Raw genomic sequence first — 70017 nt, 5'->3', positions numbered from 1 at the left:
CTTCCTCCCTCCTTTGTACTCCTCGACTGGGAGAGTGGAAGGGGGAGTCTGGCGGAGTCCGGCGGAGTCCCTTTCTCCATGCAGAGGGAGGTTTAGAGCGAGCGCGCTCTGGCACTCTGCGTGGGTGGGTTGGGGGAGGTGGGACGTCCTCTCTCAGTGCAGAAAGAAGCGTGGCGCAACCTGGGCATGCATGCGGAAGGGGCTTGGGAAGGAATGGCTCCACGCCCTGACATTATTTGGGCCCTCGGAGGAGGTGCTCCGGGAGGGCATTTGGACTCATTCTGCCCACCCCACTGGCAGCCACCACCAGTTGTGTCAAGGCAGGAGATAGACGTTCCAATTCTTGTTAATAATCGAGCTGCCCTGTTCTCTACCAACTGAACTGTCTTCAAGGGCAGGCCCACTTCTGTCCCACTCCCACGCTTCTTCTAAGCAGCTGGGAGCAGTGCTGCACAGGGGATTTCTGGATGATCTCCCACCTTGGTGCTGTGCTTCAGACGTGCCTTTGGACCATGGCTTGGTTCATGGATTGCACCGAGAGACAGACAGACAGACAGACAGACAGACAGACAGACACCCCTTGAGTTTTTGGAACCCTTGGCCTCCCCGCACTTTTACAAGGCTGGCATGGTTTGACTCACTTTTTGATGCGGAAGCAGAAAGCGGAAGAAACGACCCAGCGAGAGTTGATGAGCGAGCCGCCACAGAAATGACTCCATCCCTTTCGCGTTGGAAACTGTAAGCTGACAGCCCAGGGCCATGTCCCCGGCAACGCATCTGTGCCGCCTATAATCCGCAAGGAGCTGCCTTGGCTGAGGGCCAGTGGCCGGTTTCCACACTCACTAATGTAAAAAGAAACCAGCTAAAACATGTCTGCTGTGGGCTTTTGTTTATTGCAGCCAGAACAAGACAAGTGAGACAATCCGGCTGATGTAACTCTCCTCCTGCAGCCCAAGCACTGGAGGGTCAAACGCACTTTGACCCAAACGCTTCCTTACAGCAGGGAGGAGTTGTACAATTCTAGGAACTAGGGCTATACACCCCCTCCCCGAACCACTTCGGATCCCGATCCGGACCTTCTGGATTGGGCTCGAACCGGTTCGGGTCGATTCAGACCTCCCCCAAGATCCGGAGTGAGATCCAGAGGTCCAGATTGATATTTGGCCCCCATACCCCTCCTTCCCCACTTACTTGCCTCCGCAGCGGACAGTGGAGGCAGGTAAGTGGGGAAAGGGGGACAAAATGGGGGGGCGAATAAGTCCCCCTCCCCCTTACCTGGCTCCGCCGTCTGCTACCGCGTGGACTGTGGTGGCAGTGACCGCCACCAGGTAAGCCCCACCCCCTTACCTGCATCCGTAGCAGTCGGGCTGCAGTTGAAGGCGCCGCCTGGACCACTACGGACGCAGGTAAGCCCCTCTCCCCCTGCCCTCTTACCTGGCTCTGCCACTGTCACTGCACAGATTGCAGCGCCGGCGCCAGGTAAGCCCCCTCCCCCCACTTACCTGCATCCAGATCTTCGGAACAGTTTGAATCACTTTGGACCATTCCGAACTGCTTCAAGCCGATCCAGATCTCCCCCAATCTGCTCTGGAACCAGGCTTCGGAGGTCCGGATCGGCCCGCTCTGCTTCGGATCCGTGGATCCGTAACGGAATGGAGCACACCCCTGCTAGGAACTAGCAGGCACCTCCTCCTGGGTTCTTGAGAAGCAAGGAATGTTTGAGGTGCACCAACCACCTTTTTGGATAACAGATGCTACTGCTCTTGAGAAAAGTCCTCCCAAATCACACCACAATGGTGGGTGAATCCTGCCCCGCATTCTGTCTCCAATGGTGGCCAGCCAGATGCCTCTAGAATGCCCCACAGCAGGGCCTGAAGTCAACGGCCATCTGCATTTCTTTGGCAGTGAGTTCCATAAATTAATTCCATACCATGTATCTGAAGTTCATTCTTATTTGTTTCTCATTTAAATCTCCACCCGCATCCTCCCTCCCTCTAATGTTCCGGTACCTGGTTGCTCCATTAGTGGTCCTTCTGGCCTTGGGGTTCTGCTATTTCACAACAGGTGGGTTTGTAGTAAGACTGATCTCGTCTGTGATTTAACCACAGCTGAAGGAGCTGACTTGGTATGTATCACTGAGCTCTGGGTGGGTGAGTTGGGTGGCATTAGCCTGGCCCAGCTGTGGCTGCCTTGCTTCTCAGTGTAGCACTAATGCAGACCAGAGTGCCTGGGTGGGGTGGGAGTTGCTGTGGTCCATGGAAATGCCATCTTACTCACCAGGAAACCGCTTTCCCCTGGGGCGTGCTATGAGAGCCTGGATCTTACGTCAGGGCAAAGAGACAGATACGGCCTGTGGTTGCTTTACTGCTCATCCTGCTGGCCAACGGCATCCCAAACTGAGCTTGCTGAAGTGTTGGGGCATCCCTGGACTGTTGTTCTGGGTGACTTCAATACCCATGCCGAGGCCACCCTGACAGGGCCAGCTCGGGACATCATGGCCTCCATAACAACCACGCGACTGACTCAAAGTGATCATGGGCCCAACTCATGGGGCAAGGCTAAACTTTGCCCCAGAGGGTGGGAAGGGTGGTCTGGATCATGCCATTCTCAGGGTCAGGCCATTTACTGGTGAAGCTCGGACTCTCTGCATTTGCTACTCAGTGCAGAGACAGGGGACCCCCTAAAATGGTCTTCTCTCAGAGAATTATAGAATCTGATGGATCCCCGAATGCTCTGGGGGATTTTCCAGTAACATGAGCTGGCGATACAGCTGAGGCCCTTGTCTCACTACGGAACGATAACATGCATTATCAGGACAGATTAAAGGAATTCCTTCTTCACACAGCGCAGAGTTAAACTATGGAATTCCCTATCACAAGATGTGGTGATGGCCACCAATTTGGATGACTTTAAAAGGGGGCTGGATCAATTCCTGGAGGAGAAGGCTAGCCATGGCTACTAGCCCTGATGGTTGTGTGCTATCTCCAGTATTTGAGGCAGTAAGCCTGTGTGCTCCAGTTGCTGGGGAACATGGGTGGGAGAGTGCTGTTGCACCATGTCCGGCCTTGTTCATCCCTGGCCAATGGCTGGTTGGCCACCGTGTGAACAGAGTGCTGGACTAGATGGACCCTGGGTCTGATCCAGCATCAGGGCACTTCTGATGTTCTGATGTATTGGGCTCTTGACATGATTGTCCCTAAGTGCCCTCTCTGACACTATGGAACTGGGTGTCTGGAGAGTTACAAACATTGAAACAGGCCAGATAACCGTTAGAGCACATAAATGGCATAAGAGTCGCTGTAAAGCTCATTAAACACAAGTAAGAGTGCAGAATCGCACCTACGTTGTGGCAGTGAGGGCAGCACAGACTTACTCTGCTGCCTCTGTCACATCTTCAAGTAGCCACCTAACAGAGCTACTCCTCTGGGTAGACTGAGGGTATTAACAACTCTCCCAGTGAATGGAACGTTGGAACCCTCAGACGCCTGTTGTAACAATTTTGCAAAGTGCTTCGAGGAAAAAATCACCCATCTTCATAACGGTCTTAGTGTTGCTATTATATCACATCCTGGTGAGGTGCCCAATGCCCCGTCTTGTCCTGTTTCTTGGCATCACTCAAAGCTGTTGCAGCCTGAGGTTGGGGACAAGACATTTGCATTGGTCTGATCAACCACGTGCCCTCTCAGCCCTTAAGAACATCAGAAGAGCCCAGATGCTGGATCAGGCCAAGGGTCTGTCTGTTTCAGCATTCTGTTCACGAAATGGCCAACCAGCTACCCACAAAAAAACCCACAAGCAGGACAGGAGTGCAACAGCACCCTCCCACCCATGTTCCCCAGCAAGTGGTGTACATAGGCCTATTATTATTATTATTATTATTATTATTATTATTATTATTATTATTATTATTTATTTATTTATATAGCACCATCAGTGTACATGGTGCTGTACAGAGTAAAGCAGTAAATAGCAGGACCCTGCCGCATAGGCTTACAATCTAATAAAATCAAAGTAAAACAATAAGGAGGGGAAGAGAATGCAAACAGGTACAGGGTAGGGTAAGCAGGCACAGGGTAGGGTAAAACTAACAGTAGAAAGTAACAGTAGAAGTCTGCACAACATCAAGTTTTAAAAGCTTTAGGAAAAAGAAAAGTTTTTAGTTGAGCTTTAAAAGCTGCGGTTGAACTTGTAGTTCTCAAATGTTCTGGAAGAGCGTTCCAGGCGTAAGGGGCAGCAGAAGAGAATGGACGAAGCCGAGCAAGGGAAGTAGAGGCCCTTGGGCAGGCGAGAAACATGGCATCAGAGGAGCGAAGAGCACGAGCGGGGCAATAGTGTGAGATGAGAGAGGAGAGATAGGAAGGAGCTAGACCGTGAAAAGCTTTGAAGGTCAGCAGGAGAAGTTTATATTGGATTCTGAAGTGAATTGGAAGCCAATGAAGAGATTTCAGAAGCGGAGTAACATGGTCGGAGCGGCGAGCCAAGAAGATGATCTTTGCGGCAGAGTGGTGAACAGAAACCAACGGACTGATGTGAGAAGAAGGAAGGCCAGAGAGAAGAAGGTTGCAGTAGTCCAACCGTGAAATAACCAGCGCATGAACAAGCGTTTTGGCAGAAGAGACAGACAAAAATGATCGAATCCTGGCAATATTATACAGGAAAAATCGACAAGATTTAGCTACTGCCTCAATATGAGGAATAAAGGAGAGCGAGGAGTCGAATATAAAGCCAAGGCTACGAGCTTCCTTGACCGGAGTAAGCGTAACATCATTGACAGTAAGAGAGAATGAGAGATGAGGAGAAGGTTTAGGAGGAAAAACAAGCAATTCAGTCTTTGCCATGTTACTGCCTCTAATACTGGAGGTAGCCCATAGCCATCAGGACTAGTAGCCACTGAGTGCCTTCTCCTCCAGGAATTTATCCAACCCCCTTTTAAAGCCATCCAAGTTGGTGGCCATCATTATATCTTGTGGTAATGAATTCCTCTGTGTGAAGAAGTCCTTCTTTTTATTCGTCCTGGAACGCCCCCTAATCAGCTTCATGGGGTGACCACATTGGGTTCTAGTATTATGAGAGAGGGAGAAAAATGTCTCCCTCTCCACCTTCTCCGCACCAGGCCTAATTTTGTCCACCTCTATCCGGTCTCCCCTCAGCCTCCTTTTTCCAAGCTAAACAATCCCAGCTGTTGTAACCTTCGATCGCAGGGAAATGCTCCAGCCTCTTGACCATTTTATTTGCCCTTTTCTGCACTTTTTCCAGCTCTACAATAACTTTTTTTAGATGCAGTGACCAAAACTGTACACAGTATTCTAAGTGTGGTGGCATCATAGATTTATATATAAGGGCAGTATGTTTCTGGCAGTTTTGTTCTTGATTCCTTCTCTAATAATGCCTAACATGACGTTTGCCTTCTTTACATTGGCTTCAAACTGGATTGACATGTTTTCATCAAGCTGTCCACTATAACCCCAAGATCTCTTTCTCGGTTGTTATCTACCAGCTCAGATCCCATCAGGTTATACTTGAAGTTGGCTTTTTTGTCCCACCGTTCACCACTTTACACTATCTTACATTGAACCCCATCTGCCATTTGGACGCCCACTCTCCCTGCTTGGAGAGATCCTTTTGGAGTTCCCCATAATCTTTTTTGGTTTTACCCACCTTAAATAATTTGGGGTCATCTGCAAACCTGGACAATTCACTGTTCAGTCCTAATTCCAGATCTTTTATGAACAAGTTGAAAAGAATTGGTCCCAATACCGATCCCTGTGGGACCCCACTGTTTACTTCCCCCCCATTGGGAGAATTGAACATTTATTCCTACTCTCTGCTTTCTGCTCTTTAACCAGTTACTGATCCATAAGAGGACCTCTCCTCTTATTCCATGACTGCTAAGTTAATTCAGGAGTCTTTGGTGGGGGACTTCATCAAAAGCTTTTTGGAACTCTCAGTAAACAATGTCCACCGGATCACCCCTGTCTACATGTTTATTCCCACCTGTTCTTAGGTTTAGCGTTAGCAGTCTGGTTCCATTCTGGTTGAAGTGGAGCACTCCCCTGTTGTACAGGTCCGGCTTGCCCCAAAATGTTCCTCAGTGTCTAATAAAACTGACCCCCTCCTCCCTGCAACACTGTCTCATCCACACATTGAGACTTTACAGCTTCGCCTGTCTACCTGGCCTTGCGTGTGGAACTGGTAGCATTTCAGGGAAAGCCACTTTGGTGGCCCTGGATTTCAAACTCCTACATAATAACCTAAATTTGGCTTCCAGGATCTCATAGCTACATTTTCTCACATTATTGGTACCAACATGGACCACGACAACTGATTCTGCCCCAGCACTGTCTGCTGTGCTATCTCGGGGGCATGTGGTATCCTCAACCTTTGCACCAGGCAGGCAACTCACCATGCTGTCTACACACCCATCACAAACCCAGCTGTCTATGAGGGGATCTACACAGAGTCGTCGGGGCGCCCTGAAGGCGCTTGCGTGCGCCTCCAGAACACCCCAAAACTCCTAGTGTAGATCCAGCCTACTACCTGTCCAGAAGAGGCAGAGGAGGAGGAGGAGGAGGCGGACCCGCATCGCCCCTCGCGGGGACGGGGCGAGAAGTTCCAGGGCTCGGCGGCTTCGCTGGTGAGTCCTTGCCGCCGTTGCCCACCTCCCCGCCGGCCTCCTGCTGCCGGCAAAAGAACCACCCGGGGAGGCCAGCGGGGAGGTGGGCGACGGCGGCAAGGACTCACCAGCGAAGCCGCCGAGCCCTGGAACTTCTCGCCCTGTCCCCGCGAGGGGCGATGCGGGGCCTCCTCCTCCTCCTCCTCTTCTGGACAGGTAGTAGGCAGGATCTACACTAGGAGTTTCGGGGCGCCCTGGAGGCGCACGCAAGCGCCTTCAGGGCGCCCCGACGACTCTGTGTATACCCCCTCTATGTGCCTGATGATCAAATCTCCCACTATAACAAGCCCCCCTCCCCCCCCCCCCGGAGGCACATCCTCAGTGCGAGAGGATATTTGCGCATCTCCTGAGGAATGGGTCCCTTCTAAAAGATCATTTCCCTCTTCCTCGGCGTGACGGCCTTCTTCCTCAAGACCCGCATTTTCCATGACTGCAGAGGAGCTGTCACTGATGGAGTGAGACGTCACTATTAGGTCCCTGAAGGTCTCATCTACCAACCTCTCCACTTCTCTTAGCTTCTCCAGGTCAGCAACCTTGGCCAGAAGCTCATTATACTGAGCACACACCCGTGACTTCTGTCCAGCAGGCAGGCAGGCGTACATGTAGCACTCAGTGCAATACACAGGGAAGCCCCCACACCCACGCTGGCTTTCTACCTTCATAATTGGGTTTTTTATTGTTATTATTTTTGTTATAGGGTTTGTTTACTAGGAATTCGTTACTGGGAGAAGGTGGGGAGTTGATTTATAGCTTGTTTAGTTTGATTTACAGTTACGTACTGTGAGTAGAGAGGGAATACCTGATGGAACGCCTCTCCTGACATGAACCTACCTGTACACTGCGCTCAACATCTAAGGTCCTCCTCCGAGGGAAGCTCGGAGGATGGCAACAAGGGAGAGGGCCTTCTCAGTGGTGGCCCCCCGACTGTGGAATGACCTCCCCGATGAGGCTCGCCTGGCGCCAACGCTGTTATCTTTCAGGCGCCAGGTCAAGACTTTTCTCTTCTCCCAGCATTTAACAGCATTTAACAACGCTAAGTTTGTTTTTTAACGGACCCCCAGAACTGTTGTTTTTAAATGGATACTGTTGTTTTTATGTTTCTGATGATTTTTAAAATTTGTATACTTTTTAAATGTTTACTGTTTTTAACTTTTGTAAACCGCCCATAGAGCTTCGGCTGTGGGGCGGTATATAAATGTAATAAATAAATAAATAAAAATTAATTAATTAATAAATGAGTTTTGTGCCCTGCTGCTAAACTCGCTTGTTTGCTGATGCTTTGTCACTGGGGCTGAGATGCTTCGTAACTGGGGCTCCCCATGTTTGAAGAGCTCAGAGAACCCTTGCCCATCACGGCTGATGCAAACTAGCCAAGGAGGGTTGATCGGATGGGTCCAGGGAGAGGTAAACACACCATTGCATGAGGGAGTGGTGCCTGCTGCCCTTAAGGAGGTACTTCTGGAAAAGCCTTCACTGGGTCCAGAGATTTAACAACCATCATCCAGTCACTAACATCCCGCTTTTGAGCAAGGCTCTTCAGAGGGTGGTGACCAACAAGTTGCAGACGTTCCTGGAGGATCCTGATTATCTAGACCCATTCCAGTCTGGATTCCAGTCGAGATACGGGACAGAATCGGCATTGGTCACCCTAATGGATGAGCATCATTGGGAGAGGAGAGGGACAGTGGGAGTTTGACCCTGTTACTCTTACTCAATCTCTTGGTGGCATTTTATATCGTTGAACATGATATAAAATGGACTGGCTCTGTGGGTTGGGAATTGGGGTCACTGTTTTACAGTGGTTCCACTCCTAACTACAGAGCAGGGTGCAGAGAGTAGTAGTAGTAGTCGTCTGTACCTCAGCTCCCTGGCAACTATGCTGTGGTCTGCCACAAGGTACCATTTTGTCTCCACTGAAGCCATTGGGCGCACATCTACACCCCAAAAGGGGGCGGTGCGTCCTTACTGTTTTGGCCCCAGAGGACTCTTTTGCTACTCACTTGCAGTTCGTGGCTTTGGCAAGCATAGGCTGGAAAGCGGCAAGGAACAGAATTGGGAGGAGCAGCCATCTCATCCTTCTTGCAGCTCTGGATGCTACTTCCACCACCACCGCCACATTTTCTTAGAATACATGACATCATAAAACGTGTTCCGTCCAGTCAGCACATGGGCAGTCTGACCTCACACAGCCTGTTTGTTGAATGTGTGAGAATGGAGCAAGTGTCAGTTAAACTGGGCAATCGGTGAGCGTGGAGGGCGAGAGCGAGGGGAACGAACACAGGCGGGTGGGAGAGGGGTCTTCTCGTAGCATGAAGGAGATCTGGACAGAATGCTGAGCAGCCGCTGCAATTCAAGGGGAAGCCTTGACCGAAATGTGAGTTTGTGGGTGGGGGGGAATACTGAGAGGTGAATAAAGCTGAAGGCTTCTGGTGCAGGGAACTGCGTGTCATCTTCTTTATTTTCTTAGGAATTTGTGAGTTTAAAACCTGAGTTTATGCACCGTGTCATGGGAGGCTTAAAGGCCCTACCGGTAAAGAAAACACAAACAGTGATAGGCATCACCCGCAATAATAATAATAATAATAATAATAATAATAATAATAATAATAATACCGTATTTCTTCGATTCTAAGACGCACTTTTTCCCCCATATAAACATCTCTAAAAAAGGGGTGCGACTTAGAATCGCGGGTGCGTTTATTATTTCTTAGAATCAAAGCTTTTTTTTTTCTGTTGGTGGTACTGAAATTAGTGTGCGTCTTACAATCGATGGTGTCTTAGAATCGAAGAAATGCGGTAATAATAATTTATTTCTTATCTGCCTCTCCAAATGGATCAAGGCAGGGAACAACAGCAATCATAAAATACATAAAATACTGATTAAAAACATAGCATACACTGTTAAAAACATCCTAAAAGCATACTAAAAGTATCCTAAAATTCCCCTGGATAGGCCTGCCGGAAGAGATCAGTCTTGATAGCTTTCTTGAATGCTAAAAGACTGTCAAGCTGATGAGTTTCCTCTGGCAAGCCATTCCACAGTCTGGGAGCAGCAGAAGAAAAGGTCCTCTGGGTAATAGTTTTCAGCCTTGTTTTTGTTGGCTGGAGTAAATTCTTCCCAGAGGACCTGAGTGTGCGGGGCGGATTGTACGGAAGAAGGCGATCCCGCAGGTAGCCTGGACCCAAACCATGTAGAGCTTTAAATGTAATAATCAACACTTTATACTTTGCCCAGAAACTAATTGGCAGCCAGTGAAGAGATTTTAAGACTGGTGTAATGTGATCCCCCTGGGTGTACCCGTGACCAGGCTGGCTGCCATTTTTTGCACTAGTTGAAGTTTCCGGACTAGGCACAAAGGTAGCCCTATGTAGGGCGCATTGCAGAAGTTGAGCCTCGAAGTTACCAGCGCATGCACGACTGCCTTTAGGTCTTCCGACTCTAGGAAGGGGCGCTATGACCCAGGTAGAAGTAGACACCATCCACGCAGTGTCAAATCAAGAGCAGTTGAGAAAGGGACAGAGAAGGGAAACGGAATGTGAGGTGCACAGCAAAGAATGAGGAAGAGAAAGCAAGAAATAGAGCAGAAGGTGGGGATAAGGGAAGGGGGCGGTTGCATGGGGCACCCGTGGGGTCACGGTACAGAAAAGGACAACCATGACGCTCAAGGGGCTGGAGCAACTTCTCCATGAGGAAGGGTTACACGTTTGAGTCACTTAGGAAAAAGGGCAAGTAACTTGGGACAAGGCAGAGCTGTAGAAAATTACTAAGGGTGGGGAGGAGTAATAGTAGACACTACAACCAGGGTTCACCCCAAGCAGATGAATGGTGGGAGATTGAGGGCAGATAAAAGGAAGGACTTCTTCACTCCGTGCAGAGTTAAAGTATGGAATCCACTACCCAGGGCTGGTGTCAGGCTTTTTTGCGCCCTAGGCAAGGTGAGGTGCTTTCACCCTCCCACCCCACCGTACCTCCCACCACCCCAGGTAGGCGGAGACAGGCGGGGATGAGGCCACGTTGCCTATCCTTTGCCCAAAGTCCTCCCGGCTTGGCGGGACACTGTAGTGGGGTGGGTGGGCGGGTGGCTCCACGTTCTGACTTCTGGCGTGCCCGGACGCCAGAACGTGGAGCCGTCCGTTCCCCCCCCCCGCCCCAGCGTCCCAGCTTGGCTTTGGCTGGGAGGGCCCATCTGAAGCCAAGCCGGGAAGCTGGGGGAGGGCAGTCAGACGGCTTCACGTTCTGATGTCCGGCGCGCGCCAGAAGTCAGAATGTGGAGCCGTCCACCCGCACCCACCCCCAGTATCCTGGGTTGGCTTTGGCTGCTGGGCGGGCGCTCAGCTGAAGCCAAGCTGGGGATGCTGGGGGGGCGGGGCGGAAGGCTTCGGAACGGCGCACCCGGAAACTGCCCTCACTCAGCCAGAGCGGCTCTGGGAGTGGGAGGGTGACTTCCGGGCGCACCGTTCGGCGCCCCCTTACCTTGGCGCTCTAGGTGGTCGCCTAACTGGCCTCTATGGCAGCACCAGCCCTGCCACAAGATGTCGTGACGGGCACCAAAGCAGGTGGCTTTAAAAGGAGATTAGAGAAATTCACAGAGGGGGAGGAGGCTGCAGATGGCAATTGGTCATATTCCCTCCACTGTTGGAGGCGGTGCGCCCGCGGACATCACTTGCTGGGGAACCCAAGGGGGAGGGTGCTGTTGCAGTCAGTCATGCACTCCTCGTGGGCTTCCCAATGGTAGCAGCTGCCTGTGTGAACAGAATGCTGGACTAGACAGGGCTTTGGTCTCGTCCGGCACAACGGCTCGTCTTACGTTGACCGTCTCCCTCTTCCCGGTCTGCTTGCAGCTTTGCAGAGCAGGCAGCATTCCTCGCTGTCGGACCTGCACCCCATCCCCACCCCACCCCACCCACCTAGCTGTGGACCACCCACCCCTTACCTCCTTAGCAAGTGTCTCTGGGGTCCAGAAATATTTCAGAAATATATTTTTTCCCCACTTTCCCAAGCACGCACTACCTGTCGCAAGGCAGTCAGCAGCAATTCCATCTTTCCCTTTTAAGCCCTCCTTTTTTGATCCTGGCAAGAGAAAAGACTGACGGAAGCAGTGGAAAAACACGGGAGGGCTCGGAATCAAAGGTGATGTCGTGTCTCCCCTCCCCAGTAAAATTCGGTGAAGGGGGCAGTGCGATTGCACCATCAAGCCTTGTCTGGAGTGGACTGGCCCTTCCCTCAGCTCCCCAGCCTCCGTCTCCTCAGCCATTGTGGGCCCTCGTGGCCTTCACCTCAAACTTCTCTGCCCTCCTGCTGAGCCCCTCAGCTGCCATTTCAGCCCGCAATTTGCCCCAGATCAGGCCATGGAAGTGGCTGCCAATTGAGCGGAAGAGAACTGCCTGGCCTGCCTTCCTCTGCTCGCCAGAGCTCTGGCTGGGACCTGCCTATTCAGTGGTCCTGAATAGGACCACACCGGTTAAAGAGGTGAGGATCCACAGCAACGTTTGCCCCGCGGCCTTTGACGGCCTGCAGGACAGCGCAGGCAGTGGCCCTTGAGAAGGAGGGCAGGCCAGCAAGGGCCTAGTTCACTTGGGCCCTCCTGGGGCTCATCTGCACCAAGCAGGATATTGCACTATGAAAGTGGTATATAAGAGGCAGGAGTCACACTACTGCTTTAGAGCGGTATTGAAGTGCACGGACAACTGTTGGGGCCCATGGACACAGACCACAGACCGCTTTCATATCACGTTCATAGTGTAATATCCTGCTTGGTGTAGATGCATCATGGGCCCCAACAGTTGTCAGTGCACTTCAATACCACTCTAAAGCAGTAGTGTGACTCCTGCCTTTTGTTGGGTCTAGAACTTTTCTTTGGGAATTCTGTTTGTGCTCAGAAACACAGCTCACAATGCAGGTCTTACTTAGCAGAGTCATTTTATTAGCTTCAGACTTCTTAACAGTTCCGTGTCATTGTGCAGAGTGACAAAAGCAATACACATATACATATATACACAGTTCTTATCTATATTACATACAGCTGTGATTAGGCTAACCCAGCTTCAAGGATCTTTGGTATATTCATATCATTAACACCATGATATCTTAGAGGATCCTGGCAAGGTTCCCAGTACAGCTTCTATCTCAAGGTAATTGCTCACAGATAGTCTTCCTCTGTTTAGCCTTGAGATAGCTACACACACAATTTTAATGACTACGCAAGCCTTTTACTTTCTTATACTTAACACCTTTTATATACCACTTTCACAGTAGAATATCCTGCTTGGTGTAGACAAGCCCCTGGAGTCCTCACCACTTCCAACAAGCAGGTGTCTTCCTTGTTCCTGGCTGCCTCGGCTAAAATGTCGCATTCTCCTCTTTTACTGTACCAGCAAACTCGGTGTACTGTGCCGAGTGGAAGGCAATTAGGCGTGGGGTGAAAACCAGCGACCCAGACCAAGACTGAAACAACAGCAAATCTAAGTGTGTGTTTTTAGCAAATTGAAACAGTTATTGTGGTGATAGTTCTAAAAAACAAAACAAGGACAGATTTTTTAAAGTACTCACGGTTTACCATAACAACAATTAAGATACTCAAATGGGAAACGTTTCCATCAAAAGCAGGGGTGGACAACCTGCAGCCCACAATCCCAATGAACAGTCCCCAAAGTCACAGGGATCCTCCAAATGCGTGCACACACACATAGAATAATAGAATCATAGAATAGCAGAGTTGGAAAAGGCCCACAAGGCCATGGAGTCCAACCCCCTGCTCAATGCAGGAATCCACCCTAAAGCATCCCTGACAGAGGGTTGTCCAGCTGCCTCTTGAAAGCCTCTAGTGTGGGAGAGCCCACAACCTCCCTAGGTAACTGATTCCATTGTCGTACTGCTCTAACAGTCAGGAAGTTTTTCCTAATGTCCAGCTGGAATCTGGCTTCCTTTCACTTGAGCCCGTTATTCCGTGTCCTACACTCTGGGAGGATCGAGAAGAGATCCTGGCCCTCCTCTGTGTGACAACCTTTTAAGTATTTGAAGAGTGCTCTCATGTCCCCCCTCAATCTTCTCTTCTCCAGGCTAAACCTGCCCAGTTCTTTCAGTCTCTCTTCATAGGGCTTTGTTTCCAGACCCCTGAGAATCCTGGTTGCCCTCCTCTGAACACGCTCCAGCTTGTCTGCGTCCTTCTTGAATTGTGGAGCCCAGAACTGGACGCAATATTCTAGATGAGGCCTAACCAGGGCCGAATAGAGAGGAACCAGTACCTGGCGTGATTTGGAAGCTATACTTCTATTAATGCAGCCCAAAATAGCATTTGCCTTTCTTGCAGCCATATCGCACTGTTGGCTCATATTCAGCTTGCGATCTACAACAACTCCAAGATCCTTCTCATTTGTAGTATTGCTGAGCCAAGTATCCCCATCTTGTAACTGTGCCTTTGGTTTCTATTTCCTAGATGTAGAACTTGGCATTTATCCCTATTAAATTTCGTTCTGTTTCATTTCATACACACACCCCTCTCCATGAGATTTCTGTTTCCTGGGCTGACCTGCTGTGACATGCTGAACCACTGGCAAGAGCAGCCTCCAAGGCAGAAAGCAACCTTGTTATAACTAAAAACAAGCACCAGAGATCTGAAGGGTTTCCTTTGGTCACGGCTGGTATAAAGCAGGAATAACCCCCACGCGTTCTTCAAAGCCCGCAGGGTCAAGCTCAGCAAGGCCTTTTTGGGGGCCACGTATTCCACCTGGTCGGCACCACAGCGGAGACAGCCCTTCTCTGCCTCCCAGCCAATTTAACCACCTGACATGACGGGACCCTTGCCAGTCTGAATAGGGTGGGGGCCAGGGGGCTTCTCATGGTGCGGGACACCCTTTACGGATCCCAGGAGGCTCCTACCTCCATTAGCCTAGCAGCATAATTGCCAGGGAAATCTTTATTTATTTATTTATTTCATTTCATTTCATTTCATTTCTATACCACCCAATAGCCGAAGCTCTCTGGGCGGTTCACAAAAATTAAAACCATGACTTTTTGCATCATCTGCACCCTCTGGCTCCCAGTTAGTGTGGGGCACAACCAGAACCCATATGAGAGCTGGCGAGAGGTCCTCAGCCCTGTGAGAATGTAGGCAAGACGGTATGGGAAACTGGCTTGAAGGAACAAATAGGGCAACAGAGTTGGGAAGGGATATGGAAACAACGAGTGTTGAGAAATATGTCTGTGAGGATAAAAGAAAACTATTACAAGATCGTCTGGAGGTGGTACCTAACCCCTGTGAAACTAAATAAAATAAATAAGACGAATTCTGCAACATGTTGGAGAGGTTGTCAAGAGAAAGGAACGTATTTACATATGTGGTGGGAATGTGAATTTGTACAAAAAATATGGAAAATGGTGTTTAAAGAGATAAAAGAAATTTTAGGAATGGAGATTGAAGAGACACCTATGGTGACATTGTTATCAGTGTATGGAGAATTGAATTGTAATCAAGAGACAAAAGAATTGATAACGAATTTGTTAACAGCAGCAAGATTAATGATATCTAGGAACTGGAAGGTTCAAGGGGATTATCATATAGAAGACTGGTATAAAGAAATATGGGATATTGCTATTAATGATAAACTAACATGTAATATAAAAGTTAGAGGAATGATAAAAGCGAATGACTTTGAAGGAATATGGAAACAGTTTTTAGAATTTGTATTATTAAAGGGGAGAGGGAAAATACCCCCAGAAGAAGTAATGAGATTTTGGAAATATGAATAAGATCCTGTGGTTGGAGGGAGCACTTTTATGTTAATTATAATTATGTTGAAGAGAATTAAGTTAGAACATATGTTTATCAAACTGTTTACTTTATATTATTGTGTATTATGTAGTATTGCTTTATATTGTATTGTTGTATTGTTTGGATGTATTAAATAATAATAATAATAATAATAATAATAATAATAATAATAATAATAATAATAATAATAATACAAAACCAAAAAAAGCCCTGTGAGAACAGTCTGGGCTGCGAGAGAAATAGCCAAAAGCAAAGAGCAGCAAATCAACCGGAGGCTCAGCTTACCGTCTTCACCTTCCGCACCAGGTTGCAGGTAGGTAGTTGCCTTTTGTTTTTCAAGACACCGCACAAACACTCACCTGTTTGCCTGTTCATTCATTGCTTTATTTTATTTATTTTAAAAGGGAATTCCTCCCCACTTTTTCCCCAAGTGCAAACCTCCCATAGCCCACAGAGGCACAATTCTTGTACAAAGCTGAACACTGTCTGACTTTCCATAATTTACATCCAAAATTTATATGGGTCAAATGTGTCATTTTTAATGTAATGTTGAGGTGCGTTTTAAAGAACTTAATGTAAAGTCACGTTGGAAAATTGCAAGGAAAATATGATGGCACTGAGGTTAAGGTTGCATGTTTGAGGTTCCTCAACACTCCTAAATCCAGTAAATATCCATCCTGGGAGGATTTTGGGAGAGGGGGGGAAATCATACTGGGAGAATTTAGTTTTAGTTTATTGCCAGCAAAGGCAGGATTGCATGCCAGTGTGGGGGCTCTGAACCTGGCCGGGGGGGGGGGGGCACCACCTATTGCGTGCCTTCTCCATCCAAAAACGGGTCATTCTTAGTCCACACCCACCCACCCACATGGCTGCTCTCCCAGTGGCTGTACAAGAAGTCGGGCACTTGCAGACCCTTATTCCAGCTGTAAAAACTGCAGTAACTTGGCGGTTCTACAACTTCTTCTTGCAGTGGTGGCAATGGCTGAAAAGTAGCTCAGGGCCTGTGTGCCAGCCTGTGCCAACCTGGGGGGACCTTGCCCTGGGAGGTTATATTCTGAGCCTTGTCCGGGGAGGATATGTGAAACCCCATCTTGTAGTCCTCCTCCAGGTAGGATAAGAGTGACTCCATCTTGTGGGCCTCATCCAGGCAGGATGCTTGGGTGTCCATCTTGTAGGCCTCATCTGGGGAGAATGTGTAACACCCCATCTTGTGGCCCATATCCCAGGAGGAATATGCCATACTGTGGGCCTCCACTTAGGAGGTGGCCAGGGCCCAGCTGTGGGCCTCAACATAGGAGGTGGCCTGGATCCAGCTGTGGGTCTCATTGTAGGAGGTGGCCTGGATCCAGCTGTGGGCCTCAACGTAGGAGGTGGCCCGGGCCTAGTTGTGGGCCTCCACTTAGGAGGAGGACTAGGCCTAGTTGTGGGCCTCCACGTAGGAGGAGGACTGGGCCTAATTGTGGGCCTCCACGTAGGAGGAGGACTGGGCCTAGTTGTGGGCCTCCACGTAGGAGGAGGACTGGGCCTAGTTGTGGGCCTCCACGTAGGAGGAGGACTGGGCCTAGTTGTGGGCCTCCACGTAGGAGGAGGTCTGGGCCTAGTTGTGGGCCTCCACGTAGGAGGAGGACTGGGCCTAGTTGTGGGCCTCCACGTAGGAGGAGGTCTTGGCCTAGTTGTGGGCCTCCACGTAGGAGGAGGACTGGGCCTAGTTGTGGGCCTCCACGTAGGAGGAGGACTGGGCCTAGTTGTGGGCCTCCACGTAGGAGGAGGTCTGGGCCTAGTTGTGGGGCTGGGTATGAGAGGAGGCCCGGGATGTTGCAAGATCTCGTTTTGGACCTGCTGGGGGCTGGATGGGGGCTGGTGTGTTGGTGGTGGTCTTTGTGTAGTCTGGGGCTGTGCCAACAATGGTGAGTGAGCGGGCATGAAAAGGTTCTCCTGGGTCACCCTTGTGATCCAGTCAAGGTAGTGTTGCGTGGAGGTGAAGACACCTGGCCTCATTGGCTCATTGCAATTGGAGGGTCCCCAGCTGGTGACACCAACAAGCCAATAGCGCTCCGACCTTTTTTCCCTACACACCAGGGGTCCGCCGCTGTCACCCTACAGCAGGAAGGGAAAGGTGGGGTGGGGTGAGAAACATGTCGCTTGTCACAACGAATTCAAACTTGCACAACATTCAGTAAGTCATCTCTCAAAGGTCTGATGGTGACTCATATGGAGATGTGAGCAGCTGCAATTGAAAAGATTTGTGATGGAATACGATATATTGTTTGTTTGCTGATTGGTTGGTTAAATTTATAAATCAAACCCTCAAGGTGACTGAAGCAATGTACACACCGTATTTCTTCAATTCTAAGACGCACTTTCCCCCCCAAATAAACAGCTCTAAAAATGGAGTGCGTCTTAGAATCGAAGAAATACGGTATACATAGGGAAAAAACAAGAAACACAGGAGCAAATGCTATATACAATAACATGTGAGAGTGGCATTAAAATTAAAATTGAAGAGTGACATAAACATTAAGAGCATCAGAAGTGCCCTGTGTCTGGATCAGACCATGGTTCCATCTAGTCCAGCACTCTGTTCACACAGGGGCCAACCAGCCATCGGCCAGGGACCAACAAGGCAGGACATGGTGCAACAGCACCCTCCCGCCCATGTTCCCCAGCAACTGGTGCACACAGGCTTGCCGCCTCGAATACTGGAGGCAGCACACAACCATCAGGGCTAGTAGCCCTTAATAGCCTTCTCCTCCAGGACAACGTTAAAAGAATGATGGATCAGGACAGTCTTTACTGTCCATCTACAGCAGGATAAGAAAAAAGGGGCAGCCAGTCTCCTCTCCCTTAGGAGGGAGTTCCACAATCAGGTTGCTGCTACCGAAAGAGGTCCTGAGCACCCACCAGCCAACCCATCCTCTCAGGTGGTGAGAGATATTGCACAGCCTCTGCTGATTTTTGTAAATTATGGGTAGGTTCATATGCTAAAAGGCAGGTCATTCAGATATCCTGCCCCCAAAGCATTTAGGATTGGCTTCCTCAACCCTGTGCCCTTCAGACGTGCTGTATTACAAGTCCCATCAGTCCCAGTCAGCTTAGCCATCTGGATAGCACCAGATTGGGGAAGAGCAGTTTAGGGCTTGAATTGAATTGAATCAGCACCTTGAATTGGGACCAGGAACAAACGGGAAACCAGTGAAGTTGTTCTCAGACCAGTATCATGCGGTCTACAAAGCACATTCCTGGCCAAAGCCTAACTGCTGCATTGGATGGATCTTCCTTCCCTGAGATATCACAGCTGGCAAACTAATGAGGGCCATAGGGGCAGCTAGCCAAGTGCACTCTGGGAACATAGGAAGCTGCCTTATAGCGAATCAAACTGTTGGTCGATCTCACCCAACGTTGTTGACACTGACTGGCAGCAAGCTCTCTCTGGGGTTTCTGCCAGGAACACTTCCAGCCTTACCTGAAGATGCCACCGGGGATCATACCTGGGGCCTTCTGCAAGCAAAGCAGGCTCTCTGCCCCGGAGCTTTGGCTCTCCTGATCTAACTAGCTGCGGCTCTCCCAAGCTCTGGGCACAGGGGGGTGGGGGCTTCCAGGACTGCTACCTGAGGTTCTTTTAGATGGAGAGCTTCTCTACGTGGGCGATGTATTGCCACTCACGGAAGTTTGTAGGTCTTTTACATAGAATCATAGAATAGCAGAGTTGGAAGGGGCCTACAAGGCCATCGAGTCCAACCCCCTGCTCAATGCAGGAATCCACCCTAAAGCATCCCTGACAGATGGTTGCCCAGCTGCCTCTTAAAGGCCTCTAGGGTGGGAGAGCCCACAACCTCCTTAGGTCACTGGTTCCATTGTCGTACTGCTCTAACAGTCAGAAAGTTTTTCCTGATGTCCAGCTGGAATCTGGTTTCCTTTAACTTGAGCCTGTTATTCCGTGTCCTGCACTCTGGGAGGATCGAGAAGAGATTCTGGCCCTCCTCTGTGTGACAACCTTTCAAGTATTTGGAGAGTGCTATCATGTCTCCCCTCCATCTTCTCTTCTCCAGGCTCAACATGCCCAGTTCTCTCCGTCTCTCTTCATAGGGCTTTGTTTCCAGAGCCCTGATCATCCTGGTTGCCCTCTTCTGAACACGCTCCAGCTTGTCTGCGTCCTTCTTGAATTGTGGAGCCCAGAACTGGACGCAATACTCTAGATGAGGCCTAACCAGGGCCGAATAGAGAGGAACCAGTACCTCACGTGACTTGGAAGCTATACTTCTATTAATGCAGCCCAAAATAGCATTTGCCTTTCTTGCAGCCATATCACACTGTTGGCTCATATTCAGCTTGCGATCTACAACACGGCATCAACGTCCACAACATGTTCTATGCTTTCCCTGGTAATCTCTCTTTTTTAAAAAATGGAGCGCATAGTGAATGCAGGAAGAACCGAGAAAAACAAAACCTTGTAAGGGTCCCTTTTCCCCCTTAATGTAGAGGCACCTGAAGATACTGCAATTAAACTTGGGGCTTGGCTTCTAACCAAGCCTCTACACTTGGTCCACCTACCTGGCAGGTACAAATGCCTCCTTCCGCATGCCCAGCACACAAGTTCTCATCAAGGATGCGCCTGTCCCACCAGGAAGTACTGTTACAGGTATCTTGGGGAATGATGTGAACACTTGCTTCTTGCAGGATGTCCGGCATTTTTCGATCTGCAAACAGAAGGCAGGAAGACTCATTCAGTATGTATTTCTCCCAGCCTCATGAATGTCTGGAGAGCTACATTAAGACGACTGACCTGTGAGGTCTGACACTAACACCCAATACGCGGGGGGTTACTCAGCAATGTGGGTAGGCTCATCGCTATTCTCCTGGCTTTGCCTCTGCAGGACTGAGCCCCGGCCTTAAAAATAGGTTCTGGGGCTTAGCCCTGATGCACCGTGGCTCAAATAATCCCAGGGAAGAGCAGAAATTATTACAAATCACCAAGTCCCCATAGATCCCACCCAATTTCATCCTTTGGACTTACGACTGATCTGTTTCAAAAACCTAAGATGAGGTGAGTTAAAATAATGAATGATACAACGGTTGCTGCAGTTCCTGCAAGAACGGAGTTCCTTTTTTTGGTTATTTGGTGTTTGTCCCTAATTATGGATTTTATTCCCCTGGAGATGTCCTCATAGCCTCTATTGAAGCAATATAACTTTACTGGAAGGATATTGCTGAAAGGCAGAGACCGTGCTTTGCGTCAGGTAGTCCCAGGTTTGGTTCTTAGCACCTCAAATTGAAAGGGTTACAGGTAGCAGGTGATGGGGAAAAGCTGTCCTTTTCGGACACCCGACAGAGTCATGGCAAGTCAGAGCGGTCACTTCTGGGCTAGCTAGACAAAGAGAATGACCACCAGGCATATCTTTTTATTTAACCAATGGATATTGTGCACCTCCATCCAGTAGGACTTCCAGGGTGGTATGCAACAAGAAAATCCAAAGCATACAGTAATTTTGATGAAAGAAAACTAGTACTGAACCAGAGCGAGAAAAATCAATCAGAATCCACGGGGCAGAGGGGGGCGGGGGAGTAGAGTTTGGGATTTGGATGTAGCACTTCAAAGAAAATGTCTCCATCGCTCTCTGTACGGGACTTCCACTCAATTCCAAAAACTCCAGGCTTGGACATACATTCCAACTGCAACCACAGGCATATCTCATCCAGCATTCTGTTCCCACAGTGGCCAACCAGATATCTCTGGGAGGCCCACGAACAGGGCATGAGGGGAACCATGGTAGCAACTGGTGTACACAAACGTTCTGCCTCTGATACTGGAGGCAATATATGGCCATCATAACTAGTGGGCATTGGTAGCCCACAAGTTCCTCCAGGAATTTGTCTAATTCCCTTTCGAAGCTGTCCAAGTTGGGGGCCGTATTTTGTGGTAGCATATACCACCGCTTAACAATGCGCTGTGTGGAGAAGTCCTTCCTTTTATCTCTCCTGAATCTCCTACCATTCAGCACCATTGAGTGACTCCATTGCGTTCAAGTATTATATGTATGATTTTATCTGTACACCGCCCTGAGATCCCTGTGATATAGGGCGGGATATAAAAGTTTTAATAAAATAAATAAATAATTAAATATTATGAAAGAGGTGGAAAAATGTCTACCTGTTCACTCCATAGTTCTTTGCACCTCTATCATATCTATCTTACATACTTTAATACATAGCTGTGCCCAGTCAGAATCATAGAATAGCAGAGTTGGAAGGGGCCTATAAGGCCATGGAGTCCAACCCTCTGCTCAATGCAGGAATCCACCCTAAAGCATCCTTGACAGATGGTTGTCCAGCTGCCTCTTGAAGGCCTCTAGTGTGGGAGAGCCCACAACCTCCCTAGGTCACTGGTTCCATTATCGTACTGCTCTAACAGGAAGTTTTTCCTGATGTCCAGCTGGAATCTGGCTTCCTGTCACTGGAGCTTGTTATTTGGAGAGAGCTCACAGTAACGGGTGTACTGTAAAGTTAATTTATTTGGTGTTTTTTTCTACTTTTCTATATTGTAGGTAAGGATGTACGGGTTTTTAAAAAATTCACTCTGTATTCTATGATTCTATGTGTTTCAGGGACTGTGAGGTGTCTTTCATTCTGTCATCTGGTCATTGATGGAATTGTGGAGTGGGGGGAACCAGAATTTCACTCTACCTGCACTAGTTTGCATTAGTGCTAATGTGCACAGGGGCCCTTGCGTAAATGTGCTAAATTTAACAACACAAGTCTACAGAATCTGTGTGACTCAGTAACAGCAGCAATGCTGCAGACTCTGCCGGTCGGTCGGATTCATCGAAATCTGAACTCATTTCAATCCATTGCGGATTCCTCCGACAATGCTAACTAGAGAGCTTTGGCTATTGGGCAGTATAAAAATGCGATCAATCAATCAGTCGATGCAAATGATGCCGAGAAGACTGATCCGCCCTGAGGGTGCAGGACGTAAAAGCAGTCTAACCACATCGGGTGGGCCAGTCTTTGTGAGGGCCTGCTTTTCATGGGGGTCTCACTTTTCACTTCCATCGTTCCCCAGCCGCTGACATAGCAATGGGTTAGCATCGAAATGGCCACGCTCCTGTCGGGCAAACAGGCTAGCTGCACGTAGTCACTGCAGCTGACTGGCTCAGCCAGCTCCACTAAAGCTATGTCGTTCCTCATTCCGCCATCCTCCAGGTACAGTTCGTCCTTGTACAGCTCATGGTTCACCACCCTCTTGATCCGGCGATTCTGGGCATCAGGGCCAGGTTCGGAGATCCGGTTGGCACCAACTACCACATTATAATGTTCTATATACCTGGAACAAAGAATAGATACATGATTCATGGGGCAATGTTACATGACATAACATTGGAAGCTGTCAGGAAAGCCCGGGAGGCCAAGCATTGTTGGCTCAGCTGATGGAGGAACTAGAAGAACGCAGACTCTTTGCTTTAATGTATCTCCTGCTTCTGTCATCCATGTCGGACTTATTTCTCTGGCAAGGCTTTCAGGCAGGAAAGTAGAGCTTCCACCAGAGTGCCCAGCCTCTATGCTTCCCAACTGGCTCACAAGTGTTGGAGGCAGAAGAATGCTGTGCTCACAGGGCGCGAATTCTGATTCAGCAGGCTGTTCCTGGCCTCTGAGTTTTGGCACCCCATGACAGCCCCCCGGCATGATGCTGCTGACCCCGAGGAAGAAGACGGTACCCCACTTCCATGGGATCCCTCAGGCTACCGGGTCTGCAGACCCAGCAGCACCTCCCTGGGATGTCCTTGAAGTAGGAAGTATCCGCCCCCGTTGCTTACTTTTCTTCCTGAAAGCAGTGGGCTGCACTGAGGACCCATCGAGAGTTGATAAGAGAACCTCCACAGGAATTAACGAACCCCTTTTGGGTTAGGAACTGGAAGCTGACTTGCCAGGGCCACGTTCCTGGCAGGGCATTGGTGCCACCCACGATCCGGAGCATGAGATGGCTGGCCGCCAATGGACGCCTCCCACACACGCCACTGAAATAAGAACAAGATTTATGTATTTATGTATTTAAAACATTTATATCCCGCCCTATATCAATAAGATCTCAGGGCGGCGTACAGATAAAAGCATCCAGTATAAAACAGTAAATATACACAGCTAAAAACAAATTAAACCATAAACCAAGTTAAAAACAATATATAATTTAAAAGCAGTAAAACTAATCAGGTGAGGTCCTAGTAGGGTGACCATATTTGGGAAACCAAAAAAGAGGACACCTAGTGTGTGTGCGTGGGGAAGCAGCTTTCTGAGTCCTGCAGAAAGTACGTTATTCCCCCGCCACCTTAAAGAACCCGATTGGAGTGGAGGAGGGGAAAGGATTTCATTCTGCACCACCACCATCCACTCCAATTGGGGCCTTTTCTATAATGTCCACGAATGACCCACTTTCCCCTTTAAGACCTCAATTGGAGCTCGGGGTGGGGGAATGATGTGCCTCAAGAAAGCATGTCATTCCCTCCTGCCATGCTAATGGCAGTCTTAAAGGGGAAGGTGTGTCATTCCAGGACGTTATTGAAAATTATAGAAAATCCCCCCTGACACCATGGAAAGAACAAAAACCAGGACAAATCCGGGGAAATCCTGACAGTTGGTCACCCTAGGTACTGGTTCCTCTCTATTCGGCCCTGGTTAGGCCTCATCTAGAGTATTGCGTCCAGTTCTGGGCTCCACAATTCAAGAAGGACGCAGACAAGCCGGAGCGTGTTCAGAGGAGGGCAACCAGGGTGATCAGGGGTCTGGAAACAAAGCCCTATAAAAGAGAGACTGAAAGAACTGGGCATGTTTAGCCTGGAGAAGAGAAGATGGAGGGGAGACATGAGAGCACTCTTCAAATACTTAAAAGGTTGCCACACAGAGGAGGGCCAGGATCTCTTCTCGATCCTCCCAGAGTGCAGGACACAGAATAACGGGCTCAAGTTAAAGGAAGGCAGATTCCAGCTGGACATCAGGAAAAACTTCCTGACTGTTAGAGCAGTACGACAATGGAATCAGTTCCCTAGGGAGGTTGTGGGCTCTCCCACACTAGAGGCCTTCAAGAGGCAGCTGGACAACCATCTGTCAGGGATGCTTTAGGGTGGATTCCTGCATTGAGCAGGGGGTTGGACTCGATGGCCTTTTAGGCCCCTTCCAACTCTGCTATTCTATGATTCTATTAAAACAGTTAAAACAATGTGTCAGAGTAGTGAATTCAGCCATTAAAAGCTTTGTTAAAAAGCCAAAGTATAGCAGAGTTAGAAGGGGCCTACAAGGCCATTGAGTCCAACCCCCTGCTCAATGCAGGAATCCACCCTAAAGCATCCCTGACAAATGGTTGTCCAGCTGTAAAATTCATTCACACAATGAATTTGTGTGTTTTAAAAACAAAATAACCCAGAGATGCACACCTCTGTGGTCCCCTGAGTACGCACGCCAAGTTTCAGGTGTCCAAGTTTGACAGTCTTGGTGCTATGGTGTCAACAGCTGGACAGTTACACTGACAAAGGTCCTCTTTTATCTTTATAGACTAGTGAATGGACCCAGCATTGCAGTGGTTGGAGTAGCCTTTTGTTTAATACAGTGAAGTCTTCGAGCAAACGCTGGGCTCACCCTGTCTAAGTGAAGCCACGCCCACTGACACCCCTCTGGCCTCCAGCCTGCTTGCTGTTTTGATCCCAGAGTTCTCTTCCGCCACTTACTCGCAGCTGCCGTCATTGCCACGCGTAGCCTGGAAAGCAACAAAGAGCAGAATTGGGGGGATCAGCGGCCATCTCATCCTCCTTGTGACTCCAGATGCTGTTTCTTCCACCATGTTTTCCTGGAATTCATGACATCACAAAATGCATGCAGCCAGGTTCCGTCCGGTCAGCACGTGGGCAGCCTGACATCACACAGCTCGCTTCGCCAAGTTCTCTTCCCTTTAGAAATGACGAGTGATATTAATTTACTAAATATATAGATTAACAGCTTCAACACACCAGGGTTATACTGTGCAATCACTGTGAATTGCGTACAAAGGACTCTGAAGTTTTCCAGTTTATAATCTGCTTTGACTGTGAAATACTCCCTGGCATCCTGCTTTAATTGTGCTATAAAGCCAAAAGACTCGACCTATATTGCTACCTGTTTAGGAGCTAATCTTTTGTTGTTCTCTGAGCGGCCACTGGGGGCGCAGGAGGAGAATTTGATATGTTTAAAGTACAAATTAAAGAAATGCTTACATCTGTGTAAGTTTTAAAGATAAAGACATCAAAATTGGCACAGTAATAGATATTAAGGAGAGCTTTAAGCATACCAAATTTGAATCGGATTGGGTCATCCGTTGATTTTTTTAATGATTTTTTACATTTCCTCCCTTAAACCCTTTTCCTGGTATGCAAAGGATCTTAGGAGCGCTGCCGCCCGGGGTTTGATTTAGCTAGCAACGACGACGACAGCAGCTTTGTGCTGTAGGGGATAATTCGAGGGAAACAGGTACGTGGGATGAAGCCACAACGTTGGACCACGTCGTTGGACCACATTTCCCCACATGGTTGGACCACGACAACTGACTTTGTTAAACCCCACTCTTCTACCTGTGCAGGTTGGGGCTAACACTGATGCATAGGTCAGTACGGGGGCACATCAACTTGCCATGATAGGCAGGTGCAATGTTGAATCAAAATGCTGCATGCAAGCCAGAGCAAAGGTCTGCAGAGCACAGCAGCAAATTCATTGGCAGCGGCATTTTGATGACTGAAATATTATACTTCCTTCTCCGACTCCTTGCCTGACAGCATCAGTCTGTGACCCCTGAATGCCTGGTACCAACCCTATGCGCATTTTCTCACAAGTAAGCCCCACTCTGGTCACTAGGTTTCCTTCAGAATGATAACTTCTGCCTTCTGCTTCCACTCGAAGGTGGTCCTGAGGGGAACATGCCACATTTCTGGCACCATAATTGAAAACCAATTCCTTGAGGCCAAATCCAGGAGGTCATGGCCCCTCCCCTACATCCAATCGCTTCTTTTCGCAGCGTTTGTGCATTTCACCCTCCATTCTAAAAGGTTGGAATGTCTCTCCTAAGGCGCCATTATTTATTATTTTATTTACTTGATATATTCATATTCTGCCTTTACTCCAAGGAGCCCAAGGTGGCGTACACATAATCCTCCTCTCCATTTCATCCTCACCCCACCCCCCCATGAGGTAGGTTAGGCTGAGAGTCTCACTGGCCCCAGGTCACCCAGTGAGCTTCACAGTCAAGTGGGGATTAGAACCTGAGTCTCCTGAGTTCCAGCCCGACACTCTAACTACTACACCAGGCTGTCTCTCTGGCAATCATCCCAGAGTGCAGGACACGGAATAACAGGCTCAAGTTACAGGAAGCCAGATTCCGGATGGACATCAGGAAAAACTTCCTGATTGTTAGAGCAGTATGACAATGGAACCAGTGACCCAGGGTGGTGGTGGGCTCTCCCACACTAGAGGCCTTCAAGAGGCAGCTGGACAGCCATCTGTCAGGGATACTTTAGGGTGGATCCCTGCATTGAGCAGGGGTTGGACTCGATGGCCTTATAGGCCCCTTCCAACTCTACTATTCTATGATTCTATGACTCTATGATTCAATAAGAGCTATAAAATAAAATAATCTGGCATTTTTGTGTGTTTTGGCTTCACCCCTTTTGCCTTTGGCCACACCCACTTCTGGAATGCTGAGAGTTTCTCCAGAGTGGCATCCAGCCCTCGGCCAAGAAGAGGTTCTACTTTAAGGGCGTTACTAGACGAGGCTGTAGCGCGCGTTACCTTCCGCAGTCACGTCGAGGCTTCCAGATGACGTTCACGAGGCTCCGCCGTTATCCTGCGGTGAAGCCTCTTTATCCCGACTTTAAAAAAGTGAGTTCTAGTGCGCCTTTTCCTGCCGTCCCGCGCTAATTCGGAGTACGTGTGGGAGGATGTGAGGTCACTGCGGTCCGCACTGGTCAGGAAAAGGTGTTCTAAGGGGAGTGGCCAGCGGCTTCGGTCAAGCCGCCTCCGACATTTGCGCCCAGTCTGCCAGCTGGGGCAGCGCGGCGGAGCGGCTTTTTTTTATTATTTCCCCAGTGACAGTTTGAGCAGGAACGGAGGACCGGAAAAGTGGCTGGTGACTCCTCGCGGTGGGCAGCTACCGTGGCCGCATAATGGCGGTGCTGTACGCTGCCTGTTAGTGTGGGTACCAGGCTGGTAGAGGGCAGAGCTGTTTGTGGGCTGCTTCCATGGCTGCGGCCAGATGTGGGTTGGCTCCTTGGGATGGGGCAGAGGGCACAGAGGCAGTCATCGGCGGCGAGACCTCAGAGGCATGATGGGAGATGTAGGCACAGAGTGCCCATGCAGACGATTGACCTCAGGTCATATTACACCCGCCACGACCCCCATCAGGAAGTGAGCGCATCAATGTTGACTCTCAACAGCACCAGCAACACTTCAGCTGGCACTGCCACTGCCGCCGCTGCCGCCGGCTCCAGCTCCGGCTCCGCCACCGCCAGGGCCGGCGGCAGCATTGCTGACAGCTGCGCAAGTTTGCGGTCTTTCGGACTTGCGCAAACCGTGCAGCAAGCGGGAAAAAAAGGCCGCGGCAATCAGGCCGGTGTGGCTGCGTAACCGTACTCGCGGCGGCAGCAGCACAACCGGCGCAAACTTCCGCCACAAATCGAAGGACGGTGTGGATGATGAGGCATCACGGCTGAACGGGAAAATCCGCTTTCACCACTCCTCAACGACGGAACACCCGGTAGGTCTAGCAAAGCCCTAAGTCAGCCACTGCCAGGGCAAGAGTGACATCGTTGCACCACAGGCAGAGAGCAGCAGGATCATAGAATGATAGAATAGCAGAGTTGGCAGTGGCCTACGAGGCCATCGAGTCCAACCCCCTGCTCAATGCAGGAATCCACCTTAAAGCATCCCTCACAGATGGCCGTCCAGCTGCCTCTTGAAGGCCTCTGGTGTGGGAGAGGCCACGGCCTCCCTAGGTCATTGGTTCCATTGCCGTATTGCTCTAACAGTCAGGAAGCTTTTCCTGATGTCCAGACCGGCTTTCTGTAACTTGACCCCATGTTTCCATGTCCTGCACTCTGGGACCTGGCCCTCCTCTGTGTGACAGCCTTTTAAGTCTTTGAAGAGTGCTATCATGTCTCCCCTCCATCTTCTCTTCTCCAGGCTCAACATGCCCAGTTCTTTCAGTCTCTCCTCATAGGACTTCGTTTCCAGACCCCTGATCATCCTCGTTGCCCTCCTCTGAACCCCCTCCAGCTTGTCTGCATCCATCTTGAAGTGTGGTGCCCAGAACTGGACACAATACTCAAGATGAGGCCTTTCCTATTTAAAGCACTGGAGAATTTAACACTCCATAATTTGATATGTAACCCATGGATTTTCACAAAAATAGGAAAAGAAACTCCTCTGCAATTGCTTTACATGTTTTACATCTGTCAAAGGGGAGAAAATACCCCAAAGATACATTATGATGGGCAAAGGGGAAATGTTTAAAACTGCTGTACATTTTCCAGTGGAACTGCCTGAGATTTGGTTGGATGACAGGGTTGCACATGAAGATATGTTAGAAATAAGAAATATGTTACTTTTTCAATGTTATAAGGATATTGTAAAGAGATATAACCAATGGATTATATAGATGTTATAAGGAGAAATATTATAGCTAATGTATTATTAAAACATGTTTATAAGGAGTTTTTGGTACTGAAAGGGCTAACAGCTAAAAACAATGTTATTGAAAGACAAGGAAATACACCAGATGAAAGGTCTTTTCAGCTGAAGAAAATGAAAACAATGAAAATAGCTGAGAGAAAAACAAGAGGACATGACCTAGCAGGAGGATTGTTTTCTTATAGCAGAGATAACATGAGTAACGGAATTAGGTGTCAGACTTACTGGAGCTCTCTTCCTTAATTGTCGGAATTTACGACTTTGGGGTTAAATACCTATGTGAACTGTCAGAATTTATGATTTTGAGGTTAAAAGCCTATGTGAACAGTCAGAATTTATGATTTTGAGGTTAAATACCTATGTGAACTGTCAGAATTAATGGCCTTGTGGTTATGATAAGGGAAGAGAAAAACATCTGTTGTTTGAACTCATGACCTTATGGGAGGCAGGGAGGTAAACAAGGGAGGAGTTACAAGGCCTACTGGGATAGGCTGTAACCCTTGGAATACCTGACCAATGGGTAACCAGGGGAGGGACCACTTCGGCCGGGTTAAGGGTATAAAACAGCTTCACATCAGCTTGTGGGTGTGCCTACCTGCCTAGACACCCAAACTTGCAAGTTTGCTTAATAAAACAGAGTGTTTAAACTTTCACCATTTTTGTCCAAGTAATTAATTTCAAATCGTGTTTCTAACATCTGTTAGATGTTAAAACAGATGGAAATGTTTAAAACTGCTGTACATTTTCCAGTGGAACTGCCTGAGATTTGGTTGGATGACAGGGTTACACATGAAGATATTATGTGCCAAATGTCAGAGAAATTTTGGTCAAGTCATCTTCCATTTTATTATCCCATTCTTATTGCATTACCATATGAAACGTTCAGGGCCTGACCTATCCACGACATGGACCCTCTCATGGCTGCTCTCCTGGTGCCAATACCACAGGCTGAGGTTCGTGGCCGGGGTAGCCTGGATTCCAGTTGTACATATTGTAGTAACCTGGTGGTGCCACAAATTGGCTTTGCCATGGTGGCGGCGGCTGAGGTTGGAATTGTGGTGGTGGTAGTGGTTGAAGTGTGAGCCTTGGCCTGGGAGTAGGCCCATACCAACCTTGGGGCCTTTGCCAGGAATACCATCTTGTGGTCCTCGACCAGGGCAGAGGCCACTGTGAAGGCTTTATCCAGGGAGGCATGGACCATACTGTGGGTCTTGGTCTTGGAGTAGGCCTGAGCCTAGTTGTGGGTCTTGGTCTTAGAGTAGGCCTGGGCCTACTTGTGGCCATTGGCCTGGGAGCAGACATGGGCCTACTTGTGGTCCTCGGCCTACTTGTGGTCTTCGGTCTGGAAGGCTGAGTGCTGGGTGGGGGCTTGGGCATTGGTGGTTGTGTTGTTTTCATCATGGACTCTGCCAACAGTGGTGTGTGAGTGGGCATCAACGTGTTCTCCTTGGCTATGTTTTTGATCCAGTTAAGGAAGTAGAACGTGGAGATGAAGACACTTGGCCTCTGTGCCTGGCCACATTTGGGAGATCCCCAACTGTAAAGTCCAACAACCCAGTAGCGCTCAGACCTTTCTTCTCTACATGCGAGGGGGCCGCCGCTGTCACCCTGCAATAGGAAAGATAACATGGTGGCATGAGTTGGAGGTGGTACCTCATAGAGAGCAAGGCAGGCAGTGCGGAAACAGAAAATACAAGGGAGAAAGCGTCTGATGTCGTTCATCTTTGCCACAGGTTGTGAGGCACGTTTCCCCTGGAGGACTAGATAGACGCACGCCACACACAGAGAAATGGGAACGGAAGGAAACAGGTCATTCCTGAAGAGCTCTGAGGAACCACCAGAATGTCAGAAAACTTGTAGTAGGGTGAAAATCCACAGGAGAAGGCACAGCTCCAAATAAGCTCACCTTCTGGTCCACCCATCTTGTTGAATAGGGAAATGTTTTCTAAGGCATCAGGGGTCTTGAACCTTTGCAGACTCTCAAGCACCCGGGTCCTGGTCAACAGATAGTGCCGCTCTTTAGCCCACATGACCTGAGGATCCAATAGGCAGGCTCTTTAAAAAAAACCCTGTTGCGCCAGGTGTGGTTCTTCAGCCTGAGAAACTCAGCTCAGTGAGGAACGTTGCCCCACCTCACCAAGTGTTGGAACGGGGGCCTTTCGTGGGCAAATGAAGCGCTCCGCCTAGCTTTTCCCTCATTAACTGGGACTCAGGCAGCACATTCATCATCTCCTCTGCATCAGTTTTGTCAGCCCTGAGCAGCTTGGCCCTTGACCTTGGTCCACCCTACCTGGCAGGTAGCGATGCCTCCTTCCTCAGGCCCAGAACACAGGTTCATGGGATGGATAAGCCTCTTCCACAGCCTCGAACAGTTCCACCTGGGAAGAAGGTCCACTTTTGCTTCCTGCATGATGTCAGGATATTTTGGCTCTGGGAACAGAAAGCAAGGGGATGCTTCAGATTGTATTTCCCACCTGGCCTCAGGGATTATTGGAGGGGTATGTTGACAACAGGCTCTGAAGCCCCTGCCCCTAACTCCTAATGGATAGGCTGGGGATTACTCAGTGATGAGGGTGGGTCCCTCTAGTCTCAGGCCTTAGCTAGACCTAAGGATTATCCCAGGCAAATGGAAGGGTCGTCCCTGCCTGCTCCTGGGATCCTGTGTGTGTCATTTGCATGCACGGGGATGATCCCTGGACAATCCTGGGATATAGGCCTGGTCTAGCCATGGCCTCACTCTGTTCTCCTGGCTTCACTTCTTCAGGGCCCCGGCCTTAAAAACAGATTCTGGGGTTTACCTCAGCAGTGCTTCCAAACAAAGAGCTCCTAGCATTGCCTGTTAGAAGACATAGTGCAGCAATTTGCCCTTTTCTCCTTAACAAATTTTCTGCAGTGAGAAAAAAGGCAGAAGACACCATAGGAAAACATGGGAGGATTACAAGTGGAATACACCACCAGCCATCATCCTACTGTGAACGAGGCAGAGCGATGGTGCTATAAAGGCCTCATCTGGAAGCACCACCGGCGAGCCTTGGCTCAAGTTTCCCCAAGGGAGAGAAGAAATCATGACGAATCTCTGAGCTGCCATGGCTCCCACCAAATCCGTTCAACTGGTCTGTCACCAAACTCTAAGACCCAATGGGATAACCATGGTTATGCAAGATTATATTATCCGTGATTCCACAGCTGCTACATCAGTTTTCGGTGAAAATGGTGTTCTTTCGTAGCTGTCCAGGGTTGAGGATTTTTTTTCCTCTGGAGATTCACATGCAGGATACCACAGTTCTTGCCATGTCTATGCTGTGCTTGGATGTCCCTGGAAGCAACATTCCTAGGAAGGGTCCATAGCTCAGTGGTAGAGCACATGTATTGAACACTGAACCTCCCAAGTTCCATCCCTGGTCGTTGCCAGGAAGGCCTGGGAAAGACCCTCACCGGATACCTTGGGGAATGGCAGCCATTCCATGTGAACCACCTAGAGAGCTCTGGCTATTGGGCGGTACAGAACTGCAATAAATACGGTAGATGTATGTATATTGAGCTAGGTGGACCGATCAGGCTAGATAGACCTGTCTACATGGTACAGGTCTTCTTCTCTCTTTCTGGGGAAAGGTTGCCGCTTAGGAACAGTGACACAGCACCGGCTTTGCATGCACAAGGCCCCAGGTTCATTACCTGACATCTCCAGGTGATGGGAAACGACCTCTCTCTTTCAAATCCTTAAAAGGTTGTCACACAGAGGAGGGCCAGGATCTCTTCTCAATCCTCCCAGCATGCAGGACATGGAATAACGGGCTCAAGTTAAATGAAGCCAGATTCCAGCTGGACATCAGAAAAAACTTCCAGACTGTTAGAGCAGTACGACAATGGAACCAGTTACCTAGGGAGGTTGTGGGCTCTCCCACACTAGAGGCCTTCAAGAGGCAGCTGGACAAGCATCTGTCAGGGATGCTTTAAGGAGGATTCCTGCATTGAGCAGGGGGTTGGACTCGATGGCCTTGTAGGCCCCTCCCAACTCTGCTATGTTGGATCCTGGATTGGATCTGGTTTTTATTTTTCCACTGTTTTTACAATTACCTGGAAACCTGGATGAAGTGAGGAGTCAGCAGAACATATTCACTTAAAGGTCAAGGTTTCAGCTGGACACTTACTGAATTATTGAATTATTGTGTGGAAGGTATTTTCTGTAATTAATCAATTAGTGATTGCATCATTGTACAGGTCTGCCTATATAAGTAGCTGTGTTTTTCATGTTTGTTTATTCCCTCATCTTACCCCAACTTGATGTATGCTGTATTGATTGATCGTTTGTGAGTATTTGTATATGTGCTGCCATAACTAAATTATTACAACTGTCAGTAAAGTATTTGCTTTTAACTTACAAGGAATCGTTTGCCTCATTGGTCTTTGCTATGTCCTAAACTGAGAGCCGCTGCTACTTCTGCTAAATCACTGGTTCAGAGTGTGATTTTCCAACATGCTATTCTATGATTCTATGATTCTATGATTCGGACACCTTACAGAGCCACAGCCAGTCAGAGTGGCTAATATTGAGCTAGGTGGGCAAACAGACTGGCCACCAGGCTTATTTCTTAATTTTACCGATTGATATCTCGCACTTGTAAGTGCCAGGATTCCCTGGATGGGAAATACAACTACCCAATCAAAACATACAGTAATTACGATAGAAGCGAAATGCAAGAGCAGGAAAATCTCAAGAGCGTCCCTCAAGGGAGTGGAGGAGGGCTTGCAATTTGGATGTGGTCCTTGAAAGAAAATGTGCCCCATAGCTCTGGGCAGGGGACCACGTGACTTACCCACAATTCCAGGCACTCAGGGCTTGGGCATGCATTGCAACCGCAGCCCCATGCATTCATCCCAAACCATAATGGTTGTTGGAATTACCATTCGTTTGTTTTCCCTATTGCTATCACCCTGGGAAGGCCACTTGGCAATGATGGTGTGGGATAGAAATTTGCTTTAACCATAAGCTGGGACAGTCCTTCCAACGGCCTGTTTTTCGTGGGCCACTCACTGTTTGCATCTGTGTTGCCCCAGCCGCTAATATAGCAATGGGGTAGCGACAAAACTTCCACGCTCTTGTCCGGCAAACAGGCTGGCTGGATGTAATCGCTGCAGTTGACGGGCTCAGACATCTCCAGCAAGGCAATGTCATTGAATATAGTTCTACCAATGTTCAGTTCGCTCTTGAGGTTTTCATGTTTCACCACCCTCTTCACGGCACGGTCCTGGGAATCAGGGCCGGGCCGGGTGACCCGGTTGCAGCCAACTACGAGCTTATAGCGTTCTCTGTATTCGGAACAAGAAACAGGTATGGAATCATAGAATCATAGAATCATAGAATAGCAGAGTTGGAAGGAGCCTACAAGACCATTGAGTCAAACTCCCTGCTCAATGCAGGAATCCACCCTAAAGCATCCCTGACAGATGGTTGTCCAGCTGCCCACAACCTCCCTAGGTAACTGGTTCCATTGTCGGGCTGCTCTAACAGTCAGGAAGTTTTTCCTGATGTCCAGCTGGAATCTGGCTTCCTGTAACTTGAGCCCGTTATTCCGTATCCTGCACTCTGGGAGGATCAAGAAGAGATCCTGGAGGTTACAGAAGAATATTCCAGAACTGAACAAAGGGGGGGCAGGATGCAAGCAGGAAAGCCCTTGAGTCCAACTACGGAGGAGGCTAGAAGGGAGCAAACAGGCAGGTGGAGAGAGCCTGGTCCAGGTTTTTGGATCAAGGCCAAAACTGTATTCCTGCCTCTGTGCTCCATCTTGAATTTTTTTCTGGCAAGAATTTCAGGCAGGAAAGGAGAGGTGAGATGGGAGACTGGAGGTGTGGCTGCAGCAGCCACCGGGAAGGTTGTCCAGCTCATCTCTAGCCTGCTTGCTTCAAATTCAAGGAAAATCAGAATCAACGTTGTTCGAAGCCATATGGGGGAGATTCGTTCAATATGCAACACAACCGAACATACAGCAGTGTCTGCCTGTTTCAGCTCTGAATGTATGGACATTGTAACAACAAATGAAGGAATACAGCACATTTATGATTTTGGTTTTTTGTTTGTTGGTTTTCTTTTCCTTTCTGTCTCCTTTTTTTCTTTTTAACTTTTCTTTTTCTACTTTCGTTAAGCCTCTTTTCCCCTAGAAGTTGTACAAATCAACTTTAATTTTTTCCCTTTGTACATTATACATATTCATATAACCGTTGGTTTGTTATTAATTGTTAGAGGATTGTTTGTGTTCATTCCTTTTTTTGTATCACTTTAAATAAAATAAAATTTGAAAGAAAAATCTCTAGTCTGCTTTTTTGAGGCCTTAGCTAGGCGGAGCTTTATCCCGGGGCGAGCCCTGGGATGTCCACATGATGCACAGGGGATCCCAGGATCAGGGAGGGATGATCCCTCCCTTGCTCCGGGATCTCGCCCTCCACTTTAGGACCTGTTTTTCCGTGGTCTTGGGCCGAGCCTGAGACCGCGGAACATGTGGCCGGGCGCTGTGGTTTTTCCCGGCTCCTCATGGTTCCTTGCGAGGAGCCGGGACCTGCGCACGGGGCGCAGAACTCCTCAGGAGCACTGCACCCATCGGGGGTGGGGTGGGGGGAGCGAGGAATATATAAATATATTTTAAAAGGACTTGCCTTTTGCGCACGAGTGCTCGTGTGCTGCTGCCTCAGTTCTGGGCTCCACAATTCAAGAAGGACGCAGACAAGCTGGAGCGTGTTCAGAGGAGGGCAACCAGGATGATCAGGGGTCTGGAAACAAAGCCCTATGAAGAGAGACTGGAACAACTGGGCATGTTTAGCCTGGAGAAGAGAAGATGGAGGGGAGACACGATAGCACTCTTCAAATACTTGAAAGGTTGTCACACAGAGGAGGGCCAGGATCTCTTCTCGATCCTTCCAGAGTGCAGGACATGGAATAACGGGCTCAAGTTATAGGAAGCCAGATTCCAGCTGGGCATCAGGAAAAACTTCCTGACTGTTAGAGCAGTATGACAATGGAATCAGTTCCCTAGGGAGGTTGTGGGCTCTCCCACACTAGAGACCTTCTAGAGGCAGCTGGACAAGCATCTGTCAGGGATGCTTTAGGGTGGAGTCCTGCACTGAGCAGGGGGTTGGACTCGATGGCCCTTCCAACTCTGCTATTTTATGATTCTATGATTCTAAAAACAAAAAACAAAATGGCGTGTGTGAGTCCTCTCCCTCTGAGGTCGTTGAGCACCATGTTTGAACAGAGAGGGAGATTTCACAATAAAAATATCGCAGGATCTTCAGCCCTCCATCCCTCTAGACCACTAGGTCTAGCTGAGTCCTGAGATGTCTCCAGGTCTGAACAGAACCTGAAAACAAAGTAAATTTAAGAAAATTGATAAAAACAATATATCAAATTGGTATAACTATGCTTATTACAATAAATAAACTATGCTTATTACAATAAATAAACTATGCTTATTACAATAAAATCATATTATTAGTAGAAAATACTTTTTTAATCTTAAAGCAAATACATACATTTAAAATTTAAACAAAATAGTCCATAATAAGCATAGTTATACTAATTTTATATATTGTTTTTTATCAGTTTTCTTAAACTTACTTTGTTTTCAGTTTTGGTTTTGGTTTAAGACAACACTTTTTCACTTTCCAGGTCTGAACAGTCCTTCCTTGGCATGCATAAAGACTAGACACTTGCTTTCAAAGTGATATATCCGTGGCAATAAGCTAATAGCTAAAGATCCTCCATGTTTGGAGAGTTTGTATCCTAATATCAGAGGCTTGAGACAAACGGGGATGACAGCTGCCCCAAGAGCGCCCAGCCTCTACGCGTCCCAACTGGCTCACAAGAGGTTGCTGAAAAGGGTGACTAAAATGCTCAAGGGACTGGACCATCCTCCCTGTGAGGGAAGGTTACAACCTGATAGCAGTGTACAAAACCATGCCTGGTGTGGAGAATGTGGAGAGGGAGACATTTTTCTCCTTCTCCCATAATACTAGAACCGAAAGGGGTCATCTCATGAAGCTGATTGGTGGGAGATTCAGGAGAGATAAAAGGAAGGCCTTCTTCACACAGCGCATAGTTAAATTATGGAACTCCCTACCACAAGATGTAGTGATGGCCACCAATTGGGATGGCTTTAAAAGGGGGTTGGATAAATTCCTGGAAGGAGAAGGCTATCAATGTCTACTAGTTCTGATGGCTATGAGCTACATCCAGTATCAGTTTCAGTGACCAGCCACGAGTCAAGGCGTTCTGCTGAATGCTTTATTGCTTTAGTGTTTTATTGCCAATTACCCAGCTATAAATCTCTGGCCAAGAATGCAGGAGGGAACTGCTGCAGTTTAAGAAAAACACAGTCTTTTAAGTAAAGTCCAATAGTTCTAGCCAGAGACAAGTTCTGAAGTGTAAGCCTACCGATCCGGGTCGAAGAACCAAACAGAGGGTGCTGGGGTCAAGGAGCCAAGAGCAAGCGAAGGTCAAGTCCAGTCCGATATCAAGAGCCAAGTCAGTCGTCCAAAATGCCAGGGATAAACGTTCAAGCAGAGTCAATCAAGCCAGTCCAGGTCAGGAAACCAAAGTCACAGACAAACGGTAAGGCGTGGGGCACAGTAGCAACCGGAGGAACGAAAGGTGTTTGCTACAGTGGACCAGCGGTCAGATTTCCCCTTACTACAGCTCAGCGTTTTCTCCGTGCCTGTTCTGCAGGCGCGTACTTCGCCTGATCCCCTGCCTTTGTTCTGTCCTTTTCCTACGTCTCCTTTCGCGGGGGCTGGGTGGTCGAACCACCTCCGTCTCTGACTCAGCCTCAGGAGAGGCAGGCAGAGGGAGTGACTGACTGACCCGTGGCTCCTCCACAGGGCCTGCATCCTCCTCCATTGCACGACTCCCTTCCAACTGTGCACCGGTCTCTGGTCTGGCTGTGGGGGAGGAGACACCCTCTACTACTTGTAAGTTTGCCTCCTCTTCATCTGAGGAGGCTTCCTCGGGTGCAATCCTAACAATCAGTGGCAATAAGCCTGCATACACAGTTGCTAGGGAACATGGGGGTGGGTGGGGTGCTGTTGCACCATGTCCTGCTTGTGGATCCCTGGTCTACAGCTCCTTGGCCACTGTGGGACTAGTATTGGACTAGATGGAACCTTGGTCTGATCCAGCATGGCCCTTCTTGTGTTCTTATGGAGGAGACAGAAGAAACCTGGATTCATGGCCTGAATTCTGATCCAGTGGGCTGTTTCAGGGCCACGGACTCTGGCTCTGAGTTCTGGCACTCCTAGGATGCTGATGCTGACCCCAAAGGAAGACTCTGCAGCATCTCCCTGGAATTCACTTGAGGTAGGTGGCTTTCCCGGTTGCTTACTTTTCCTTCCCGAAACAGTGGGCTGCACTGAGGACCCAACGAGAGCTGATAAGTGAACCTCCGCAGAAATGCATGTATCCCCCTCTTTGTGTCCGTATCTGGATGCTGACTTGCCAGGGCCATGTTCCTGGCAGGGCATTGGTGCCACCCACAACGCGGAGCATGTTATGGCTGACCGCCAACGGACGTCTTCCACAGACTCCACTAGACAAAAGACACAGAGTTGTTACTAGTACAGACCTGCAGACCCGTGGATTAACGTGGCTGGCAAAAAGGCTTGGGTAATCTTAGGCCGTAGCTAGACCTAAGGTTTATCCCAGGATCATCCCAGGTTCATTCCTGCCTGAGCGCTGGATGCCCTGTGTGGCACTTAGATGAACAGGTTTGACCTCAGGACAATCCTGGGATAAACCTTAGGTCTAGCTACGGCCTTAATCTCCCCTGAGCTTACTCCAGTGAGGTCTTTGATCTCTCTTCCCACCCCTCCATGAGTCACAAAATATTCCTTATACTGGTTATCCTCTTGACCACTCAGAGTAGTGGGTGTTTCCTGGACAAGACAGTTCAGGCCATGGTCATTTATGCCCTATTAACATCCACGTTGGTCTACTGGAGTGCAGTCTATGCAGATCATAGAATCCTAGAATAGCAGAGTTGGAAGGGGCCTACAAGGCCATGGCGTCCAGCCCCCTGCTCAATGCAGGACTCCACCCTAAAGCTTATCTGACAGATGGTTGTCCATCTGCCTCTTGAATGGCTCTAGAGGCAGCTGGACAACCATCCAGCTGCCTATCTTTGATGCAAGAACTCCTGGCCTGCAAGGAAGCCCAGCTGATCACCTTGTCAATGGCCTTCCTGTTCTGACTGTCTTTTGACCTACCAGCTAGGTTATTCTCTGCCATGTAGATGACCTGAGCCTTATAGATCCTGGTGGCAGTGTGACTGTGGCCTTAGCTAGACCTAAGGTTTATCCTGGGATCGTCCCTGTTCATGTAAATGACACACAGGATATCCCAGGAGCAGGCAGGGACAACCCCGGGACAATCCCGGGGTAAACCTTAGGTCTAGCTAGGGCCTGTGTGTGGGGAAGATGTTTCTGGGGTGGAAAAGGCCTTAGAGAAGGGGAATGCTCACTGGGAATAGGCAGAAACGCCACAGAAGTTTCCTGATCTTGATGGCTCTGTGCTACCTCTAGGATCAGAGTTGCCAGGAGAAAATATCTTGCCCTCCACTGGCGAAGCATTTTTTATCCCCTGCAAAAAGAGCCATAACAGCCTTTCCTTATGAACATGGGCTGGCGTTGCCACCCAGTTTGCATCCGCAAACAGGTGATGGCTCCTGCCTCCTGGCTATTTTAGCCCCAGAGGCCTCTTTTGTTACTTACTCGCAGGTCATGACGTTGGCACGCGTGGGCTGGAAAGCGGCAAGGACCAGGATTGGGAAGAGCAGCCATCTCATCCTTCTTGCAGATGCTCCAGGTGCTACCTCCGCCGCCACGTTTTTCCTTAGAATTCGTGACATCATAAAATGTATGTATACAGGTTCCATCCAGACAGCACATCGGCCATCTGACCTCACACAGCCCGCTTCACCAAAGTTCTTTTTTTCTTTGGAATGGGCAACTAATACTAATATTGTTATGCAGATGCAAGCAGTGAAATGTTTCAGGGGTTCCAACTCTGACCCAGGGCTCAGTTTCCTTAGAATAGGTCATGGGAAATCTTACAGTCAAGAATCCCCAGCTGAACAGGATCCTGGGTTTCTTTGCAGTCAAGCGCACTGGGCTATAAGGGACCCCTGAAAGGTCGTTCAGGCCAACCTCAAAGACATAACAATATGAATAGAGGCACCAGGCCACATGCCAAAAGCAAAGGCTCACCCATTTATAAGGGACAACAACTGCTTGAACTTGGGCTAGCTACTGGGAATGTAGACGAAAGTGTGAATTCTTGGTCCTGGGGGAAAAAAAAGTAAAATCCAGAGTTGGGCAACGCCTGTATTATGACCAACGAAAATGCCACCAAAAGCTATGCAAGCTTTCAGGTTCTCCAAAACCCTTCATCAAGCCAAATGGTGCAAAAATAGTGGGTGGGTAGGGAAAGCAAAAGAAGTAGAAAGGTTAGGCCAGGTCAGATGTTGTGGCCATAAATTCTGCAGCTCAGACTCAAGTCTCAAGATGGAGGCTGAAGAGTGAATTAATTCATCACTGGTAGGTGTTAAAGGTATCCGAATTCTGGAGCAAAGAAGCAATAGCTGACTCCCATTTCTGAAAACATAAAGGCCGGCTGTGTCTCGAAAGCTGGCACACTCTTTTGTTGCATTTTGGTTGCTCCTAATAAACATCTTACTAAGGAGGAGAGCATCCGAGCCAGGTCAGAAAAAAGAAGGGGTTCTCAGGATGCAAATAATCTATTTGCATCCTGACAAGCCAGATTCCAGCTGGACATCAGGAAAAACTTCCCTACTGCTAGAGCAGTACGGCAATGGAATCCGTTACCTAGGGAGGTTGTGGGCTCTCCCACACTAGAGGCCTTCAAGAGGCAGCTGGACAAGCATCTGTCAGGGATGCTTTAGGGTGGATTCCTGCATTGAGCAGGGGGTTGGACTCCATGGCCTTGGAGGCCCCTTCCAACTCTGCTATTCTATGATTCTATGATTCTATTTTCAAACAGCCCGACACAAGGCTTTCCTCAGGGGGTTTTTAGAAGGCGGTGTCTGCTGAATTTCCTCTAGCAAGTTCATTGTCTCCAGTGACAATCTATGGTGACTGTGACAATCTATAATCGCCATAAATTATCACAGGAGACAATCTTTGTTTACATCTTTGTTTTTTATCTTCAAAAAAGGGTTTTTCTCCCCATACTGGTTCTCCCCATACTGCCACTGAAACTGCCTTTCTCACTGAGGGTAGCTTTAACCATGACCTAGGGGGGCTTTGCACATTGCAAAGAATGCAACCCTCTGCTACCAAAATCTTGCTTCTTAAGGACATAATCACCATATATGATACAAGTGGCCTCATTCTCTGCGGACCTTCTATTATTATTATTATTATTTATTTATATAGCACCATCGATGTACATGGTGCTGTACAGATAACACAGTAAATAGCAAGACCCTGCCGCATAGGCTTACAATCTAATAAAGTTGTAGTAAACAGTAAGGAGGGAAAGAGAATGCAAACAGGCACCGGGAAGGGTGAAGCTAACAGTATAGAGTCAGAACAAGCTCAAAGTTTAAAAGCTATAGGGAAAAGAAAAGTTTTCAGCTGAGTTTTGAAAGCTGTGATTGAGTTGGTAGTTCTCAGGTGTTCTGGAAGAGCATTCCAGGCATGAGGGGCAGCAGAAGAAAAAGGACGAAGCCGAGTAAGGGAAGTAGAGACCCTTGGGCAGGCAAGAAGCATGGCATCAGAGGAGCGAAGAGCACGAGCGGGGCAATAGTGTGAGATGAGAGAGGAGAGATAGGCCAGAGCTAGACCGTGAAAAGCTTTGAAGGTCAACAGGAGAAGTTTATATTGGATTCTGGAGTGAATTGGGAGCCAATGAAGAGATTTCAGAAGCGGAGTGACATGGTCAGAGCGGAGGGCCAGGAAGATGATCTTAGCGGCAGAGTGGTGGACAGAGACCAGCGGACTGATGTGAGATGAGGGGAGGCCAGAGAGGAGGAGGTTGCAGTAGTCCAACCGAGAGATAACCAGTGCGTGAACGAGAGTCTTGGCAGAAGAGACAGACAAAAATGGTCGAATCCTGGCAATATTATACAGGAAGAAACGACAGGATTTAGCTACTGCCTCGATATGAGGAATAAAGGAGAGCGAGGAATCAAATATAAAGCCTAGGCTACGAGTTTCCTTGACCGGAGTAAGCGTGACATCGTTGACAGTAAGAGAGAATGAGAGATGAGGAGAAGGTTTAGGAGGAAAAACAAGCAGTTCAGTTTTTGCCATATTGAGTTTCAAACAGCGATGAAGCAGCCAGGCTGAGATATCTGAAAGACATGCTGAGATACGATCGTGGACATCAGGAGAAAGTTCAGGAGATGAGAGATATAGTTGTGTGTCATCGGCATACAGGTGATATTGGAGGCCATGAGATTGAATAAGTTTACCCAAGGGCAGCATGTATAGAGAAAACAGCAGCGGGCCAAGCACCGAGCCTTGCGGAACCCCTACTGAAAGGGGAAAGGAGGAGGACGAGCTGCCGTTAGCCGACACGCTGAAAGAGCGACCCTCTAGATAGGAGGCGAACCAGTTATAGACATAGCCACAGAGTCCAAGGTCATGGAGGGAATCTAAGAGAAGATCGTGATCAACCGTGTCAAAGGCTGCAGTTAGATCAAGGAGAATAAGGACGGAATAATGGCCCTTAGACTTGGCAGTGAGAAGATAATTGGTGATCTTGGTAAGGGCTGTTTCAGTGGAATGCAAAGGACGGAATCCAGATTGAAAGGGATCCAGAGCAGAGTTACTAGAGAGAAAGTCAAGACAGCGAGAGTAGACCACACATTCCAGAATCTTTGAGACAAGGGGCAACAGAGAGACAGGTCGGTAGTTAGACAGAGAAAGTCGATCAAGAGTGGGTTTTTTGAGAATAGGAGAGACAGTAGCATGTTTAAAAGCAGAGGGAAATGAGCCAGAGGACAGAGAAGAATTAATGATGTGAAGCAAGGACGGGAGGAAGGGATATGAATTCTTGCTGATGTCATGCAAGTGGAGTTGGGATCCACTTTAGAGAGGATTCTGTTATGAAAAATTGTGTCTGCTTAATAGAATGCCAGCTTTGATCAGGATTAGATGTTCCCAAATGTGCCTCCCAGACAGCCTTTATGCCAGTGCTACTATTTCTTGCATGTGACTGTGACATCAACATGTCGTTAATACCTGACACGAACCCTTGCGTTCCTGGGGAGGTTTTAACGCATAAATCTTCAAATTTAGTCAGCAGTGGTGCAGTGGAGCTTGGCTCACAGGGATGCTGACGACGACGACGACCCCACCACCCTGAGAGTTCCCGGTTGCCTTTGGGCTTAGCTGAAATCCTCACAGTAGCTGAGGGGAATGGATTTTCCCAGCAACAATATATTGTTCTCTGTTGAAATGCAAAATACAACAAAACCACATATTTTGGTCTTGAATGGGCACTGTGAGAGCCAGTGTGGTGTAGTGGCTAAAGTACTGGACCGGGAGTTGGGAGATCCGGGTTCTAGTCCCCACTCAGCCATGGAAACCCACTGGGCAACTTTGGGCCAGTCATAGACTCTCAGCCCAACCTACCTCACAGGGTTGTTGTTGTGTGGATAAAATGGAGAGGAGGAGGAGGATTATGTACGCCGCCTTGGATTCCTTGGAGGTAAAAAGGCAGGATAGAAATGGAATAAATAAATGAAGACCCATTCGTCTTTAGGGTGGATTCCTGCATTGCTTTAGGGTGGATGCCTTAGGGTGGATTCCTGCAGTGAGCAGGGGGTTGGGCTCGATGGCCTTGTAGGCCCCTTCCAACTCTGCTATTCTATGATTCTATGATTCTATAATGGAGATTAAAACTGCTAGAACTGGTTTGTTGATGTGGATCAAAACCATGACCTGCAGTACCTCTGGCTGCCCTCTCCCAAATAGTTTTTTTCTCTCCTGCAAATGCTACTACCTTCCAATGACGATGATGACGATGACAACCATTTAAACCAGAGGTGGGCAATTTGTGGCCCTCCAGATGTTTGGCCTATAGCTCACATCAGCCCTAGCCAAGTTAGTCAACGGGGAGGGGAGTTGCAAGCCAAAATGTCTGGAGGATCACAAGTTGCCCACCCATTTTAAAAGATATATGTTGTTGTTTTTTAAATACTACTATTACTACTACTATACCAGATCATCTATGAATGGTAAACAGTGCCTTCCCTGAAGAGATACTTGGAGGACCCCTTACATACCTCCCTCAATTGTAAAAAAAAATTCCTGCCCCTTTATTTTCACCCTTTCCTCGGGAGGAGCTGTCTTCTTATCCCGTCATCTCTATATTTTCCCTGGAGCCTTTGGTGAGGGATGTTGTCAAAGGCCTTTTGAAGTCCAACCATATAATATCTACTGGGTTTTTGCTATACACATGCAAGCTTATTGGGAATCCGAAGAATCCTAAGAAGATGCTTTAGCAGGTCATTCCTGTGCAGAAGCCATGCTGACTTTTCCTCAGCAAAGCTTGCTCTTCCCTAGATTCAGTAACGCTTTCCATCCAACTGTTTGCCTGAAAGATTCAATGCCTCCCAAACCCCGCTTCTTCTTCAGCAATTGCTCTTGTGTGGGAGTTGCCCAGTGTGCCGACTGCACCCACATCTGGAGGAGGAGAAACTGGCCACGATCATGAGTGCTTATTTACATCGAGACTCAACCGTTACGGCACTTTCTAAGTGGAGCTGCCTTTGAGAAGCATTCAGAAACTTCAAAATGCAGTGGCCACACAGTGCTAGCTGGAGCTGTGTTATTCAAGGATGGGACATCCCTTTATGATGAACTTCACTGGTTTCCAGGCAATCTCCAGGCTCCGTTCAAAGGTGCCAGGCATCACCTTTTAAAGCCCTAACCAGCTTGCGGCAGGATGTTTTAAGAGCCATCTCATCTCACACAACCTTGCCCTTCCACACACATTGGGCACAGAGGCCTTCCTTCACATCCCACCAGCGTCCAAGGTGTGGTGGTTGGGGAGTCGGTGTGAACGGTTCTTCCCTACCAATGCGCGGAGGGCGTGGAACTACCTAATCCCACCCTAGTTATGTTTCGCCATAAGCTGAAGACCTTTTCATTTTGCCAGGCCTCTAACAGCTGCTTGATTTTATAACACTTTTGCGTTGTGCTTGTTTACTTTTTTCTGTTTATTCCTCCTTCCGTTTTAGTCAAATGGTTGCAAGCCACCTTGGACATTCAAATGTTGATACAGAAAGGCAGGGTACAAACCTTTTAATGAATGAATAGATAAGTAAATGTGGGGTGTTTTCCATATCATGCAGTGGAGTAAGCAGGTGTGAGAAGGACACGGATTTATTGCTCATGTTCATTACAAAAAGATGCCAAAGAAGAATGACTGCTGGGCGATGGAACCATGAGGTCTTCCCACTACAACCTTGGTGTGCAAGAGCAAAATACCGAAACGGTCCAGGTGTGTTGGGATCATCCATTGCCCTTGGCTTTGGCCTGCTAGTTCCAGTCCAGGCACGAGAGGTCCTTGGGTCCTCAAGAGCAGAGAGTGTTTAATCTCGGAAGTCAGCATCACCTGTACGTGCCGTGCTGGCTTGGTTTCTACCACATCCCTTCCATAGCATCTTTCATGTCTTGCCAAAAGAACTCATATATCTATTTACATACATATATTTATATATACTTTAGAAGGTAATCATTGCACTCTGGAAAGACAGTTCTTGTGATCTTGTTTGGGCTTCGGTGTGTGATAAGGGAAAGGGATGGAATCCAATTTATATACAGTTAGAGCGTGCTGGATGTAAGGCCAGGGCAGGATATCAAACAACTGTCAGAAGTTGGGGGTAAGGGAGCACTAAAGTTGTTTGGGCTAGTTGCGGGCCTTGGACCACTTTGGGCCCCAATAGTAACCCCCTTGCGCAGTGGGCCTGTACCACTTCTGCGTTATTAGTGGTGGTGGCCTTGTTCTTGGGGGCGGCCTGGTCAACCCAAGGTTCCAGTTCTGGTACTGCTGTCCCACATATGATGGACCTGGGTACCTCGTTCTGGGGGTAGGTCTAGTCAGCCCCCACTTGCTCAACGTCTGGTACTGCTGTACAGTCAGTGCTGGCGGAGGCGGAGGCGGAGGCGGGGGCCTTGTTATCGCAGGAGTCGCCCACCACTGAGTGTTCACATACGGGGAGCTCCACAGCGGTTGCTGCACTGGCTGTGGCCAAGTGGGAGGGGTTGTCAAGAAAGGAGGTGCTGTGGGCGTGGGGGGCGTGTTGTACCAGTCCACAAACTGCGGGGCTGCGGTTGGGTAGACGGCCGGCTGCCACACGGGAGGCGGCTGTGTTGGGATTGGCCTAGTCGGTTTGGACCAAGGAAGCTGCCAGCCCGTCACCTGCAGGTGTATATGGGGCTGCCACGGTTTCGCCGTCGGCTTTGGTATCGGCTTTGGCGTCGGCCTTGCAGGTTTGGGGCGAATGGGCGTGAAGAACTCCTCCTTGGTAACCCCTTTGATCCACTCAAGGAAGTGTTGCGTCGAAGAGTAGATTCCGGGCCTCCGGGCTCTGGCACAGCCGGAGCCCCAGCTGGTGGCGCCGACAACCCAGAAGCGCTCCGACCTCGCTTCCCTGCACATGAGGGGGCCGCCGCTGTCGCCCTGCAAGAGATGGGGGGGGGCAGGAGGAGCACATCATCCATCAGGAACAACCCACACAGTTGCATTTCTGTACACTGCCTTACTGCTGTAGGTCACCTTAGGAGGGCTTCAGCCCTGGAAGGCAGCCAAGAACTAGAATGAATGAATGAATGAATGAATGAATGAATGAATGAATACATTTCTGACTCAGGGATTCCAGGAGTTGCAGTCCAGCACACCTGGATGGTGCTCATATGGGGAAGTCTGTTTTAAATGAACTGTAATTCCATAAATGTGAAGTATTGTAGCGATGGCTACTGTATTTGTCTGCTCTGTAACAGCGCAACCCCTATGCATGTCTAGGCAGGAGTTGTAGGACTTTTTCTGTCAAAACATGGATAGGATTGTGCCCTAAATTGCTTCAAGCCCATTGTGTGGTGGGAAATGGGTAACGCAAACACATTCACTGGGTTCGGACAACACGATAAGCAATGGTGGTTTAAATAGTCAACAGTTGGTTCTTTAACTCACCATGGGATTTCGTGTTGCGTAGAGGGAGCTTTATTTATTTATTTATTTATTTATTTATTACATTTTTATACCGCCCAATAGCCGAAGCTCTCTGGGCGGTTCACAAAAATTAAAACCAGAGTAAAACACCCAACAGTTTAAAACACAATTACGAAATACAGTATAAAAAGCGCAACCAGGATAAAACCACACAGCAAAGTTGATATAGGATTAAAATACAGAGTTAAAACAGTAAAATTTAAATTTAAGTTAAAATTAAGTGTTAAAATACTGAGTGAATAAAAAGGTCTTCAGCTGGCGACGAAAGCAGTACAGTGTAGGTGCCAAGCGGACCTCTCTGGGGAGCTCGTTCCACAACCGGGGTGCCACAGCGGAGAAAGCCCTGCTCCTAGCTTTTTAACCAACCGTTGGTTATTTGACCAAAATAACCCATGCAAAGAACCAATGCTGTGCAGCTTTGTCTATTTGAACCACCATTAGTTATCGTGTGGTGTGGTGGGCACCGTCGGTTATTTCATCAGCCACTGTTGGTAATTTTCGTTGGCCACTGAGTCACAAGGCAAGAACGGACAAAGCGGTTGGCTGCCACTCTAGTCCAGCTGGAAGGATAGATTTTCAGCAGCAAAGACTAATGGGATAGTAGCGTAGGGGGGTGAGAAGGGGGAATGAGTGAGTCAATTCAATGCTGATCCTTATCCACACCACGACAGATTATTATCCACACCCTAGATCAGCCTTCCTCAACCTGGGGCGCTCCAGATGTGTTGGACTACAACTCCCAGAATGCCCCAGCCAGCTGGCTGGGGCATTCTGGAAGATGCAGTCCAACACATCTGGAGCGCCCCAGGTTGAGGAAGGCTGATCTAGATAAATAAATGTCGAGTTGTTTGTTATCCCACTTTTGGCTATTCTGTTGTCCGAACGCATCCAGATGGAGGTCTCCTAGCGCTACCAATTAGGAGGCCTTGTGAAGCAGTTCTGTCTTCTTCTTTTTTCCTTACTAGCTTTTCAGTGGTACCTCGGGGCGGGGAAGCTGGAAGAAGAGGTGGGGAAATGTGGGCGCCAGGGTTATGACTGGAAGGCCGTGAAGGCAAGATGCCCTGTAAAAGTCCATGAACAAGGCAGAGTGCAATACCATCCTCATCTGGAAGCAGTCTATGTCTGTGCCAAGCACCCAGGGAGCCACTGATGGCTCCGTGGCCCGATGACTCACAAACGGAGGTGTGAATTGCCAGAACTGAAAAGATTTGTGAGGAGATGCAAGGTCAAATGAAAGACTGGGGTGGGTGTGTCAATCCGTGATGACTCTTTCACACCTTGCAAATCATCCCTTAATGTTGCTGCTGTCCAAAGACTGAACAGGCATGTGTGAATTTGCCCTTTGTGAGAGGAACTGCCCTTCTCACACCCACATGGCCTTGCTCGCCATCATCCAGAGTAGTGAGGCACATTTAACATGCCTGGAACCTGAAGGCCTCCATGGTACAAGCTGTGAGGGAACAGGGAGCAGCCAATGAGAAGGCAGGCCGCAAGCAAGGCCAAACACCGGCCTGCTCCTCTTGAGGAGCCAGGATCTCGTCTCAATCCTCCCAGAGTGCAGGACACGGAATTATGGGCTCAAGTGACAGGAAGCCAGATTCCGGCTGGACATCAGGAAAAACTTCCTGTCTGTTAGAGCAGTACGACAATGGAACCAGTTCCCAAGGGAGGTTGTGGGATCTCCCACCCTAGAGGCCTTCAAGAGGCAGCTGGACAACCATCTGTCAGGGATGCTTTAGGGTGGATTCCTGCACTGAGCAGGGGGTTGGACTCGATGGCCTTATAGGCCCCTTCCAACTCTACTATTCTATGATTCTATTCTATGATTCTATGTTATGGGTGCGTGCTACCCAAAAAGGGAACAAGTGTGGGCCTTTTGCCTTCGGGCCCAGGCTTCGGCAACTCCTGTAACCATGTCCTCCTAAAGGGAAGTCTCTCCTATGTCCTCCCCCAGCCCTGCCCTTCCCTTCATTGGGTGGGGGGGTAGGTCATGCAACACAACCTCTGGATTTGTTCCACATATGTACCTGGCAGCTGTCAATGCCTCCTTGCTCATGTCCGGCACAGATATTGTTGTAATGGATTTTACCGCTGTACCATCCGCTGCTGTTACATGTGTCCAAGGGGATGAGGTTCACCTTGGCCTCCTGCTGGATGTCGGACGTCTGCATTGGCTCTGCAAGGAGAACGGATCTATTTATACCAGTGCAAAGTCACTGTGGTGTAGTGGCTAAGGTGTTGGACTGGGAGTCAGGAGATCCGGGTTCTAGTCCCCACTCGGCCATGGAAACCCACAGGGTGACTTTGGGCCAGTCACAGACTCCCAGCCCAGCCCACCTCACAGAGTTGTTGTTGTGAGGATAAAATAGAGAGGAAGAGGAGGTGGATGTATGCTGCCTTGGGTTCATTGGACGAAAAAAAGGCAGGATATAAATGCAATAATCCAGTCCATGTCACAGTGGGCACTTTCGGACCTGCTGCTTTCCCACCTTTTTGCCCCTCGGTCCCCTCACCACAGAGGAGCCCATGAATGATGCAAATGAAGCTCATGAATAGTGAATCCCCCTCTGAAATTTGCATGCTGTGCAGCCCCACCCCTTCCTCACATGCCCTGATTGGCCACCTCCGTCCCCTCTCCCCCCACCCACTGGCAGTGACAGCTACGCCCAGGACCTGCCTTCATGCCACACTGATGGACCAAGCAGGGCTGTCCGTCATCCCACTAGTGTGGGTGGGGTGGGTGGGTGGGTTACCTTGCCTGTTTGGTGTGAAGGAAATTAATTCCTACTAAAGCTTGAGCTTTGAACTTGTTTCAACTTTCAAACTTTTCTACTGGTCTACACTGCTCAAGCTTCAGCATAAGACAAAAATGAGCAAAATCAATCTGGTAGATCTCGAGTAATAAGCTTTGCGCTACCATGTTCTTATATAAGATCTCTTCTGGAAAGTGAAAGCATGGGGCCCTGGAATTCTCTAAACCCTGCTGTAAGTTGGGGGCTGTCTTTACGACGGGGGCATTGTCACTGCGAGCCCCCCCCAACCCCATGCATTGGAGGAGCCGCCACACCCATGCATCTCTGCACCTGTGCACCATCGCACAACCGCACCGTCACGCAACTGCGCACACCCCTCCACATGGTTTTTTTTTACCTTTCCACCTTCCCCAGCAGAGAAGCACAGAGGTATTCCAGCAGCCATTCAGCTCGCTGGCCCGCCCTCGCCCCCCTATCTGGGCAGATGGCAACCAATTAGGGGTCGCCATCTGCTCTGCCACGCCCCCCTGCAAATCCAGAGCAGTGACACACACAGAGGTGCCGTTGTCGCCTCGCTGAAGAGGGAAAAGTCAGGGTAAGCCCCCGACTTCTTGATTTCGGATCTTCAGGGGAAAACCCTGGGATGGTTCCGCAATGGCTTCTGCATCATTTAAACAACACAGCCCCACTGTGAAGCCACTCCAGGGCTTTCCCCTCATATAGACACCGCTTTTGTGGACTCTGGATTAGTTAAAGAGGAGGAGAAATCTGCACCTCTGCTGCTACTGCTGCTGCTTCCCATGTTCCAGGAAGTTGACCTGGAAAATGGGTTCTGGTGCCAAGTCCCTTAACTCAGGTGAATCTGGGTGGAGATTAGGGATGTGCTCTGCTTCTAATCGGACCGGAGAAGCAGTAGCGGAGCGGGGGGCTTCGCCTGCCCTTAAGGCGGAGGCGAAGAGGATTGGGGGGCCGGCGGAGCGTGGCGAAGAGGATCGAGGTGAAGGCGGATCCTTCGCCTCGATCCGGAGCTCCGCCGGAAAGGTAAGTGGGGTTTACCGGGCCCTGCCGCTGTCGCTGTCGCCCATGCGGCGACAGCAGCAGGGCCCGGTAACGCCCCCCGCCCTCCTCTCCCTTATTGCGGCCCAGACTTCCTGGTGGAACCGCAGGCTCAATTGAAGACGGTGACGGACCGCGGACGGAGGCAGGTAAGGCCCCCCTCCCCCTTGGTCTCTTACCGGACTCTGCCACCGTCGCCGCATGGGCGGCGATGGCGGCAGGGCCTGGTAACCCCCCCCCGCCCTCCTCTCCCTTACCTGCCTCCGTCCGCGGTCCGTCAGCGTCTCCAATTGAGCCTGTGGTTCCAGCAGGAAGTCTGGGCCAGACTTCCTGGTGGAACCACGGGCTCAATTGAAGACGGCGACGGACCACGGACGGAGGCAGGTAAGGCCCCCCTCCTCCTTACCGGGCTCTGCCGCCGTCGCCGCATGGGCGGCGATGGTGGCAGGGCCCGGTAACCCCCCCTATGGGGGGGGGACTGGAGCTCCGATCCGGATCCGGAGCTCCGAGCGGAGCGGAGTGGGCACAGGCGGAGTGGGGGCGGGGCAGAGCGGGCCGATCCGAAAATGGCGGATCTTAAAGTGAAGCGGAGTGGGGGGTCCGTGCACACCCCTAGTGGAGATACTGGTGGTGGTTATGAAACCCCCAGCGCTTTGCCAATGCTCTGGCAACTTCCCTCCTAAATAGGTTGTTCTCTCCTGAGGAAATACGCTCGTGAGATGTTGCCCTTTTCAATCAGCAACGCCCGTAGAGAAGCAACCATCGCTTCCCCCTCCTCCTCTCTTTAGCCATTTAGATGTTGCTCGGGTGGACTCAGCCTTCCATCCTCCCGAGGTCGGTAAAATGAGTACCCAGTTAGCTGGGGGAAAGGTAATAACGGCCGGGGAAGGCAACGGCAAAGTACCCCGCTAAAAGGCCTGCCAAGAAAACGTCAGCGAAAGCTGGCGCCCCTCCAAGAGTCAGTAATGACTCAGTGCTTGCGCGAGGGGTTCCTTTCCTTTCCTTTTTCCTGCTAGGAAAATGACCCCCTAATTCTCAGAAGGGGCTGGGTGGATCCCATTCCCATGCTCCTGGGAATGATGGGAGTTGCAGCCCCACACATCTGGGGGTGAGAGGTGGGGAGGATCCATACTTTGCATGATGGAGAAGCTTAGCAGCTCTCTGGGGTCTCAATCCAGGGCGGGCGGGCTGGACCATTGCTCTGAGCTGCTATAGAATCATAGAATCGTAGAGTTGGAAGGGGCCTAAAAGGCCATCGAGTCCAACCCCCTGCTCCATGGCAGCTCCATGGCTTCCCCATGCGTCCCGTCTTCGTGTCCCTCCTGAGGCGCTCACTTGTCAAATCTGTCACTCCCCAGCCACTGACGTAGCAGTGAGTCAGTGACGAAACCTCCACTTCCTTGCTGGGCAAGCAGGCGGGCTGGATGTAATCGCTGCAGTTAACGGGATGGCTCAGCTCCATCAGGGCGATGTCGTTTAAGTGGTTGTGGCGGTTGTAGTGCTCGTGCTCCACCAGATTCTTGATGGTGCGCTCCTGGGCATCGGGCCCCTGCTGGGAGAGCTGGGTAGCCCCAATCACCAGCTTCCAATGTTCTAGAAACCTTTAGCAGAGAAGGAGGGGAAATTAGCTCACTGACCTGCGCACGGAGAAACAGAGTTCTCCATTAAAGGAGTGTCGTTAAAATAAGAATAATGGAAGGCAGTTGGGTTTGACCCTAACTCCAGGGGTGTACAAGACAGGGTGTAGAAAGGTGGGTCCCCCAGACCCCAGAGGGCGGCATGAAAAGTGGGATGGTACCCAGTGAATAAATCAATCTAGGAACAAACAAATCCCTCCCTTCTAATAATGTATTCAGAGTGGCTAAGAGCATAGGCCAGAAAAATATATCATAATACACCATTTCAGCAAGCAACTTAGAAAGCATAAAACAGAATACGTCAGGGACAAGGGTCCTCAACCCTTGGAGGCTGGTGGGCATATTTGGAGTTCTGAGAGTGCCGTGGGCATTTTCACAAAATGACAATTCAACGCAGGGGCGGGGGGCTTGCTTATTCACAAAATGGCTGCCGTCACCAGGCACAGAATGCCCATTTCCCAGAAGACAAACATGTGAGGTTAAAAGAAAAGTAACTTGCCCAAAAACCTAAGTACAAGGAGGAGTCGGAGGAGGAGTCTGAGTTCCAAAACACAAATCCACAAACTCTTTTGAATGCACAGTTTTCCGTTCCAGCACCCATTTCACAGAAGGCAAACTGGTGGTGCTCAGAGAAACACACAGCACAGACACAGCACACGCACACGCACACCCTCTGAACTCCCAGGATGCTCCCTGACATCTGCCAGGGTCACTGTGGAAATGAAGATGGTGCTGGAAGGACCACGGGCTGGAAATCTGCCTTTTAAAAGCTCTGGACTGCCCAGGGAACTTTGTCTATTGGGTGACAGAGAGCTAAGTAAATAGAATGGTGTCTTCGGATAAATAAAATGGTGTTCTGGGCCTGCTTTATGTTGTTAGCTAATTTTTTTCAAATCCCCAAGAAGGAATGCAAGAAACAGCCTTATTTATACCAGACCAGGCTACTTGTCCAAGTAACCCAGGGTCAACTAAGAACATCAAAAGAGCCCTGATGCTGGATCAGGCCAAGGGTCCACCTAGTCCAGTACTCTGTTTACACAGTGGCCAACCAGCCATCGGCCTGGGATGAACAAGCAGGACGTGGTGCAACAGCACCCTCCCGCCCATGTTCCCCAGCAACTGGTGCATACAGGCTTACTGCCTCAAATACTGGAGATAGCACATCTACTCCATAGGTAGGCAACTTTTTAGGGCCAAGGGCACATTTGGCCATTTGAGGAACTGTTGTAGGCACCACCACAAAATGGCTCCCATGAGAGGTGTGGCAAAGGACAAGTCACCTGCCCAAAAGACTACTGAGTACAAGGCATAGGTGGGGTCTCCAATGCATGAAACAATTCTTTGGAACCCAAAGTTTTCAGCACCTACAGACATCTATTTCACAGCAATCCTAGCTGCTGGTAAGAAAACATGGTCCTTTGATTAAAAGTGGGAGGGGTCAGGCACCTTGGTGCGTGCCTAGAAAAGTAACGGTGGGCAAATTGGTGCCTACCCGAATGTACTTGGGCCCATGTTGAAAGTACAGCCAGAAGGTCACAGTATGCCTCCTAAAATCTATCATCATTCAGGTCATGCATGCTCCCAAATTATGCAAATTATACCAAATTATGCAAAAATCCTGACATCAGTGTTTTAAATGGTATGTGCATGTTTAATGACATGGTATTTTTTAATGAGCTAGCAAAGAAAGTAAGGCTTTGCAAGGAGATCTTTTTACAGAGAAGCTCTGGATATGCAATTCATTTTAGTTTAATCATCCTTATCTATGGAGCAGTTTTCCAAACATTTATTTCTAAAAAGAGTACTTGACCAAGCAAATCACTGACAACACTGAGACATTACTATTCTTCAGACATTTAACACACCACCACAACCTATTACAAGAAATGCAGCCCATTAAACATAACAATAGAACATCTCATTATAAATTTATTTGCTTACTTTAGTTTTATTTATTTCTTACATTTTTATACTGCCCATTCTCTGAGGCTGTCTGGGTAGTGCACAATTAAAACCATAAAATAAAACAATTTTCAAATAAATTTAAAACGTTCAAAGTTTTTTTAAAAAGGCAATATAAAGCCAGATAAGTTAAAGTCCAGGAAAAGTCTGTGTGAAAAGCTATGTTTTCAGGAGGCATTTAAAGGATGTTACATTTTCCGCCTCCCGAACCACAGGAAGAAGGGTTTTCCAGAGGGTGGAGGCCGCTATAACTTTTAACAGTGGGGCACTGCAATAAAAGAAGTGGATTACCACTCATCACATCTAGTGTATCTTTCCCAGACCTCCTAAATGTCTCCCGTGGCTGTTCAAGTTGATTTATCCTCTATAGCACATTTTGAAGCATTCGGAGTATCTAATATATGCTATCTCAGTAATCCTTATCATAACCCTGTAAGGGAGCTGAGCATTACTATCCCTCGATTATGGGGTGGGGTGGGGTGGAGGGATGAAAAGACAGAAGCTTGTGTGAGGCCACCCACTAAGTTCATGGTTGACATGAGACTTCAGTCTGGGACTTCCTGGCTCCTCCTTTTGACCATGATGACATTCTGCCAATTTAAGATCCTCAGGCCACGTCAGGTAATGCAGCCCAGCTAGCCTCTCTACCTCCTCCAAAAGATTCTCCATCAAAGGGCCCCCTCAGACAGTTCACACAGCTGCCCCCTTTTCTGCTCACCTTTTATTTAAGAAGCAGTGAGCTGCAGTGACAACCCAACGAGAGCTGATGAGGGAACCTCCACAGCTATGCATGTACCCATGGTCAGATGGTAGCTGGATGCTGACGAGCCAAGGCCACGTCCCCGGCAAAGAATCCGTGCCTCCAATAATCCGCATCGTACCACCATGGCTGGGCGCCAGGGGACGCCTCCCGCAGATGCCACTGGAAAAACACAAAGAATGGGAGGCCGTTCACACCTGTGATGATGCACTGTGTGTAAAGATGACTGGAAAGCTGAGCCATCCCAAAGAGGGCCGTCTTCTCCCACAGGAACCTCCCCATCAGAGGAGGGCAACCAGGATGATCAGGGGTCTGGAAACAAAGCCCTATGAAGAGAGACTGAAAGAACTGGGCAGGTTTAGCCTGGAGAAGAGAAGATGGAGGGGAGACATGATGGCACTCTTCAAATACTTAAAAGGTTGCCACACAGAGGAGGGCCAGGATCTCTTCTCGATCATCCCAGAGGCAGGACACAGAATAACGGGCTCAAGTTACAGGAAGCCAGATTCCGGCTGGACATCAGGAAAAACTTCCTGACTGTTAGAGCAGTACGGCAATGGAACCCATGACCTAGGGAGGTTGTGGGCTCTCCCACACTAGAGGCTTTCAAGAGGCAGCTGCACAACCATTTGTTAGGTATGCTTTAGGGTGGATTCCTGCATTGAGCAGGAGGTTGGACTAAATGGCCTTATAGGCCCCTTCCAACTCTACTATTCTATGATTTGATTCTATGAATTAAAATCTTTGCCAGAAACCCTGAACCAGTGAGTGCATGAGACAGGGCCTCCTCTGCAATGGCACCCTGAGATTACTTTTCCTGGTGCTCATTTGCTATCTTTTCAGGTGCCAGGCAAAGCCCATCCTGTTCTTTATGTGCCTGGATGGGATTTTAAGACATTTGACCCCTCTTACATTGACAGATTGCTATTTTATTCTGGACTTTTAACATTACTGGCTCAGTATTCGTGGCGTTTTATTTGATATTTTATGAGGAATATTTATTGTGTGCTTTTGTATTGTATTTTGTAACTATTTGGATTTGTGGGGGCTATTGCAAAAGGCAGAATAAATAACCCCCAATTTGCCCCCAAACATCTTATATTGAGCACTCAGATGCATCAAGCGATAACATGTCGAAGAGGCTACAACTGAACTGGTACATTCTCCTCTCTATACGGATGAGCGTGATAGAGAAGCAGGTAAGGACAGAAAAGGGTGTCAGGCAAATCACTTGATCAAACAGACTGATGGGAGGTGGGAGGAGGAGGAGGAGGAGGAGGAGAAGGAGAAGGAGGAGAAGGAGGAGAAGAAGAAGAAGAAGAAGAAGAGGAAGAGGAAGAGGAAGAGGAAGAGGAAGAGGAAGAAGAAGAAGAAGAAGAAGAACCTGAAGTATGAGAGAAGGCAAGAGACCACTTCCAACTGCCTTCATTGTACTAGCAACTTCTATTTCTGAAGCAAGGTCTGCTTGGGCTTCCCCACAAGGAGCTGATGGCAATAGAATGATCATGGCCAGAAATATCCAACCAAGAGTCTCAGTCCGTTGAAGAACAGACTTCAAGGAAGGGAGGCCAGAACACCTCCAAAGCGCGACTGGATAGGAAAGCAGAAAGGAGTGGCTGCTGGGGCTACCCACCACCCTAGTGCCCACCCACATGTGGGCGGAGCCTTGCCTTTCACCCCTGGACTTTGAGGCCACTCACTCGCATCCGTTGTCTTCGGCATGGGTGGGCCAGAACAGGGGAAGGACCAAAATAGGAAGCGGCAGCCACTTCATCCTACATGTCTCCACAGGTGCCAGGTTTCCACCACCTGTTCCTTTTGCTCATGACATCACAAACTGTGCTTCTGAGCCTCGTCCAATCAGCATGCGGCCAGTATGACACCACTTCAGGAGAAGTTCCAGCAATGGAAGTTCTGTGAGGGGCTGGCCTGAGGCAGTGGTTGCTTAGGAACCAGGATCAGCAAGCAACTGGGCCAGCCATTTGCCAGACAGTATTATTTTCAACTTAGGTCCAAATCCAAGGATACAAAGCTGGGGGTGAAAGGAAGATTCAGATAGTTCCCCAAACCCAACGCTCAAGCAGCCAGCTGAAAATTGACTCACTGGTTTTCTCCCAGCAAGTGCAGGTGTCACCTCCATGTTTGCTTGATAGCACTTTTCAGGTTGCAAAGTGCTTTCTAGAAGCTATCCCATTCACGTTCACAGCCTCCCTGGCTTTACTCTGAGCCAGTGCGGTGTAGTGGTTAGAGTACCGGCCTTGGACGGGGGTGACCAGCACCTCAGTTCACACCCAGCCCTCTCAACCATGGGTTGTTGTGAGGAAGAACTTTGGCAAAGAAGAGCTGCTTTCCTTGATGAGCATAGATTTAAGACATCTCCTAGCAGCTCTAGAGCAGCCTTCCTCAACCTGGGGCACTCCAGATGTGTTGGACTGCACCTCCCAGAATGCCCCAGCTGGCTAGGGCATTCTGGGAGTTGTAGTCCAGCACATCTGGAGCGCCCCAGGTTGAGGAAGGCTGCTCTAGACCATTACTGCAAAAACAAACTATTCCTAATTAACCATGCTAAGTCTAAGGTTCTGGGATGGTTCCCCCACCACCACCAGAAAAAGATTAAAGTATAAATGGCAAATTAATGACCACCCTGTTGAACCAGTTACATCCTTCAGATACTTGGATATAACCTTTCACTCTTCTGGTTTCTGGCATTTTTAAACTCAGAACGCTATCGAGAATGCTGAGACAAGCGCTAAAGTTCTCCTCCATTTTTTTTTCTTTACGCAAAAGGCGGTCAACATATTCCCTCAAGTATTTAATCAAGTATTTAATGTGAAGGCCATCGCCCAGAAGTTACATGGATCTCAGTTGCGTGCACATAAAAGTTTTGCCCCCTTTTAAGTTTTTGCATGCAGTGCTGGGAGTGCCAAGCTGTGTTCCCAAAGTAATTGCTTAGTTAGAGGCGGGGCAAATCTCTGTGTTTCTCGAGATTCATTATTGCTTGAGGCTGATCTTCTCCCTGGTGGATTTGGCTCCGTTGACACTAATCAATACATGCTAGACAAAGTGGAAATCCATGCTATACAAGAAAATGTAAAACCTGGGTTTCTCACCAAATCCCTAGTAGCTCTCGCTTATGAAAAAGCTAAAATAACAATTCAACAGTGTATTTGGGATGTGGAATTACAACATCATTTCAGTCTCACCGTAATGTACTCCGAATTTAGAGACAATGGGGTGATATTTGTATACACAAAATATCTGGCTGATCTGAATATCCCAAAATTCAGGAAAGCTTTCACATTTGCCAGGTTTAATGTCTGCCCTTCAGCCCTACTGGATGGAAGGTTTAGAGGTATACCCTATCAAGATTGGGTATGCCCCTCTGAGATGGGAGAGGTGGAAAGAGTAGGCCATGTTTTGCTGTATTATTTCCATTTTACAAGAAACCCGATAGATCCGATCGATGAAAATGTCAACCCAGTGTGGAGACACAGAAGGCAAATTCCATGTTTATTAGAAAAGGAATTGAGAATAAATCTGCCAGTATCCTACTGCCTTTATACAAATCTACGGTGTGACCACACTTAGAATACTGTGTATAGTTCTGTTCACCATACCTAAAAAAAGGATGTAAAGCTGGAAAAAGTGCAGAAAAAGGCCACTAAAATGATCTAGGAACTGGAATATCTTCCCTATGTGGGAAGATTACAACAACTCAGATTGTTTAGCTTGGAAAAAAGGAGGCTAAGAAGAGACCTGATAGAGGTGAACAAAATTATGCATGGTGTGGAGAATGTGGACAGGTGGGCATTTTTGTCCAGGATCATCCAATGAAGTTGATTGGTGGGAGATGCAGGACAGATAAAAAGAAGGACTTCTTCACACAGTGCATAGTTAAACTATGGAACTCACTACACAAGATGTAGTGATGGCCACCAATTTGGATGGCTTTAAAAGGGGGTTGGATAAATTCCTGGAGGAGAAGGCTATCCATGGCTACTAGTCCTGATGGCTAAGTGCTACCTCCAGTATCAGAGACAGTAAGCCTATATACATCAGTTGCTGGGGAACATGGGTGGGAGTGTGCTGTTGCACCATGTCCTGCTTGAGGGTCTCCGGTCAACAGCTGGTCGGTCACTGTGTGAACAGAGTGCTGGACTAGATGGACCCTTGGTCTGATCCACCATGGCTCTTCTTACGTTAGTATTATCATCTAAAGAATATACTGTTGGCTCAGGGTCCTCAAGTTACTTTAAAAATGGCTAGTTTTTGTGCGGTGGCCATGCCAATGGAAATTGATGTTGAAAAGTATTATTGAACATAGAATCATAGAATAGCAGAGTTGGAAGGGGCCTACAAGGCCATCGAGTCCTACCCCCTGCTCAGTGCAGGAATCCACCCTAAAGCATCCCTGACAGATGCTTGTCCAGCTGCCTCTTGAAGGCCTCTAGTGTGGGAGAGCCCACCACCTCCCTAGGGAACTGGTTCCATTGTCGTACTGCTCTAACAGTCAAGAAGTTTTTCCTGATGTCCAGCTGGAATCTGGCTTCCTTTAACTTGAGCCTGTTATTCCGTGTCCTGCAATAGCATTTTAGGTTTAGGTTGGCACTGCTATGTTTAATACAATGGTATTATGTATTTTCTTGACATGTTTTTATTCTTGTTGTTTTGTTATATTTATTTATATTTATTTATTTATTACATTTTTATACCGCCCAATAGCCGAAGCTCTCTGGGCGGTTCACAAAAATTAAAAACATTATAAAACAACCCACCGGTTAAAAGCACAAATACAAAAAATACCGTATAAAAAGCACAACCAGGATAAAAACCATGCAGCAAAATTGATATAAGATTAAAATACAGAGTTAGAACAGTAAATTTAAATTTAAGTTAAAATTAAGTGTTAAAATACTGAGAGAATAAAAAGGTCTTCAGCTGGCGACGAAAGGAGTACAGTGTAGGCGCCAGGCGGACCTTACTGGTCTGTAACCAAAATAAACATTCATTCATTCATCCATTCAGACAGATAGATAGAGAATTATTATGCTATTGTGTTCTAAATCATCTTGGGCAATTTATTTCAGAAAGACAGTCTCTAAATCCTGAAAATAACTCTACTGAATAAATAAGTGCAGGGACTGATCTGATTGGTGCCTGGGCGCCATGCCCTGGTGAAGCAGAGCAGAGTGGGGTTGGGATGCAAACAGTGGAGCTGGAAAACCAGTCAGGGCTTTCTTAGCTGTGATATGGAAAGCAAAGCAGATCCTTGCGTGCCCTCTCTTTTTAAATGGAGCTGTCATCACCTCACTCAGCCCACAAAGCGAAGCCACAGCAACAAGGGCAAATTTTGCTAACGCTTTGAAGGCCTCATCTTCTGGGGTGCTCCGGTGCAACCACTAAACTTACTTTCCCCAACCATGCAGGCTACTTTCCTTACCTCTGGTTAAAGCAATCTCAATACCGGGATATCTCACAAATACCCATCAAATGCAAGAAAAATGGGCATCGGTGTGGTATATTTTTATTTTATTTGAAGTATGGCTATTTTATCCTGTGCTATGATTGTCAGATATTTCTATGCGTTCCGTGGAAGAATACTTTGTTTGCATAAGTGAATGTTTATAAAGCGGCTGAAGAGGCTAGCGGTGTAGCAAAGGGCTGGAATTGGCACGCCTGCAGCTGGGATTAGGTTTGTGACTTGGGCTTTGCCCGATTATTGGGCCATCCTTGGTTCCAGCTGCTGGAGTAGTGGGCGCTGGATATAATCGTTTTTGTACGCCTCCGGGGTTTTCGACGTGGGGCCTGGAAAGTTGTTCTTCTTGTTGTGGTGGTTGTAGCTGTCGAAGTGGCCTTGGTCTGAGTCTCTAGTTCAGGTTCAAGTGGCAGCCCCAATGCATATTGCAGCAATGACACCGGTCGTGGTTGGAGGGGCAAAGGCTGCGGCTCTGGTTTCGAGGATGTTGATGGTGCTGGAGACGATGTCTCTGGTTGGGGTGACGTCTGTGTCACTGGTTTTGGTTGGAGCGGTGGCCGCTTTGTCGTGACTTTGGATGTGGTCTGCGTTTGGGTGGATGATTCCGATGTGGTCTGTGTTTGCGTTGATGGACTGGATGTTGTCTGCGTTTGGGTTGTTGGTTCAGGTGTCGGGGTGGTGGTCTTCTGGAGGGGCATTTTTGTGTAGCCCTGGATCCAGTCATAGAAGAGCTGGGTGGAAGTGTAGACCCCAGGCTTCTGAGCTCTGGCACAGCCCAGTCCCCAGCTGGTGACTCCAACCACCCAGTAGCGCTCTGACCGCTCTTCTCTGCACATGAGGGGCCCCCCACTGTCTCCCTGCAATAGAGAGAGAGAGGAAAAGCCATGAGAAGCAGCTGGGAGGAGGAGGAGGAGGAAGAGGAGGAGGAGGAGGAGGAGGAGGAGGAACTGTGCAGGGGTCACTAAAATGGCAGCTGGACAACCCTCTGTCAGGGATGCTTTAGGGTGGATTCCTGCATTGAGCAGGGGGTTGGACTCGATGGCCTTGTAGCCCCCTTCCAACTCTACGATTCTATAATTCTATACGAGAATGGAACCCATGGCCTAGGGAGGTTGTGGGCTTTCCCACACTCGAGGCCTTCAAGAGGCAGCTGGACAACCCTCTGTCAGGGATGCTTTGAGGTGGATTCCTGCATTGAGCAGGGGGTTGGACTCGATGGCCTTATAGGCCCCTCCCAACTCTACTATTCTATGATTCTATGGAGGTGCAAGCGAAATAGAGGGCAGCCACCTGCCAGGGCAGTGTGTGTGTGTGTGTGACAGAGAGAGAGAGAGAGAGAGAGAGAGATGCACAACAGCTGGCCTCTTTGGGAGATGGCAGTGTGAAAGTTGGGGTGTGAAGGCGAGGGGAACAGCTTGTCACTGAATGTCGGTTAAGCTGGTCTGTCAGGGAAAGAGAAACACAGCCCTCCTTTTCAGGGAGCAGAAGCTGTGAACGTCATTATGGCAGAGCAGGGGCGTGAGACACAACCGGCTTCCCAGGGCCTCGGAGTGTCCAGTGCCCATTCTTAAGGTCTGCATTCCTCCTGGCCTGAGGGCCTTTGTGCAACTGATATGGCCTCAAAGACTGAGGGTGGCACCTCTCATTGTTGGCCAACCACACGTCCAGCTAGGAATCTCTGGCGATTGGGCTTACGCCAGCTGAGTCCTGCTTGCCCATCCCTTGGAAGCAGCACTTGGCTGTTTGCGTGCACTTCTCAAGGGCTTAATCCTCTCCTCAAGCTTTGACCATCGAAGCCCCTGGACTGAGTGCTCTCCAACCCAGGATTCTGAGTTTCCTCAACTACTTACCACCAGCTGGGGAAGAGAAAAGAAAAGGCTTCCTCCATGATAAAGAAAACTCCCGGGAGAGTCTGAACTCACCTGGCAAGTGTCGATGCCTCCTCCCTCAAACCCTGCACACAGGTTGTTGACTGTGATGCTTCCAAAGTACCAGTTGCTGCTGTTGCACTTCTCTAGGGATACGAGATCCACCTTGGCCTCCTTCAGGATGTCAGACGGAGCCTCAGCTGCAAGGAGAAGAGTTACCCAATTTTCTACATGCAGACACCAACCACTTTGTGGCGTTCTCTTTGGCTTTTTCTCTGCGCCCAAGTTTTCTATTCCCAGGCATCTCCCAGGAATCAGCAGTCTCTCCCTGTGGGGTGACTTTAGCTCAGCCTTGGCCAGGCTGATGGGGATGATGGGAGTTGTAGTCTGACACATCGGCCAGGTTGGGGAAGGCTGATATGGTTCGTTTGCAAGGGGCTGCTGCATTGTATAACTGACGCAGCACACCCACCGCAGGGCTTTCAGAGCAGGAAGGCAGCCCCTAGACAAACTATAAACTGCTTTCATAGTCATCGCCCCTCAAGGAACCCTTGAAATGGTAGTTCTGAAACGGAGCTAGAGATCTCTAACAAGTCAACCTCAGTGTCGTCAAACTACAAGGGTGTGTGTGTGTGTGCAGGTGAGTGCACGTATTTCTACTTTCTGTCAATCTTGTCCTATCTCTCTATCTCTTCCCCCCCCCCCCCGCTTCATTTTTCTACATGTCTCTTTCTCCTTTTCTTTGAAGATTTCCGAAACAACAGCAGTTCTTCGTTCAGGTGACTCATTTGTGGATCACAAAGATTCACCAGCTGAAGACCCAAGCTGGGGGAGCTGTGGCGTCCAACTACCATCAGCCCCAGCCAGCATGGCCAATGGCCAAGGATGATGGGAATTGTAGTTGCGCAACATCTAGAGGGCGACAGGTTGCCCATTTCCCGCATAAATCACATGACCTCACAGTTTAGATGTCCAGCTACAGACTCCTAAGAACACCAGAAGAGCCCTGCAGGATCAGACCGAGGGTCCAACTATTCCAGCACTCTGCTCACACAGGGGCCAACCAGCTGTCGTCCAGGGAACAACAAGGCAGGACACAGTGCAACAGCACCCTCCCACCCATGTTCCCCAGCCACTGGTGCATATAGGCTTACTGCCTCGGATACTGGAGGTAGCACGAAACTCCTGGTTTTGAAGTCTCTCCGCTTAGGGGTCCCCGGGGCTGTCAGCCGTTTGTCTCCTGTGCGTGGCAGGGGGCGAGGGCAGGGCTGCCGGCACAGATGTCTGCCTTTCTTCTGCATGTGGTTGCTCCACCATTCCCCATCTTTCTCCCTCCCGGTCCCCAAGCAAGTGGTGGGGCAGTCGACCCCACTGTGAGTTCTCCATCTCTGGAGGTTTTTAATAAGAGGCTGGAAAGCCACATCTCAGGGATGGTTGGATTCGTTTTCCTGCAGATTGCAGAGGGTTGGACTAGATCAGCCTTCCTCAACCTGGGGCGCTCCAGATGTGTTGGACTGCATCTCCCAGAATGCCCCAGCCAGCTGGCTGGGGCATTCTGGGAGTTGTAGTCCAACACATCTGGAGCGCCCCAGGTTGAGGAAGGCTGGACGATGATCCTTGTGGTCCCTTCCAACTCCATGATTCTATGATCCTATCAGGACTTTGTAATGGGGGGGGGGGGGGCATTTCCCAATGCGGTCTCTCACATTTCTCTTGCGTGGAGCCCCATCCCGCGATGTAGCAGTGGGCCATGGCCGAGATCTCCACAGAGCTGTCTAGCAGGCAGGCCGGTTGGATGTAGTCATTGCACATGATGGGGTCGTCCAGCTCCACCAGGGCGATGTCATTGATTTGGTGGTGGGGCTGGTAGTGCTCATGCTCCACCACTCTCTTGGGGAAGCGCACCTCAGCGTCGGGACCGGGCCGGGAGAGCTTGGCGGCCCCAAGCACCAGCTCCCAATTCGTGAGGTGCCTAGAGCAGGGAGAGAAGGCGGGGGGAGGGAGGCTGCCTTAGACAGAGAAGAGTTTTCCCTGTCGCCTGCTGCATGGTCCGTTTTAACTGGAGACGGCGGGGACTGGACCCAGGGGCTCCACCTCTGACCCCTCCCCAGGCAGGAGAACAAGGGCTCGCCTTTATGAGCCATCCTTTGTTCACCGATGCGCGCAAAGCCCCTCCTTCCGGAACCCCACTGCTGCGTAGGGACGAAGGGACATTCCGTAGGATCCATGTTATTTGGAAGAAGCAGTGTGGCACATCGTTTTTACTGCAAGGGGTTGGATCCAGGATCTGCCTTCTGCAAGAGGTGGTGGACTGCTGCGCTTTAGGTCGACGTTGTCTATGACAACGGGCCACAGTTACTCTTCTTGCCTTCTTGGCTTCATGCTCCGCTCGTGAGGTTCCCATTTGTATCTGGCTGGCTGCCGGTGGAAACAGGCAGCTCGCTTAGACAGAGGTTCATCCTATTCCAGGAAGGCGTGTCTTCTATAACTTCCTTCACACCATTAATGAAGCTTCTCAGATGCTATCAGAGCCCCCACCCCCTGTCAACTCTTGGATGCTACCACCGGGATGGAAGGCTTCCTTCCCAGCCTACCCCCCCCCCCTTCCATGAGCACAATGCTACCTCCGGGACAGACGGGAGTAGTGAGATTAAGAACATCAGAAGTGCCCTGATGCTGGATCTGACCAAGGGTCCATCTAGTCCAGCACTCTGTTCACACAGTGGCTGACCAGCCATCGGCCAGGGACCAGCAAAGCAGGACGTAGTGCAACAGCACCCTCCCACCCATGTTCCCCAGCAACTGGGGCACACAGGCTTATTGCCTCGAATACTGGAGATAGCACACAACCATCAGGGCTAGTTGCCATCATTAGCCTTCACCTCCAGGAATTGATCCAACCCCCTTTTAAAGCCATCCGAATTAGTGGCCATCACTACATCTTTTGGTAGCGAGTTTCATAATTTAACTATGCACTGTGTGAAGAAGTCCTTCCTTTGATCTGTCCTGGATGACCCAGGGTTCTAGTATTTTGAGAGAGGGAGAAAACGGTCTCCTTCTCCACCTTCTCCACACCATGCATAATTTTGTCCACCGCTCTCCTGTCTCCCCTCAGCCTCCTTTTGTCCAAGCTAAACAATCCCAGTTGATGCAACCTTCCCTCATTGGGGAGATGCTCCAGCCCCTTCATCATTCGACCTGGCCTTTTCTGCCCTTTTTTCAGCACCGCTGTGCTGCCTGGCATGGAAGCAGAGCTCTGCAGGCTCTGGGACGACCCTTTTGCTCACCTCTTATCTTTGAAGCAGTGGGCCGCCGTGAGAATCCATTTGGTGCTGATCAGCGACCCTCCGCATGTATGCTGATAGCCTGACCTGAACGGTGTCCGAATGCTGACCATCCAGGGCCAGGAACCTGGCAGGGTTTCGATGTCTCCTACCACCTGAATGCTGTGGCTGGTTGCCAAGGGACGCCGCCCACAAATTCCACTGGAAACAGGGACAGCATAAGCATTTCGGCACTACCAGCAGCATTGGGCTTGATTATATATCCTCCCTTTCAAACACTTTCCCGGGGCCGCTTACACCGCAGGATATAATACGAATAATATAATCACAATATCCAGAACAGCTTACAAGTGCTGAAACAGTAGGGTGACCCTATGAAAAGGAGGACAGGGCTCCTGTATCTTTAACAGTTATTATTATTATTTATTTATTTATTTATTTATTTATTTATTTATATAGCACCATCAATGTACATGGTGCTGTACAGAGTAAAACAGTAAATAGCGAGACCCTGCCGCATAGGCTTACAATCTAATAAAATCATAGTAAAACAATAAGGAGGGGAAGAGAATGCAAACAGGCACAGGGTAGGGTAAACAGGCACAGGGTAGGGTAAAACTAACAGTATAAAGTCAGAACAAAATCAAGTTTTAAAAGCTTTAGGAAAAAGAAAGGTTTTTAGCTGAGCTTTAAAAGCTGCGGTTGAACTTGTAGTTCTCAAATGTTCTGGAAGAGCGTTCCAGGCATAAGGGGCAGCAGAAGAAAATGGACGAAGCCAAGCAATAGAAAAGGGAATTTCAGTTGCATAGAAAAGGGAATTTCAGCAGGTGTCATTTGTATGCATGTCGCACCTGGTGAAATTTCCTCTTCATTACAACAGCTAAAGCTGCAGGAGCTATACTGCAGCTATACTGTGATCAGATTTAAAAGAGGGCAGGGCACCTGCATCTTTAACTGTTGTGATGAAGAGGAAATTTCACCAGGTTCTCCATATATACAAATGACACCTGCCGAAATTCCCTTTTCAATACAACTGTTAAAGATACAGGAGCCCGGTCCTCCTTTCCATAGGGTCACCCTATGAAACAGCACTGCTTGTTGTACAAGGTGTTTGTGCAAACATTTTGGGGCTATGGGTATGTCTGGCCATTTGAGGAACTGTCCCACGAGAAAATGGCTGCCCGAAGGACAAGTCACCTGCCCCAGAAGATTTGAGTGCAACGCAGAGGCCCCCAAACACTAAACAGCTCCTTTGAACCCACCATTTTCTTCACCCTCAGAAACTTTTTTCACAACAAAATATGTTAATTAGTCTTAAAAGTGGGCGGAGTTGGCCTGCTTGGCAGGAACCAAGAAAGGTGCCCAGGAGCTCATTGAGGCCCACAGGCACCACGTTGCCCACCCTTGCTGTAGCATACGTCGACTTGTCCGGCTGCTGGCCTTGGCACTGAAGCTGAAGGGGGTCTTTGCAAAGGGGTTCTCCCCATATTAAGCTGCCTTCCTCTGAGCCTAGCCCCCTAAGTTCCCCTCTGAGGGGCAGCTGGGGGCTTGCCTAGTTTTCCGTTAGAGAGGGGCCTTTCCAGGAGACATCACCAGTTGGACAAGCGAGACTTTGCAGCTTCTCCGGTGAGTCTTGATGTCGGAGCGCGTCGTGACATGTGACATTTGTAGCCCTTCACTTAACTAGGCTGCAGTTGACTCCCCATTCATGGCAGCTGCAAAAGCCTGTGCAGGCTGAGAAAGAAACGCCCATTGGGTCGATGGCTGAGGTAGGACATGGGCCAGGCTCTTACACTTCCGAGGGCCGGGCTCCGTCCTGACCCACTGGACCCTGCTGCCTGCCTTCCCTGGACATTTGTGCTACAGGTGGACATCTCCGAGGGTCCCTGGAGGTCTGATTTGTGGCCACTGGCGGGTTTGGCAGAGCCTGGCATGGGATGGCAGCCCGTGTGCCCTGCAGGTGGCGGAGCTGCTGTCCCCCCTCCCCCTCGCTCTCCTCCTCCGTCCGTGAGGAATCACTTCTCCATGGCATCGGTGCAGGGTCTGGCGGGGGCACCTGGAGAACTGAGCCTGCCGTTTACCTGCATTTGTCATCGATGGCGTGCAGAGGGCAGATTGTGATGAGGGCCAAAAGAGGGAAGAGCGGCCTCCTCATCCTCTGCGATTTCCGCCTCCAGCTCTCTCGCCACCTGACCTCATAAACTGGGTTCTGTATGACATCACATGGAACTCCCTGCAGTTCTTCAAGTTCCCTGTGGAATCTGTGTGCGACGTCCAATAAGGCGCCTCAGCTGCCTTCAGGGCTGCACCAGTGCTCCTCGTACATAGCAGCGCCTGAGCATGGAGACGCTAGATCAGCCTTCCTCAACCTGGGGCGCTCCAGATGTGTTGGACTGCATTAGTGCACACCCCTAATTATAAGGTCTTCAAAGGGTTTTTAATACCGAAATTATTGAAACTTTATAACGCTATATTGCAAGGAGAGAAGATACCAGAATCATGGGAACATTCATTGATAATATTAATTCCAAAATTAGATAAAGATTTGACTGTCCCTGATTCATACAGACCTATTTCACTAATAAATCAAGATGCTAAAAATTTTTCATCTATTTTGGCAAAACGGTTAAATAAATTTATATCCGAATGTATAGGAGAAGACCAATGTGGATTTGTGGCAGGCAGACAGATGCATAATTTAGTGGGAAGAGTTTTAAATGCAATACATGTGATAAAAAAATCTAAGATTAAGGCAGGAATTTTGGCATTGGATATCTTCAAGGCTTTTGATTGTGTGAACTGGCAGGCACTAAAGATTATTTTAGATACAATGGGATTTGGAAATAAATTTAAAACTATAATAGAACAGTTATATTCTCAAAATACAGCTGTAGTGGTGGTAAACGACGGACTCACCGATAAGATACGACTAGCCAGAGGCATAAGACAAGGATGTCCGCTCTCGCCGGTCCTGTTTGTAATGGTTATGGAAGTACTGGCAAATGCATTAAGAGATGATGGAGAGATAGAAGGAATTGGCGGTGTAAAAAAAATAAAATTGAATATGTTTGCGGATGATACCCTATTAACTATTAAGAATCCAATAAGAAAGATAGACAGAATTAAACAACAATTGAGAGAATTTGAAGAAGCTACTGGATTAAGAATAAACTGGTCCAAATCAGAGATGATTTTGTTTAATTATACTAAAAAGGAAGAAAAGGAATGGGAACGGAAGGGAATAGAAATGAGAGTTAAGGAACAGATTAGATATTTGGGAATCAAAATTACAAAAAATTTAGATAATTTAGAGAAGGAGAATTTAATTAAGTTAAAAAAAGAGGTTTTAGTAAAATTGGAAAAATATAAAAGACTAAATTTATCCTGGTTTGGAAGAATAGCATTAATAAAAATGAAGATTTTAGCAAAGATTAATTTTGTGTTTAGGATGCTACCAATAAAAATTTCAGAATTAGAGATAAAAAGTTGGCAAAATATTATAAACAATTATTGTAATGGAGATAAGAAAGCGAGGATAAATAAAAATAAATGGTATTTAAGTCAAAAGAAGGGAGGAATGGGTCTCCCAAATATAAAACTATATTATGTAGCAAACAGGTTAAGGCATATTGTAGAAGCAATTATAGGAGTAGGAGATCTAGATTGGATGGAGGACAAAACTACAAGTAATGTGGAGATGAGATTGGGAAAAAAAAATTAGGGAAGGAGGGAGAAAATGGGTTGAAGGTATAGGTAACCCACTCCTGAGGTCTCACTGGGAAATCTGGAGTAAATTTAAAGGGGAGCTGCTTCCGAGCAACTCTCCCTTAGCACCGAT

The 70017-nt window shown here is 48.7% G+C and overlaps 4 protein-coding genes across 4 annotated transcripts in view; all 4 read right to left on the bottom strand.

Annotated features, from left to right (window-relative positions):
* LOC134403935 (acrosin-like) overlaps positions 1-8747 on the bottom strand; it is a 16880-nt gene extending 8133 nt beyond the window's left edge. The window contains exons 1-3 of the mRNA XM_063134477.1: positions 8674-8747; positions 2512-2518; positions 642-838 (exon numbers count right to left, since the gene is read on the bottom strand). Coding sequence (XP_062990547.1) covers positions 642-838; positions 2512-2518; positions 8674-8747 — 278 coding nt within the window. The remainder of the gene's footprint in view (positions 1-641; positions 839-2511; positions 2519-8673) is intronic.
* Positions 8748-16699: 7952 nt separating this feature from the next.
* Positions 16700-39965, bottom strand: LOC134403934 (acrosin-like). The gene is made up of 9 exons (XM_063134476.1): positions 39892-39965; positions 34175-34449; positions 31430-31569; positions 25158-25186; positions 23256-23456; positions 22461-22765; positions 19996-20129; positions 17389-17541; positions 16700-16825 (listed from the first exon to the last, which is right to left on the bottom strand). The coding sequence occupies exons 1-9, from the start codon at positions 39963-39965 to the stop codon at positions 16700-16702; spliced, it is 1437 nt and encodes a 478-aa protein (XP_062990546.1).
* Positions 39966-46045: 6080 nt separating this feature from the next.
* On the bottom strand, positions 46046-57325 carry LOC134403931 (acrosin-like). Its single transcript, XM_063134475.1, has 5 exons — positions 57252-57325; positions 55510-55713; positions 52528-52793; positions 49411-49559; positions 46046-46834 (listed from the first exon to the last, which is right to left on the bottom strand). Exons 1-5 carry the CDS (start codon positions 57323-57325, stop codon positions 46061-46063), a joined length of 1467 nt encoding a protein of 488 aa, XP_062990545.1. The 3' UTR covers positions 46046-46060.
* A 3914-nt stretch (positions 57326-61239) lies between these two features.
* Positions 61240-68334, bottom strand: LOC134403930 (acrosin-like). The gene is made up of 5 exons (XM_063134474.1): positions 68261-68334; positions 66183-66380; positions 64602-64867; positions 62950-63095; positions 61240-61884 (listed from the first exon to the last, which is right to left on the bottom strand). Exons 1-5 carry the CDS (start codon positions 68332-68334, stop codon positions 61240-61242), a joined length of 1329 nt encoding a protein of 442 aa, XP_062990544.1.
* Between the last annotated feature and the right edge of the window lie 1683 nt (positions 68335-70017).

This window comes from Elgaria multicarinata, chromosome 9 (assembly GCF_023053635.1).
Source record: "Elgaria multicarinata webbii isolate HBS135686 ecotype San Diego chromosome 9, rElgMul1.1.pri, whole genome shotgun sequence".
Taxonomy (NCBI): Eukaryota; Metazoa; Chordata; class Lepidosauria; order Squamata; family Anguidae; genus Elgaria; species Elgaria multicarinata.
The sequence above is the reverse complement of the archived record's forward strand: the minus strand, read 5'-3'. Positions and strand labels throughout refer to the sequence as shown.

What these genes read in the sequence shown, in the direction of transcription:
- LOC134403934 (XM_063134476.1), bottom strand. Translation starts at nt 39,965, where the DNA reads ATGAGATGGCTGCTCTTCCCAATCCTGGTCCTTGCCGCTTTCCAGCCC. An exon ending in CACTGCTTTCAGGAAGAAAA is followed by an intron (nt 22,766 to 23,255) that starts GTAAGCAACGGG and finishes TCTTTGTTCCAG; the next exon opens with GTATATAGAACATTATAATG. An exon ending in ACCTTGACTGGATCACAAGG is followed by an intron (nt 16,826 to 17,388) that starts GTGACCCAGGAG and finishes GCCCACAACTAG; the next exon opens with GCCCGGGCCACCTCCTACGT.
- LOC134403931 (XM_063134475.1), bottom strand. Translation starts at nt 57,325, where the DNA reads ATGAAGTGGCTGCCGCTTCCTATTTTGGTCCTTCCCCTGTTCTGGCCC. An exon ending in GGGAGTGACAGATTTGACAA is followed by an intron (nt 49,560 to 52,527) that starts GTGAGCGCCTCA and finishes TTCTCCTTGCAG; the next exon opens with AGCCAATGCAGACGTCCGAC. An exon ending in GAGGCATTGACAGCTGCCAG is followed by an intron (nt 46,835 to 49,410) that starts GTACATATGTGG and finishes CATCTCTTGCAG; the next exon opens with GGCGACAGCGGCGGCCCCCT.
- LOC134403930 (XM_063134474.1), bottom strand. Translation starts at nt 68,334, where the DNA reads ATGAGGAGGCCGCTCTTCCCTCTTTTGGCCCTCATCACAATCTGCCCT. An exon ending in GCCATCGATGACAAATGCAG is followed by an intron (nt 66,381 to 68,260) that starts GTAAACGGCAGG and finishes CCCTGTTTCCAG; the next exon opens with TGGAATTTGTGGGCGGCGTC. An exon ending in GGGCTCCACGCAAGAGAAAT is followed by an intron (nt 63,096 to 64,601) that starts GTGAGAGACCGC and finishes TTCTCCTTGCAG; the next exon opens with CTGAGGCTCCGTCTGACATC.